Below are 72,089 nucleotides of genomic sequence, written 5' to 3'. Positions count from 1 at the left end.
CTAAGGAAGCGTCAGCCAAGATTTTGAGTCTATCTTGGTCTTTCGTCCTCCTCAAAGTTGTCCTCAATTTGGCCTTCAAGGTCCTTATTCTCGCTTTGCAAATCTTGTTTCTCACCAAATAGTGGTAGGCCATGTGCCTCAACATCTTTTTCTCTTTGTTTGCCTCTCCAACATTTTCTCCAAGTTAATATTTGTCCTTTCTAGCCAATATTCACAATCAGCTTCAATCTCTTGTTCTAGTGGTGTTAATCTGATTTTCCTCCTCTTGGCTGCTTACCGGTTTTCTCTTATAGTTTGTAGCTCCATGATCATCTGTTGATCCTCCAGCTACTTGTTCCTTTGCTCAAGATAGTTTATAATCCACTTAGCTCTTTCTAGGTTAAGAGCTAAGGAATGAATATCCGCTTCTTGTTCATGGATGATCTCTTTCAGTCTTGAGCTTTGGGGGCCCAAATCAACATCATCATCCTGAATGAGAATGAAATATCTCTCATGCCCTTCCGAAGGCCCCTCATCATGCATTGTTTTTTTACCTTTGTCCTGTACCTTCTTTGCTATTGAAGGAAACGAGATCCCTTTCACCCTGGGTGGAGATAGTACTTGTTTTGCTGCTGCAAATAACCTCCTTGTCCCCTTTTGGTAAGTGATGAATACTAGTGCACTGGTGGTTTGAGTCTCATGCACTTCTTACTGATGTGAAGGCCCTCCTACCTCATGAAAAACGGATGGGATCACTTGAGGACTTGTGAAAACCTCATGAGAAATGAAATCATCCCATGAAACATTTAGTAGGCTCAGCTACTGCAACACTACAATCTTGATTAATGCAAAGTGATAAATGTTGTTGTACTGCTGATGAGGAGGATTTCTTTTCACAAATGTGGTCATTTTCTCAATATTCTGGCACATGAAATAGGGGAGGTTCATCATCCTCACCCTAGTGAAATGCATCAATAATCTGATGTGGTAGGCATACAGGTGAGAAAATCTGCCTTCACAGCTGAAATACTTAATTATGAGATTTATCAATGGAGCATATGTGTCTTGAAGATACCTGAAAGGGAAAACTCTAGTAATCTGCCTCTGGAAGCCAGCCTTGATATAAGGCTCATAATGCTCTTTGTCAACCAGTTGTCCCTTGTTCCATCATTCTCCTACATTAGGAATACATGTTGCTTCAGCTATTGATTCAGGTGTCAAAGTGAATGTAACACCTGCCAAATTGACCTGACCATTGTGAAGATGGAGGACAAACAATCTAGCCAACTCATGATGGTATTTGACTCTTTCCATCATCTCACAAAATTGATAGTAGGATTGATGTTTGAAGCATGCTACAGCAAGAGGAAAAGCCAGTAGCTCAGTAAGTGTAGTGGGCTCCTCCTGGATATGTTTTCCTCCCTTGTGAGGTTTTCTGAGTGCATGAAGTTCTTAGGAGGAATTGCTTATTGTTTCCTCATCTCTTTCATAAGGGGAATCTATCTCCATGTTTGCCACTATTTGGGTTGAAGTGATGAGTATGAAGATATTTTATATGAACAATAGGTGTTTGTTGTTCAATGAAAGGGATTGATGACTGGGGACTATGGATGTGGGAGTTTGCTGCTAACTACAAGGTTCTTGGGAGTGAGTAGTGGTTTGGAGAATGAGGTTTAGGGTTTGGAGATGCCAATTAGGGTTTGGGAGTAATGGGATTAGGTTCTAGGGTTTTAGTTTTGGGAATTAGGGAATAATGAGTGTGAATGAGAAAGGGGAGGGAAAATGAAATGAGGGGAGTGAAATGTAGTGAGGGGATGTGAAAATGGTAGTGGGGGATAAGACAACAAAAATTACAACTTTGCAAACCCTAGGCAACTTTTCAATTTGACTGTGCAAGGAACTAGGGTTTTATTTTTGATCTATTGAAACACCATGAAATCTAATGAAAACTCTTGCAAAGGGACTTTGGGATGCTTTACTTATTTGGAAGGAAGAAATTTTCAAGTTTTGGAGGCTGATGAAATGATCTGGATGAAGTTCCGGCTTAGAAGGTAGGTGTGTCGCGCCCACAAATAGGTGCACTGTGCCACACTGGTGCATTTCACCCATTATGATTTCAATGCTAAACCTGCATTGCATGTGCCGCGCTGGTCAGGCATGCCGTGCCTCAACCCAAGTGCGCTGCGCCAGGAATTTTCACAATTTTTTGCTGGAAATTCGCTCCTTTGGCCTCAATCGTGATTTTGACTCGCTCACTCTTTCTTTGGGCACAAATGATGTCTTCAACATGAAAATTACTTTATATACCCATCAATTTAATCTTTCACTTAAAAGAAACCCACTTTTCTAATGTTAGGATTAGAGTTTGTCTTTTAAAACTTTATTTTGGCATTTTGACTGCTTTTTGCCTTTGATGGACTAAATGCTTTGACTGTTTTGACTTTTTGCAGGAGTTGGAATGCAGGAACTTGGCAAGGTGACCAGGGTCGCATCTTGGAATTATTACTTATAGGAGAAATGAAATTACATGAAATTTTGTATATAAAATATAAAAAACTTTGTTTTTCCTCAAAACAAGGTTTTGAGGAAAAATCAATCATTGAGCATGTGATTATTGAAATTTTTGATTTCTGAGACTTTATTTGACCTCCTCATGCACCTGCTGACCGTTATTGAGCTTTTACAAGACCTTTAGGACAAAACCTAAACCTAATGAGACCTAAAACCCTAAAAATGACTTTTTTGCAGATGTAAAGACAAATGATTGTAAATGACCTGAAAATGGGCCAACAGGTAAAGATCATGAGCGAAAAATTTATAAAAAACCACTGCCATCAAATGATTTATGATGCTAATGGAATGTAGCTGATGGAGGGATGAAGATACCAACACTAACATTGTCTAATCCAACAATCCAACTTTTTGGCATTTAACTCTCCATCATATATAGGCAGATCAAATTTAACATCTAGCTTAATCAAAGATGCTTTCTTATTATGCACAGGGCTATTAGGAGGTGTGAGAAAGTTTTCTTCTTTCCCCTTTCCTTTTGAGTGGTCATGGGAATGGGACTCATCTTCTTCTTTATATTGTTTAGAATCCGATGAATCTTCATCCTTATGCTTTCTAAAGTCCCTACACATTTCTTCTACCATAGACTTTATAGCTAGGAAACTTTCTATGAATTGAGGGTTTGGCCCTGTTAGAGTCGGTCTAGTAGCCCTCCATCAACGATCAAAACTCTTTGCATTTGCATAAGTAGGTGTCTCATCAGTGTCATCTCATTTGCATTCCATTAGGCATGCCATAACCTTGATGGAGGAGCTGGTGTCTTTATTCCCCTCTTGGCACTGCTGGATCGAGTTGTTTCAGTCAATAAACTCTTTTAAGGTTACTTTTCTTGTCTTAAAGTCAAAAGTCCTAGGTCTAGGGTTTGGGTCCAATTTGTCTTTAAAGTCAGGTCTTTAAAAGTCAATAAGTGCCCAGCAGGCCAGAGGGATGACTATCAAAGTGTTTCTTCAAAAGATTTCATCTTGTACAGCTAATTTTTACCTTGGATTTAAAAACCCTGTTTTTAAAGCCCAAGGTCATTTTCTTAAAATTTTGTTAAAAATTGTAAAAATTCAAATTTCTTTGAAAGTCAGCATGCATCCCTGGTCCCCTTTGCCAAGATTCCTCAGAAGCTATCCCTGCAAAAATTTTCAAGAAAAACATCAATTCAACCAATTTCAGGACAAAAGGAAACCATAAAGTCAGCAGCATTCAAAGTTTGAAAAAGTGTCATGATAAACATTAGAAAGAGGGTTTGAAATGAAATTAATTTAAAACAAGACTATAAAGCCCCTTTCTCCCTCCATTTAGTCTTCATTGTGCCTCAAAGCAATAGAGCGAATCGTTTTGAAGAAAATTTGGGCAAGTTTGTCTAGTCTGCCTGCGCGCGACCCATTGAGACTGGCGCGCGACCCGTTGGGCGAGCGCGACCCGTCAGGCTACCTATTCCAGTTCAGAAATTACACAGGCGTGACCCGTTGAGGGCGCGCGACCTGTTGGGCAGTGCGCGCGACCTGTTGGGAATTCCTCTGCCAAATTTCGCTAGTAAGCTGCTAAATAACTCCAGATTGCTTCAAGGTTGCAGGTCCTCCCATCATTCAAATGCATTGTTTGCCAAAGCTTGAAAAGCATGAGGATGTATTTTAAAGTCATCATTTTGAAATAATGAGTTCAATGTCTATTTTCTTAAGAAACTCAAAGTGTTAGTAAGGCTAGGGTTTGTCTTGCTATCTTCAAGGTTATCCTTTTCACCCCCACTTTTTCCCTACATCCCTTTTCCACCTCCCTCATCATTTTTACTCCATCTCTCTACCAAAAATACCAAAAGCCCTAAAACCCTACCTCTATTCCTAAAAATCAAGAATCTAATCCTAAACCCTGTTTCTCATAAAAACTGTGCAAATGATAATTGTGTGATGGGGTGCATCATGATTCCTTCCCTTAAACTCCCTATTTCATATAATTTTCCCAATTTCCCTTAAAAAGTCTCCCTTCCCTAACATTTCGCTTGTGTTATTTGTCCCCTTGAAACGGCATTTCAACAATTAAACTAGCAGATTTTGAGCAGAAGCAGCAGTACATTCCAGCCACTTTGTTCTCAAAACCATGTCAGAAACCGAGACCGACTATGAGCAGAGTGATGACCGTGAGTCAACTCCGGAGGTTGAGGTACAAAGGAGGCCTCATAGGGGTGGTAAGAGTGGTCACCATAAGAGAGAGGAGCCCACCTCTTTGACCGATTTGCAGGCTTGTCCAATTGTAGTCACATGTTTCTGCTATCTGTCATGTTATGAATTTTGTGAGAGGATCTCTCAAATCCAGCATCACAGGGAATTGGCCCTCTTGTTTGTTTTGCATTTGCATGATGGGCATGTGAACCTTGCAGGGGTGGATTTCACATTGACACCTAAGATGATTGCCCAAGCAACGGGGATACCTAATGTTGGAGAAGTGTGGAACAAGCACAAACTGTTGGATAGATTTTAGTATGAGTCCTACATTAAACCTACCTTTATGAGACACATGACTGGTGTAGTTCCTTTCAGATTTTTGAGGGATGAGTATGTTCCCTTGATGAGGCTTATCATGCGCTATTTCACCTGTGAGGGCAGATTTTCACATGTGTATTCATACCATATTCGTTTGTTGATGCATTTCACACGGGTACGGATGATAAACATCCATGTTTTCCTGTGCCAGAATATTGAGAGGATGGTGCCCTTGGTGCAGAGAAGAAGTCTAGCACAGCAGCACAGGAGCATCTATCATTATGGTTTGATCCAGCTTGTGGTCATACATCAGTTGGCTCAGCAGGGTATCCCATGGGAGGATTTTATCTCTCGGGATTTTTTCACAGCATCAGCATCATCACCCCCTGAGGTTGTTCATGAGGAGGGAGGGTCTTCACAGCAGCATGATATTCCTAAGACCAGACATGTCAGCTCTCCTCCATTGGTCACATACCAGAGAGGCCACAAGGCCTTATTTGCAGCAGCTCGGCGAGTATTTTCTCCACATCAGGTGGAAGGGGTCTCGCCGTCTTCATCAGCTCAGCGAGTGTTATCTCCACACCAGGTGGAAGGGGCCTCGCCTTCTTCAGCAGCATAGGTACCATAGAGAGGCAAACAGCCCAAGATTGATGAGGGGCCATCAGGTGTTCTAGGCATAGAAGTTGTTGATCTTGACATCATTTCTCCTAGCCTAGAGTCAAAGGAGATCATTCAACACCTTAGAGCTGAAAATGACTCATTGTAGCAAAGATTGGACATGGCAAATTGGACCATCACCTACTTGGAGCAGTGCAACAAGCAACTTGAGGAGGAGCACACTCTAGATGAGTTGCGGAGGATCCATGAGGACCGCAACTTGGCACGCAAGAGACCCGGTGACTTGGTACCCATTGAGCGTGAGGCTATGCTTCTACGGGTCAACGCTCATTTGGAGAGGTTGCTGGCCAAGGCCAATAAAGATAAGGACCTGCTCCGGAACATGAAAAATCACTATTGGGCCCGAATGCATGTATGCAAGGCGAAAACGAAGGTGATTCAAGGGCGGTTGACCAAAGCACTAAAACGAAGGAAAAGGCCCGATCCCCTCCACATCTTGGCCGAGGCTTCCTTAAAGGAGCATGATACTTAATAATTCACTTCCAGCACAAAATTCTAAAAATTTTGAGCATTTTTTGTCATTTATGATTTTTTTTGGCAAAAAACAGGTTTTTTCCACCAACGGGTCGCGTGCCGCGCACGACCCTTTCGTTGGGCAACTCCATTTTGGGAAAACTCAGCATTTTTGGATTTTTCATGCAAAGATACACTTGCCCAGCCATTTCCAAGAAATTTCACCAAGTTTTGGGCCTCCAGAAAGTCAAAAACAAGCAAAAAATGACTTTCTGCCACCTTTTTGACACACAGGAAGCAGCCTTGGGAGATTGCAACTTTGGAGGGGAAAATGACCACCAAATTCAGAAATTCTACTTGGGTTGGAAAGTAAACATCCATACCTTTCCAACAAGCCCAATTTTTCCCCATTTGGACACCGGGAAGTACCTCAAAATCAGCTCCAAAGTAGCGCGACCCGTCCAGGAAGATGGCGCGACCCGTTGGGCAATTTTCACAGGATTTCATCTACAGCTCAGGACTTCACCCAGTTTTGACCAGTTTTGACTTGTGACGGGTTTTTTCACCCTCTTTGATGTAATTTATGTATTTTCATGTTGACATGACACTTATTTACCTATTCTAGAAGATTCATTCATGAAATAGTAAAAATTTAATGAATGAATTGGTTTCCTAGCTTATAGAGGCAAGTTGTTTTGACTGCCTAGATTTTAGTGCTCAGTTTAGAATTGGTTGAAACAACTCCTAGGATAGTGAGCTCGACCCCTAGAGGCAAGGAAAGATGTTATATTGCCTATATTATGTACTTTCTTGGTCATTTTCATGGTTGGACTCTTGAGGGAGAAGCTACTATTGTATTATTCATTGTATCTCTGCAGTTTTGGGAAAGGAAGAAAAGACCAGGGTTTTGCAGTCTTTTTGGGATTCCTGTGGTTACATGTATTGATGGTGTGTATCTCTTTGTACTTGTGAATTTTTTATGTGATTCATCATCTTACTTTTCCTTCTGAAAATTAGGCGAATGAAGTGTTAAAGTAGAATTCATGATTGTCATGCTCTGCTTTTAAGTTTGCTTCATATTATATGTTTTCATCTGTCTAAATAGAACTCTTGATGGTTTCTTGCTCTCTTTAGCTCCTCACCGGTCATTCCTATCCATCCATTTAATTTAAAGGCATCAATACAGTCTCCTACCTTGCCCCAAAGAACCCCCTGCAAAAACTGTGTCCAATCCCCGCACCCAAAATTGCCTTTTCCCGATTTTCCACCAAAACCCTAAAAATCCCAAATCAAACCTTTTTATCAATTTACTAGCCTAAAATCAGTGTTTCCTTGTTGGTTATCTCGCCCTTTGAAGATCTTTGCCGAGATAAACTGGAGAGAGCCCTCTCCTGCCCTGTAGGGCTAGCTACGAGGCTAAGTGGTTTGATGTTGCCTTGGAGTTTACCTTTCTCAGCCTGAGGTGAAATTTCAAGCGCTAACATATTGGCGACCATACTGGGGAGAAAAAACTTGTCTGTGGATTGATGTGTTTGTTTCATAAGTCTTAGACAGTGGTGGGCTCCAGTATTGTAGCAATAATGCTACAACTCCTGGAGCTTCCTATCTCTAATTTTATCAACCCGGTAGTTCGTAACAAACTTGGAAGCGACGGTGCTGTATGCACAAGTACTAGCTCTTGCCGCAGCTGTCACTTGGTCAGCTGGCACAAGTCCACTAGGATCTTAAGCCAACTTCTATGAGCTCTTAGAAGAAGCTTTTTAATTGATGGATGAAAGCTAACTCGAAGGAAGCTAATCTAATTGCAAAAAGAAACTGAAAGCCAAAAAGAAATGCAAACCCTAGCAAACCCTAATTCTACCAGCTAGTCCTACTGATGCAAAGGAGAGCATGAAAACTACTAAAAGAGATGCCATTACTTCTAGGAAGGTAAAATGCATGTCTCTAAGTTATCACTATCTGAAGAAAACATCTTTTTGTATTTTTTCTTAAGTTGTTGAAATTATCATGCATGTGCTTCTAACTAGTTTTCTACTATGCAGGGATGGATCAAGGGATGAAATGCTTTGGGAAAGGTTGGGATGGTACAAAGAGGGTCTAAGGGATCCCTAACATTCTTTCTGAGAGTTTCACAAAGTCTGGATGCCATGCAACCGTGTTTATGAACTTCTACAGGAAGTCTGCAGGGGTTTCTACAGGAAGTTCTGTAATTCTTCTACAGGATGTTTCGTGATTAGGTTTTTGACTGATAGGTGAGTGGGAGAGAATGCATGAATGGGTAGGGAGGTAGGGTAGGGGCCTGGAATGACCCAATGACTGAGGGCTGAGGTGATGAGAGGGTGTGGAAGTCTAGCTTGCATCAAAGAAGGTTTAGGCAATGGAAAGGCAAGAAGGTAGGGTTACGTGGCAAAAGAGCAGATGGGAGATGAGGAAACAAACTTGGTGATGGAGGAGCTGATCTGGACGAGGCTCAGATGAACGAGGAGGTGATGAAGGTGCCCTGCATAGTGTTTACCTGATCAAACCAACTACGTCTTGCATACAATCAAAATATTAGATGATCTATCTAACAGTTTAATGAGATCAGTGAACAACAACCTTATTCATGACAAGAATCACGTACAGCATGTGAACAAAACATTATCAAAGAGATATAAACGCATAACTAACTCCTACCAATCCATCCTAAACATAAAAAGCTACTTCAACCATCAAAAGCAACCTAAGTAACAAAGCACGAATTAAATCTAAAGAGCAGACTTTATTTTAAGAATGCAGCGAACACACATAAAGACAAACAAGGGAGGTACTGGGCGCTTGAGATGGGCCCAACCCCAAGAGCTACAGCCTCCCAAGAGAGATTTAGAGCTGGTGCAAAGCTGGATTCATCTTTATTAATCAAGAATGAAGAGTTACATCAAAACTGTCCACAAGGAGAGCTTGAGAATGAGCTGAAAGCAAAGCTAATCTATTGCCTACAAATTGAATTACAAAATGACTACAACAAGGCTATGAAATGACTAACTACTAGCTACTATCTACTGGCTAACTAGCTAACATCCACTGGCTACACTGGCTAACCAAAATGAGGCCCTAAGCCTTCTTATTTATACAAATTGAGGACCCAACAGTCCTCCTAAACTTTAGGGACTCGGCTGCCCAAAACTTGGAGTTAACAGCAGTCCTACTTGACTTGCTTGGCTGCCCTTGTGCTGATTGATTCGGTGGCCCTTGAACTCCGAGCTGATGGTGGAGAATTCGAGGTAAGGGCCCATAAATGAAGGGGACACCTTCCTACAAATCCTCTAGCTTGTCTTCCCACGAATTTGGCTGCCAAGTGCTCATTAAGACCTTCAATTTTGTCTCCAAATTGACCAAAAAGGCTACACAAAGCACCCATTAGACTTGTTGGCATAATGACTAACCAAATTCACTCTATTAACATAAATATAATCAAAAACATGCAATGAACTAATGAGAATGGTGGATTAAGTCAAATTAGGAGGTTGAATGAACCCAAATAATTGTACATTTTTGGGGCTCATCATCACCCCCCTACTAAAAGTGTTGCTCATCCTCTGAGCAACCAATCTCTCTCCTCATCTTTGATGGCCCTGGTGGCCTCCTTGGCTAAAATCTCAGCCGATTTATCCTTTGGCTTCCCTCTTTTCAAGCTTCCTGTAGAAACAATTCGCTGGCTTCCTGTAGAAACAGTCCTCTGTCTTCCTGTAGTTGTTTTGTTAGTGCCTCAACCTCAGCCTGCAACTTGTCCTCTCTCTACTGTTCATCAGATGTTTCCTTGTCTACTGGAGGCCCTTCTTGTTGCTGTTGTTCTCCCAAAATGGAGGGCCTATCTTCGTTATGACTTCCCTATAGCTGTAACTACGGTTTCAGCAGCTCATTCTCCTCCTGTACTTTGTCTCTTTCAGCTTAGCCAGAGTTTCCTGTAGAACCATCTCAGCTTCCTGTAGAGCTGTCTTTGAGTCCATCCTTTCAATCCTTTCTCTCCAGGTGGATGTTTTTCGGGCTCCGTCGTTCATAGGTGATGGATAAATTTGGGGGAGACTCCTCCTTTTGTTTAGTTGTGGCGTCCTCAATGATAATTGGCTCTTTTGACTGTGGTTGGGGTCTGCCCACTTTTATCCGTGTGCTCCTTCTTGCTTTAAAGTACATGGATGTTCCCCTTTTCTGCCTCCCTTTTTGCTTTGGAGATGTGCTTAGGGCAGCAAGCACAGTTGCTGCCTCCCTAGCCAATATCTCGGGTGATTTCTCCTCTTGCTGCTCTTTTTCCCCGCTTCCTGTAGAAATCCCTGTGCCTGTTTCTGCCTGTTTTGCTGACTGTGTTTTCTCCTTTTGTTTTTGTGTGGTTTCTTTGGCTGTGACACTCTTCAGTTGGACTTTCTCGGCCTTCTTTGTTCTGCGCTGCATCCTCTTTTCCCTTGGTGTTTTTGCTGTTGTTTCTTCCCCTGTTTTAGGCTTAGCAATCTGGCCCATTTCTCCTTTTCCTCTTTGTTCTTGCTGTGCCTGGATGTCTTGTGGTTTTTCACCATCGATTTTCTCACCTTTTTCAATGTGTTCTTCTTCCTTACTGCTGGATGGGGTGATATCTTTGGCCAAAACTCTGATATTGTCATCCCTAGACATGTTTTGGAAGATTTCACATGATATGGGGACAATGTAGGTGTGCAGGGCATCTTCTACTAATAATTTGATGAGCCCATGATGGGCCATCTGGTCTGGAATCCCTTCATTCATTTTTGTCCCACATTCAACCAGTGACTGAAGAAGAAAATAGGGAATGCTGGTTTCAAGACTGCTGTGACTCAGCTCTCAGCGATCTGGTTATGAAAGGAAGAGTTTTTCTTCTACAGACAGAGGACAAAGACCAAGTTTCCTTCTCAGGGCACATTCAGATATGCAGATTTTAAAATTTTCATCCACAGGCTGGCTCTCACAGCTGCATATGCCTTCCTTATAAGGGAATTTTAGAAACAGGAAACGTGGAGAAGAATCTTGATGTAGACATAACTGAGAAACTCAGTGCAACACACAGGCAAACTCTCTATTTCCAATACACAGGCAGATTTTCACTGATTGTCCAATCCGATGCCATGTTTAATTCACCACCTTGCACAAACAAACCATGCATAGAGGAGTTTTTTTCGGGCCTACCTCGTCTGGAGCTCCAAATCCAACGAAAATTCTAGGTTTTCCTTACGCAGAGCTATTCTCTGCCTTTCCTGTAGACGCCTTCCTGTAGGCGGCTCTCGTTTCCTGTAGAACGAAACAGTGCTCCCTGTAGAATGCCGATAAGCAGGAGGGTTCTGAAAAATGGCCGAGAAAGATTGGTTTTCTACTATGGAGGTGGTATGGAGCTTGTTGTAGCTGCAAGGATGATGATAAACTGGGAACAACGGAGGTGAGAGTTTGATTGGCTGTTTATGGAGACTTTCGTTGATGGAGGGTGAGCTGGCCAAGTGCACGTTGGCCTCATGCAGACCGTTTAAACAACCACCACTAATCATGTCCATCACGTTCACCAGATTGTTTGTTCTCTGACTGTAATCACGTTCATCAATCACGCTGGAGTTTTACTACCTGTTTCCAGTTTTCTTCCTGAGATGGCTGAGCACACGTGTCGTATTCACCCACCGAGCGTTGTTTGAACTAGATGAGGGTGGCCAGTTAGCTGGACACCGATTTTTTAATCACAACCATCTCATTGTTCACGTAGTTCTCAAATTACATTCATGCAACAAAGGAATTAGTTTCAGTCACGTACCTGGAAGTCGAACGGCTGCTTGTGAAGCTTTTTGCTGCTGCATGCTCTGATTCTGCTGCTGCATGCTTGGATCCTTTGATTGCATGAGGGCTTGGCTGATGATTTTTGATTTCTTTTCCTTGTGCAGGTGTCCTCTGGCCGGATCTGAGCTGTATGCCATTGTTTCCACGTTCAGATCTGCACCTTCAAGCTGCTGCTGCTGCATGGTCACAAAACCAGAACTTGTTTTCGCCATTTCTCCCAAACGGCAAAGCAGATCGATCTGAAACTTGTTTAGCATGTTTCTATCATCATTGTGCATCTCCCATAGCAAAATCATGATCAATGGATGCACGGATTTCGAGAAAAATGGAAAATGGCTGAAGATTTCAGAGCTCGATTTCTCGGAAACCGTGCATCGGAATCGACTGAAACTGCTTGGGTAGGTTACCATCACTCACATGCATATCCCCATGAAACAGGTTTTGAAACGGATGCACGGATATGGAGAAAATTCAAAAATGGCTGATGGTGATGGAGGCTGATTTCTTGGAAACCGTGCACCAGAATTGCATGAAACTGCTCAAGCATGTTTCCATCACCCTTGTACAATTCCCCATAAAACGGTTTGTGAAATGGATGCATGGTTTTCAAGTTATGGCAAAAACAAATTTTGTTCTATGGATTTTTGCCTCAAGGCTTTTTGCAAGTGTTTGCATGGAAGGGAAAACTGAGCTTGGGCTGTGATGCAGGTATGGAGATGATGGAGGAGGAGTTGGAAGATTGCATGAGGGCTTCTGAACCCTTGAGGAAGCTACCATGTTCGCCAAACCACTTTTTGAAGTCCATGTCTAGTTTCCCACAATTTCTACAAGAAGTTCCTGTAGAAGCACAATGAGAAGCACAAGGAGGTGGAAAAATGATGGAGAAAGGCAAGGGATGGACACAAAAGTTCTTGTAGGCCTAATCAACAGATTCCCACCATTAGATTCACTTTTTAAATTGGGTTTGGCTCGTCCAAAGGTTCTACAGGATGTTTCCTGTAGAAATACAGAGCTTCCTATAGAAGGCACAAGAAAAATTTCTTTAACCTTGATTTGAGTGCTCCTCCTGTCATGAAACGTCCTTCTTGCAACCTGCAATTAGCCAATGGAAATTAGTTTTATTTTTGTTTTTTTTTTCTCTTTTTTTTTTTGAAAAACAACTAGGGCGCCTCATGGAGGTTTTCACCCTAATTGCCTGCCCTGGGCGCCTCCAAGGAAAGTTTTCACCCAGGGATCTTATTCCTTTTTATTTTCTCTTCTTTCCAACCCATTGACCGCCTCATGGAGGTTTTCGATCAATGAGCCAATCTAAGGCGCCTCCGAGGAGGTTTTCACCTTAGATTTTTCCTCTTATTTCCGTTTTTTTCATTTCTTTACTTTTTTCCTTTTTTTTTCTTTTTTTTTTTTCTACCCTACCCTACTTGAAAAACAAAATCATTTTCAAGTATAAGAATACTTCCAATGGAGCCATGTGCACATCGATATTAGAGAAAAAATGATGTAAAGGCTTGAAATGCATGCTTGGACAACTATCCAGACTTTAGAGACCAAATGATCTGACTTTGAAGGGATCAAACATAGCTGAGGAAGAGAGTACTGCTGCAACTTAGTGACTGTCTGAAACCATATCTCAATATAGCTTTGATATCCATGGTCCTTTTGCTGATCTGGATCATTCTTCATGTCACCTTCTAACATCACTTTCTCATCTTCCTCTGTTTGCTGATCTTTCTCTTGAGTACATGGAGGATTTGATGGTAACCATGAGGGAACTCTCTCGATCTCTGATTCTGATCTCTTCTCTTCATCAAGTGCAGCCCATGGTTCTTTGATCTCCTCTTTGGAACCTTCTTTTTCCTTTGCTCCTTCAATGTTGTCAACATAATCTCTGTTTTGCAACACTCTTCCTGAGCTTTGGTGAACATCATTGAGCTCAAGAGGAGTCATTTGCACATGTTGTGCCTCAACTTTGCAATTGGGTTGAGCTACTCCATTGTATGGCTTTGGAAATGGTATGGGTAGTTGAGTGGAGGTGTGAAATTGAGATGGAGATGGATGGCATTGTGGTTGGGTAGGCATTTGGGGTTGCCTTGGTGGAGGAGGAGGCGATGGTTGTGGATGAGCAGGTGGTGGAGGAAAATGAGCGGGATGAGAGTTGTACTGGGGCCTCCACTCCTGATAAGGTGCATTCCACTGAGGTTGTGGCTGAGCATAAGAGTGAAACGAATGAGCAGCTGGTTGGGCATAATATGGATCTGTGAAGGAACAAGGAGGAGGTGTGAACCAGAAAGGATGAGCAGGGGGACCCCAAGAAGGCATGAAAGTGGCTTGATAGGGGTCATAATAGGTCTCGGGTGTCCCTTGCAGTTCTTGTTGGTAAGATCTAGGTCCATGCGGCCTCCTTTGGTTCATATAATAGAGTGGTTCAGTGGCTCCTTTAGCCCTTTGATAGGCAGCTTTGATTCCGGGTAAGGAAGGGCACTGATCTGTAGGATGGTATTCTTCACATACAAAACACACTTCTCTGGAGTACAATGGACATTGATTCCTAGGATGCTATCTAGTGCACCTAGGACAAAAAATGGCCAAAGACCTCTTGGCTTCGTCTTGCTTCTTTTGGATCCACAAGGTATCCAGTTGCATGGCAAGAAACTGCCTCATATCACTCTTGAAATCTTCGATCTGATTTTCAAATTCGTCTTTGGACAAGGTGCTGCTCCCAACATATCTGCTTGTAGCCATTTGCTCCAGAGGAATGGTTTCTTCTTCTTCTTCCCTTGAGGTTCTTTAAATATGTCTTGTTGTCCACCTAAGGGTTCTTTAATCACAGCCATCGAAGAAAAGAGAATGTTGGCTGTGTGAAGCAGTGGGGGTGTTGTGTATCATTTTTCTAACTTATCTCTACTCCTACAAGGCATGAAATGAAATCTTTTTGGTTGATTTTTGCTTTTTTCTACTTCTACCTGCAAAATTGAAATAGATTGAACTGCAACTAACTATCTTGCTAAAATGAAAATGCGGAATTGAAATGAAAGCAGGAAATGACTAATCTATTTTGCTCAAATGAAATTGCAGGAATGAAATGCTAGTCTACGCTTGCGGAATTGAAATGCTAATCTACGCTTGCAGAAATGAAATTGCGGAATTGAAATGCTAATCTATGAAAGCGGGAAATGCTAATCTACTTTTGCATAAACGAAATTACATAATGGAAATGAAATAAACTACTTAGCAGAAGATGGTAGTGGAAAATAGAAGAAAAGCAACAATCACCAATACTCTGACGCTTCCCCGGCAACGGCGCCAAAAAGATGGTGGGCTCCAGTATTGTAGCAATAATGCTACAACTCCTGGAGCTTCCTATCTCTAATTTTATCAACCCGGTAGTTCGTAACAAACTTGGAAGCGACGGTACTGTATGCACAAGTACTAACTCTTGCCGCAGCTGTCACTTGGTCACCTGGCACAAGTCCACTAGGAGCTTAAGCCAACTTCTATGAGCTCTTAGAAGAAGCTTTTTAATTGATGGATGAAAGCTAACTCGAAGGAAGCTAATCTAATTGCAAAAAGAAACTGAAAGCCAAAAAGAAACGCAAACCCTAGCAAACCCTAATTCTACCAGCTAGTCCTACTGATGCAAAGGAGAGAATGCAAACTACTGAAAGAGATGCCATTACTTCTAGGAAGGTAAAATGCATGTGTCTAAGTTATCATTATCTGAAGAAAACATCTTTTTGTATTTTTGCTTAAGTTGTTGAAATTATCATGCATGTGCTTCTAACTAGTTTTCCACTGTGCAGGGATGGATCAAGGGATGAAATGCTTTGGGAAAGGTTGGGATGGTACAAAGAGGGTCTAAGGGATCCCTAACATTCTTTTTGAGAGTTTCACAAAGTCTGGGTGCCATGCAACCGTGTTTATGAACTTCTACAGGAAGTCTGCAGGGGTTTCTACAGGAAGTTCTATAATTCTTCTACAGGATGTTTCGTGATTGGGTTTTTGACTGATAGGTGAGTGGGAGAGAATGCATGAATGGGTAGGGAGGTAGGGTAGGGGCCTGGAATGACCCAATGACTGAGGGCTGAGGTGATGAGAGGGTGTGGAAATCTAGCTTGCATCAAAGAAGGTTTAGGCAATGGAAAGGCAAGAAGGTAGGGTTACGTGGAAAAAGAGCAGATGGGAGATGAGGAAACAGAATTGGTGATGGAGGAGCTGATCTGGACGAGGCTCAGATGAACGAGGAGGTGATGAAGGTGCCCTGCATAGTGTTTACCTGATCAAACCAACTACGTCTTGCATACAATCAAAATATTAGATGATCTATCTAACAGTTTAATGAGATCAGTGAACAACAACCTTATTCATGACAAGAATCACGTACAACATGTGAACAAAACATTATCAAAGAGATATAAACGCATAACTAACTCCTACCAATCCATCCTAAACATAAAAAGCTACTTCAGCCATCAAAAGCAACCTAAGTAACAAAGCACGAATTAAATCTAAAGAGCAGACTTTATTTTAAGAATGCAGCGAACACACATAAAGACAAACAAGGGAGGTACTGGGCGCTTGAGATGGGACCAACCCCAAGAACTACAGCCTCCCAAGAGAGATTTAGAGCTGGTGCAAAGCTGGATTCATCTTTATTAATCAAGAATGAAGAGTTACATCAAAACTGTCCACAGGGAGAGCTTGAGAATGAGCTGAAAGCAAAGCTAATCTATTGCCTACAAATTGAATTACAAAATGACTACAACAAGGCTATGAAATGACTAACTACTAGCTACTATCTACTGGCTAACTAGCTAACATCCACTGGCTACACTGGCTAACCAAAATGAGGCCATAAGCCTTCTTATTTATACAAATTGAGGACCCAACAGTCCTCCTAAACTTTAGGGACTCGGCTGCCCAAAACTTGGAGTTAACAACAGTCCTACTTGACTTGCTTGGCTGCCCTTGTGCTGGTTGATTCAGTGGCCCTTGAACTCCGAGATGATGGTGGAGAATTCGAGGTAAGGGCCCATAAATGAAGGGGACACCTTCCTACAAATCCTCTAGCTTGTCTTCCCACGAATTTGGCTGCCAAGTGCTGATTAAGACCTTCAATTTTGTCTCCAAATTGACCAAAAATGCTACACAAAGCACCCATTAGACTTGTTGGCATAATGACTAGCCAAATTCACTCTATTAACATAAATATAATAAAAAACATGCAATGAACTAATGAGAATGGTGGATTAAGTCAAATTAGGAGGTTGAATGAGCCCAAATAATTGTACATTTTTGGGGCTCATCAGACAGAGCCTGAAGTTATGCCAGGTAGCCTTCGAAATGCTTTTGATTTGTATTAGCGGAAGTAGATAAACGTTGCTTCAGTCAATCTCCGTGAACTTGTGAATACAGCCACCTCGATTGTCTTTCACCCCAATATATTTGTAAACTCTAAACTTTTGGATGATTGGTTAAGAGTTTTCACAGGCTGATTGGCAATTTGTTCCTTGATATCCAAATTGGCTTCAGATTCTGGTCATATTTTCAAGTCTCATTCATGTCCAGCTGTTTTTGAGTATCTTGAAGACATTGATTTTGACGAGAGTTTCGAGTTGTCCTTGTTCAAAACTAAATCTGAAAGTGCACTTGATTCCCTAGTTCCCAATCCTGATTTTGCAGCCGCCCTTGAAATTGAGAGACACAATAGGTTGGTTGACAATTTCATCCTAAGATCTCTTCAGTCAGATATTCACGCTACAAATCTTGTTGAGTTCATTGAAACTATATCTGTTCATATCAGATCCACTATCACGGCGCATGAGCAGTCCAATCCTCCTTTTATTTCTGTTTCTCCTATAATCACTTATCCGGAATCTACAGTTGGTTCGCCCTCTACATCCCATACCACTTCTCCTCCTCATACTCCTCATACTACATCTACACTCACTCCACCTGCTACTCCTTGACCTAATATATCTAAAGCAATGGCTGCTCGATTTGCTCCTCTTGCTCTTCCCCAAAATCTGCATGATATGCCAGCCGATTATCAGAGTAAAATTCCCATGTTTGACGGCACTCCACAGAGTATTTCTGCTCAACAACATATAGAAAAAATGATGACTTTCTTTGATCTATATGAGATTGATGAAGAGGATGTAACTATGCATTTTTTTGTACAAACATTTGATGGCAAAGTAAGAAAGTGGTTCAGAGGTTTGACAGCCCGGAGCATCGCTACCTTAGAGGCACTTCAAAGGCAATTTTTAGATCGATGGGAAATCAGAAAGGATCCGCTTTAGATTAATGCCGAATACAACAACCTCAAGCGTAATCATGGTGAGTCCGTTCAAGATTACATAATCAGATTTAATACAGTGTACAATGTTATTCCCGATGATTTGAGACCGTCAAGAAAATCAGCACTTCTTAAATTCCCGGATGGCTTTGATCCGGAGATGGCTTATTCATTGCGAGATAGAGATCCGCCTACATTGGAGGATATGTAGAAAATTGTTGTTAGTGTTGAAGCGAATCTGAATGATAAAAGAGTAAGGATGAAGGTGGAAAAGCGAGTCATAATCAAAGAAGAAGCTTCTACATCAGATCAGCTCCTCCCTAAGGTTGAGAAGATTGAAAGAGCACTTGAACATACTCATCTCAGCAAGCCGGAACCGCAGATCCGTAATCCTAATTTCTGAGGTCCGCAGCAGCCGCAATATAGGATCAAACAGTGTGAAACAAGAGCACAAGAGGCAGCAGTTCAGTAGCAAATTAAACCCCCTTTTCAGCAGAATTTTGTTAGTCAAGAATCGGAGGATGAAGGTGATACGGTGGGGAAGGAAAATCACTTTTTCACTCCTGATGATCTGCCTACCTATATTACAGAAGAAGAGGAATTTGTGAGAAATTCAGTTATACATCAGGATGAGCATTATATCTTATCAAATGAGGCAGTTCTTGAGGAAGAATCAGAGGAATACCAAAGGGGATATCTCAATTCTTTGTCCGCTCAGCAGAGGCAATTAAGAAACCGAGCTATTCCCATAAATCCCATTCAGAAAAAGAAAGATACTTCAGCAAAGAATGATTCAGCTTCCCCACAGACAAAAGGAAAAGACGTAATTGATCCTTCAGCAAGTCCATCATCATCAACAAACAGGATGGATCAGTCATCAAGCACACTGAGAGATAAAGTTGAAAGAAGAGAAGTTCTGGTTAGATAAGGTGAGAAGGTTACAACTTTCAGTTTGGAGAACGAAATTTCAAAGTTGAAAGTGTCCATTCCTTTGACAGAAATCATGAAGAATAGCACTTACCGAGGCCAAATTTCCAAGATGCTGAATTTTGATCCAATGCTAGACACGGTGAATGTAGAAGACGATCAGCCGGAATTGATTTTTGGGCTTGCTTTAAATGGTGAGTCTCCTGAAAGTGATGTTCCTCCATTCTATATCAGTTTGCAATTGCATGAGTATGTTTTGCATAATGCTATGTTTGACTCGGGAGCTTCACATAATTTGATGCCGAAAGCAATTATGGAAAAGCTGGGACTAGACATCACAAGGAAATATCATGATTTGTATTCATTTGATTCCAGCCGAGTAAAATGTATTGGTTTGATCAAAGACTTGGTGGTGAGCCTAGATCAAATCCCAACAAAGAATGTTTTGATGGATGTGGTGGTGGCGGATATTCCTCCGCGGTTTGGCATGTTGCTTTCGAGATCTTGGGGAGCCAAGCTCAAAGGTACACTTCAACTTGATTTTTCTTATGCAACAATCCCGGTCTTTGGTTAGATGAGGAAGTTATATAGGGAGCAAAAGATGAAATACATGATCACTAGTAAGGACAAGCCAGTGAATCATCCTGTAAATTATGTACATACAGATTTGGAATTGTTTATTTTGTTTGCTGATAATTTTAATGAGATAGATAGCCAGTTGGTTCAAGCAAAAGATATACCAGATATTACGAAAAATTTTAGAGAAATTTTGAGAAAAGAAAGTGAAGAAAGGACCGCTGTCATGGAGCCAACAGCTGAAATGAACGGGCAGCAAACAGAAAATGCAGAGACATCACAATTTCAGCATTTAGAAGATGATGAGGATGGTCTTTGGACCATGGATTTTGATGGCGCTGTAGGCAGCGATGGTGCTGGTATAGGTGTGTGGATTTGAAGTTCCATTTTCTGTCCGAAACAAAGTCCCAAGCAAGGTACGAGTATGCTCTTACAAATTGGCATTTGATTGTTCAAACAATGAGGCGGAATATGAGGCTCTCATTGCTGGTCTGAAAATCCTCTGGAAGTTGAAGGCAAAGAAGATAGCAATATATGGCGACTCTGAGCTGGTTATAAAGCAAGTGAAAGGTGAATTTCAGGCCAAGCATCCTCGTATGCGAGCATATCGAAATGCTGTTCTAGATATCTTGAAGCTGTTTTCTGAACATACTTTGACATGTGTGCCCCGTATCCAAAATGGTGTTGCGGATGCATTGGCTAAGGCAGCAAGTAATCTAAAAATTCCCATGAATTCCAGCAATAAGTTTGAGATTTATGTGAAGCACCGTCCTACAGTCCCAGACAATCAAAGATGTTGGCAAGTTTTCCAAGATGATGAAGAAATCAAGGATTTTCTGCAAGTTGAAGGTAAGTTCGAAGATATTTCCATAGATACCGAACTTGAGGGAGTAAATCAAATGGATGTATTGCAGCTTAAAGACAATTTCATTCCTAAAGGATTAATTCCTTTGGAAGAGTTGTTCGATCAAGATGATGTGGCTCGCAAACCAACCTTGAGGCCAACCGAAGAAGGTGTCGAAGAAGTGAATCTTGGAACAACTAAAAATCCAAAGATGGTGAAATTATCGAAAGCATTGTCGCCAAAGGTAAAGAAAGAGTATATCAGATTGTTGTCTTCATTTTCTAATGTTTTTGCATGGGATTATTCAGATTTGAAAACTTGTGACACAAGTATCATTCAACATACCATTCCCATAAAGTCAAATCAAAAGCCTTTCCGGCAAAAGTTGAGAAGAATTAATCCTAAGTTGCTGGCATTGATCGAGAAGGAAGTTAACAGGTTGTACAAGTCTGGAATTATAGTGCCAATCAGATTTTCCGATTGGATTTCCAACTTGGTGCCCGTGAGAAAGAAGACCGGTGAGATCCGCTTGTGTATAGACTTTAGAAATCTGAACAAGGTGTCACTAAAGGACAATTATCCGCTGCCCAAGATGGACCATATATTGCAGCGGGTAGTTGGGGCATCAAGGATGTCGCTACTTGATGGTTATTCCAGGTACAATCAGATTTTGGTGCATGAGGATGACCGCGACAAGACTGCATTCACTACTCCATGGGGAACATTTCATTATGCCAAGATGCCATTTGGATTGAAAAATGCAGGTGCTACCTTTCAGCGGGCGATGGACATGGCCTTTGCTAATGAGAAGGATGTCTTTTTGGTCGTTTATCTTGATGATTTAACTGTGTTTTCTAAATCTGATGAAGAGCATTTGTATCATTTAACAATGGTGTCTCAAAAGTGCAGAAAATATGGTATCTCATTGAATCCAAAGAAGAGTCTTTTCGCCATGAATGAAGGCAAGTTGTTGGGCCACATCATTTCCAAAGATGGCATTCGTATAGATCCTGCACGTGTGGAAGCCATTCAGCAATTAGAGCAGCCCCGAAACAAGAAAGAGATTCAGTCCTTCAATGGCAAGTTGAATTTTCTACGCCGCTTTATTCTGAATCTTGCCGAGCACCTTAGAGAAATCACTAACATGCTTAAAAAGGACAGCCAGCTCAAGTGGACCGAAGAGGCGGTAAAGTCTTTCAATTTGGTAAAGTTAATTTTATCCTCAGCCCCAACTCTAATAAGCCCGGATTATACACAAGATTTTATTTTATTTTCATTTGCATCTGAGCATACATTGGCAGCTGTGCTGATGCAAAAGAGAGATGGAGTTGAGAAGCCCATCGCTTTTTTCAGTCATATTATAAGGGACGGGGCGCTGAAGTATAATATCATTGAAAAACAAGCATTGGCGTTGGTAAAAGCTTTGAAAGATTTCCATGTGTACATACTGAATTCTCACATTTTGGCATATGTTCCTAATGTGGCTGTTAAAGATGTTTTGGTACAAGCGGAACCGGAAGGAAAGCGGGGTAAGTGGATTGCTGCACTATTGGAGTATGATGTGAAATCAAGCCCACCAAGCTGATCAAGGGCCAAGGTCTCGCTAAATTGATGTCTGAAACAAATCTCCATGTCCTAGACATTAATTTGATTGCTGCCTTGTCCGACGAAGATGAAGAAAATTCAGTGCTACAGGTATCTGATATCTTTATTTCTTCTCCTTGGTATGCTGATATTATATATGTGCTTCAAAATTTGTCTTCACCTCCCGGGATGCCTCGAAACAAAGCAAGGACATTGAAATTAAAAGCTGCCAAATTTTGCATCATCAAATCTGCACTATATTGGAAAGACCCCGGTGGCATATTGTTGAATTGTTTGATCGAGGAGGAAGCTAAGAGAGCTGTAGAGGATTTTCACAAAGGTGACTGCGGGGGTCACTTGTTTTGGAAGACCACGGCAAACAAGATCTTAAGGGCTGGTTTCTATTGGCCTTCGTTGTTTTCAGATGTATATAAAGCAGTCAAGAGTTGTCATGAATGTCAAATTTTTCAAGGAAAGCAGAAATTACAGCCCTTGCCTCTCAAGCCCATTGAAGTCAGTGCACCGTTTCAGCAGTGGGGCTTAGATTTCATCGGCGAAATTCATCCAGCATCTTCTGGGCAGCATCGATGGATATTGATAGCCACCGATTACTTCACGAAATGGATTGAAGCCATTCCCACCCGGCAGGCCACGGATTTGGTAATTATTTCTTTCCTTCAAAATAACATATTGTCACGTTTCGGCTGTCCACATAAGTTGATCACTGATAATGCAGCAGCGTTTAAATCAAAGAAGATGGTTGACTTTTGCTACAAATATAACATCAGCTTGGGGCATTCAACCGCCTATCTTCCACAAGGAAATGGGTTGGCTGAATCTTCGAATAAATCATTGGTAAACATCATAAAGAAGTTGCTGGAAAACAATAAGAAGAGCTGGCACAAATAGTTAGTAAATGCATTATGGGCTGATCGTGTAAGTCAGAAAAAGTCAATTGGTATGTCACCTTTTGAACTAGTTTATGGGACAGATGCGGTGTTTCCTACTTCACTTAGTATTCTGGTAGCAAAGTTGCTTCAAGAAACTAGTGGTGAGGAGGATCCACTGCAAAGGCGGATTAGTCAAATGATTCATTTACAGCAGAATCGAGAGGAGGTCCTTCAAAATACTCTTAAGTTGCAAGAGCGCATAAAGAAAATTTATGACAGAAAAGCAAAGCCGGATGATTTCCAGATAGATGATGTTGTTTTGAGGTGGGATGCCCGAAATGAAGACAAAGGGAAACATGGAAAGTTTGATAATTTATGGAAAGGTCCTTACAAAATTGCAGCATACCGTGGTCCAAATGCCTTTCTTCTCAAAGAAATGAACGGTGATGATTTTCTTGGAGGGTCGGTCAATGGCTGACTGCTCAAGAGGTATCATGTCTGAGTATTTTCTGCTCTAGTCATTATCATTGTAATTACCATTTTACTTTTATTCCGCTGCAAGTGTGAACTGATCTTTCATCTTTAGTCTGGGGCCTGTGGTGAAGGCTATAATTCTGAAGATGGAGATTAGTTGGTGTGAGTTTTTTATGTCGTTTTTATTAGTCAATTTTCTGTACAAAGTTGAGTTAGTTTGTGTCAAAGTTAGTCCAATTTTCAGTCAGTTGTCAAAGTCAATAAAGCTCTCCCAATTTGGGTCGCATGTGTCAATAATGACTCCATTGCCCAATGATTATAAGGCACTGGTTTGCTCTCCCAGAGGTCTAAGGTTCTTGGTACCTCCACGGAGCTACCATCCCCATTGGAGCCAATGTTAGAGTCGGTCTAGTAGCCCTCCATCAGCGATCAAAACTCTTTGCATTTGCATAAGTAGGTGTCTCATCAGTGTCATCTCATTTGCATTCCATTAGGCATGCCATAACCCTGATGGAGGAGCTGGTGTCTTTATTCCCCTCTTGGCACTGCTGGATCAAGTTGTTTCAGTCAATAAACTCTTTTAAGGTTACTTGTCTTGTCTTAAAGTCAAAAGTCCTAAGTCTAGGGTCTAGGTCCAATTTGTCTTTAAAGTCAGGTCTTTAAAAGTCAATAAGTGCCCAGCAGGCTAGAGGGATGACTATCAAAGTGTTTCTTCAAAAGATTTCATCTTGTACAGCTAATTTTTACCTTGGATTTAAAAACCCTGTTTTTAAAGCCCAAGGTCATTTTCTTAAAATTTTGTTAAAAATTGTAAAAATTCAAATTTCTTTGAAAGTCAGCATGCAGCCCTGGTCCCCTTTGCTAAGATTCCTCAGAAGCTATCCCTGCAAAATTTTTCAAGAAAAACATCAATTCAACCAATTTCAGGACAAAATGAAACCATAAAGTCAGCAGCATTCAAAGTTTGAAAAAGTGTCATGATAAACATTAGAAAGAGGGTTTGAAATGAAATTAATTTAAAACAAGACTATAAAGCCCCTTTCTCCCTCCATTTAGTCTTCATTGTGCCTCAAAGCAATAGAGAGAATCATTTTGAAGAAAATTTGGGCGAGTTTGTCTAGTCTGCCTGCGCGCGACCCATTGAGACTGGCGCGTGACCCGTTGGGCGAGCGCGACCCGTCAGGCTGTCCATTCCAGTTCAAAAATTACACAGGCGCGACCCGTTGGGCAGTGCGCGCGACCTATTGGGAATTCCTCTGCCAAATTTTGCCAGTAAGCTGCTAAATAACTCCGGATTGCTTCAAGGTTGCAGGTAGGCCTCCCATCATTCAAATGCATTGTTTGCCAAAGCTTGAAAAGCATGAGGATGTATTTTAAAGTCATCATTTTGAAATAATGAGTTCAATGTATATTTTCTTAAGAAACTCAAAGTGTTAGTAAGGCTAGGGTTTGTCTTGCTGTCTTCAAGGTTATCCTTTTCACCCCCACTTTTTCCCTACATCCCTTTTCCACCTCCCTCATCATTTTTACTCCATCTCTCTACCAAAAATACCAAAAGCCCTAAAACCCTACCTCTATTCCTAAAAATCAAGAATCTAATCCTAAACCCTGTTTCTCATAAAAACTGTGCAAATGATAATTGTGTGATGGGGTGCATCATGATTCCTTCCCTTAAACTCCCTATTTCATATATTTTTCCCAATTTCCCTTAAAAATTCTCCCTTCCCTAACATTTACCTTGTGCTATTTGTCCCCTTGAAACAACATTTCAACAATTAAACTAGCAGATTTTGAGCAGAAGCAGCAGTACATTCCAGCCACTTTGTTCTCAAAACCATGTCAGAAACCGAGACCGACTATGAGCAGAGTGATGACCGTGAGTCAACTCCGGAGGTTGAGGTACAAAGGAGGCCTCATAGGGGTGGTAAGAGTGGTCACCATAAGAGAGAGGAGCCCACCCCTTTGACCGATTTGCAGGCTTGTCCAATTGTAGTCACATGTTTCCGCTATCTGTCATGTTATGAATTTTGTGAGAGGATCTCTCAAATCCAGCATCACAGGGAATTGGCCTGCTTGTTTGTTTTTCATTTGCATGATGGGCATGTGAACCTTGCAGGGGTGGATTTCACATTGACACCTGAGATGATTGCCCAAGCAACGGGGATACCTAATGTTGGAGAAGTGTGGAACAAGCGCAAACTGTTGGATAGATTTCAGTATGAGTCCTACATTAAACCTGCCTTTATGAGACACATGACTGGTGTAGTTCCTTTCAGATTTTTGAGGGATGAGTATGTTCCCTTGATGAGGCTTATCATGCGCTATTTCACCTGTGAGGGCAGATTTTCACGTGTGTATTCATACCATATTCGTTTGTTGATGAATTTCACACGGGTATGGATGATGAACATCCCTGTTTTCCTGTGCCAGAATATTGAGAGGATGGTACCCTTGGTGCAGAGAAGAAGTCCAGCACAGCAGCACATGAGCATCTATCATTATGGTTTGATCCAGCTTGTGGTCAGACATCAGTTGGCTCAGCAGGGTATCCCATGGGAGGATTTTATCTCTCGGGATTTTTTCACAGCATCAGCATCATCACCCCCTAAGGTTGTTCATGAGGAGGGAGGGCCTTCACAGCAGCATGATATTCCTGAGACCATACATGTCAGCTCTCCTCCATTGGTCACATACCAGAGAGGCCACAGGGCTTTATTTGCAGCAGCTCGACGAGTATTTTCTCCACATCAGGTGGAAGGGCTCTCGCCGTCTTCATCAGCTCAGCGAGTGTTATCTCCACACTAGGTGGAAGGGGCCTCGCCTTCTTCAGCAGCACAGGTACCAGAGAGAGGCAAACAGCCCAAGATTGATGAGGGGCCATCAGGTGTTCCAGGCATAGAGGTTGTTGATCTTGACATCATTTCTCCTAGTCTAGAGTCAAAGGAGATCATTCAGCACCTTAGAGCTGAAAATGACTCATTGTAGCAAAGATTGGACATGGAAAATTGGACCATCACCTACTTGGAGTAGCGCAACAACCAACTTGAGGAGGAGCACACTCTAGATGAGTTGCGGAGGATCCATGAGGACCGCAACTTGGCACGCAAGAGACCCGGTGACTTGGTACCCGTTGAGCGTGAGGCTATGCTTCTACGGGTCAACGCTCATTTGGAGAGGTTGCTGGCCAAGGCCAATAAAGATAAGGACCTGCTCCGGAACATGAAAAATCACTATTGGGCCCGAATTCATGTATGCAAGGCGAAAATGAAGGTGATTCAAGGGCAGTTGACCAAAGCACTAAAACGAAGGAAAAGGCCCGATCCCCTCCAAATCTTGGCTGAGGCTTCCTTAAAGGAGCATGATACTTAATAATTCACTTCCAGCACAAAATTCTAAAAATTTTGAGCATTTTTGGTCATTTGTGATTTTTTTTTGGCAAAAAACAGGTTTTTTCCACCAACGGGTCGCGTGCCGCGCGCGACCCTTTCGTTGGGCAACTCCATTTTGGGAGAACTCAGCATTTTTGGATTTTTCATGCAAAGATACACTTTCCCAGCCATTGCCAAGAAATTTCACCAAGTTTTGGGCCTCCAGAAAGTCAAAAAACAAGCAAAAAATGACTTTCTGCCACCTTTTTGACACACAGGAAGCAGTCTTGGGAGATTGCGATTTTGGAGGGGAAAATGACCACCAAATTCAGAAATTCTACTTGTGTTGGAAAGTAGACATCCAGACCTTTCCAAAAAGCCCACTATTGCCTCATTTGGACACCTGTAAGTACCTCAAAATCAGCTCCAAAGTAGCGCGACCCGTCCAGGAAGAGGGCGCGACCCATTGGGCAGTTTTCACAGGATTTCATCTACAGCTCAGGACTTCGCCCAGTTTTGACCAGTTTTGACTTGTGATGGGTTTTTTCAACCTCTTTGACGTAATTTATGTATTTTCATGTTGACATGACACTTATTTACCTATTCTAGAAGATTCATTCAAGAAATAGTAAAAATTTAATGAATGAATTGGTTTCCTAGCTTATAGAGGCAAGTTGTTTTGACTGCCTAGATTTTAGTGCTCAGTTTAGAATTGGTTGAAACAGCTTCTAGGATAGTGAGCTCGACCCCTAGAGGCAAGGAAATATGTTAGATTTCCTATATTATGTACTTTCTTGGTCATTTTCATGGTTGGACTCTTGAGGGAGAAGCTACTATTGTATTATTCATTGTATCTCTGCAGTTTTGGCAAAGGAAGAAAGACCAGGGTTTTGCAGTCTTTTTGGGATTCCTGTGGTTACATGTATTGATGGTGTGTATCTCTTTGTACTTGTGAATTTGTTATGTGATTCATAATCTTACTTTTCCTTCTGCAAATTAGGCGAATGAAGTGTTAAAGTAGAATTCATGATTGTCATGCTCTGCTTTTAAGTTTGCTTAATATTATATGTTTTCATCTGTCTAAAGAGAACTCTTGATGGTTTCTTGCTCTCTTTAGCTCCTCACTGGTCATTCATATCCATCCATTTAATTTAAAGGCATCAGTAAAGTCTCCTAACTTGCCCCAAAGAACCCCCTGCAAAAACTGTGTCCAATCCCCGCACCCAAAATTGCCTTTTCCCGATTTTCCACCAAAACCCTAAAAATCCCAAATTAAACCTTTTTTTTAGTTTACTAGACTAAAATTAGTGTTTCCTTGTTGGTTATCTCACCCTTTGAAGATCTTTGCTGAGATAAACCGGAGAGAGCCCTCTCCTGCCCCGTAGGGCTGGCTACGAGGCTAAGTGGTTTGATGTTGCCTTGGAGTTTACCTTTCTCAGCCTGAGGTGAAATTTCAAGCGCTAATAGGCCGCACAGAACCTTCCTCTGACATTGTCTTCTGAGGATAGACTCTCCCAATTTCAGGATTAGTTTCGACCAACTCTCCTTCTCCTAATTTGAGCTTTGATCTAGTGATCATTCAATAGTTAAACCAATATAAGCTTGTCTAACCTTACAGCCTAGAGCTCTGATACCACTTGATCTGATAATCACCCTATGAGTGACCTCCGTTAAAGATTTATTAGTTAAAGGTATTAAAGACTCATATGTTGGTGTGTACAAGTTATTTAAGCAACAGATCGATCAGATTGCCAATACCCAGACACTTAAAAATGGAAAACAACAGAGAAATACAGTAAGAAAATACAAGAACAAAAGAAATTTAATGAGTTCACCCTATCCTCCAGGGCTACATCTCTGGTCCAGCTCTCAGTGGTGGCCTTCTTTTATTGTGTCTTGAAGCAGAGAATTTACAATGAAGGAGCTCAATGTGAGTCTCCTAAACGGGATTTTCTTGGCAGGGTGGTTCTTGGATGCCCCAAGCCACTAGAGTACATAGACTCTTTTCCTTACTAGCTCTATGACCTTTTGGTCTACAATGGAGAAAGCCCAATGTGGTGCTCAGTCTGGACAGATCCTCTCTGGGATGGCTTGAATCCTTCAAGCTAATTGGTGCTCAATGTTGCCTTTGGTCAGCTCGACCCTATGTCTTCCATTCTGCTATTGCTTCATTGTCTTTCTTCTCTCTGTTCTTCCCTTCTGTGTTCCATTCTCCTATAGGGATTTTGGTCTCTCTTTTTTTCTCTCTCTTTTCTCTCTTTGTGTATTCTGTCCTTGTTCATGGCTTTAAACCATTTGTTTCCATGTCTATTCAGTTCCTCTTCTGCCTCCGTTGAATCGCCTTCTTTAGCTGTGCTTAGAGTTCTCTAGCTCGATGTCATCATCAGCTCATAGGGAGTGGCCACATGTCCTCCTATGAATTGTGCCAACCTTTCATCGATTCAATTCTTTGGTTACGTTGTGGAATGAGTCTTCCTCCACCGTGGTGGTCAAAACGGACTTCAAATCCCTCTAAATCACGGCTCATCCCTTCGTCGATTCTGCTTCCCCCTTCGGGCGCAATCTCAGTGTTGGCCGGATAAATCGATCTTGTAGACAAGACAGATCTCCCTAGTATCAGAATATAGTCTAGCAAAAAACAGACAATCAAATCTATCTTTCTCTAGACATATGTGATTTATAAATAAATACTATAAAAGTGTTAATACCCTACCTTAAATCCAATTCTTGTTCATAGTAGCCATCCTTCAATCGTTAGAAAGAGTTACCTTTGAGAACTTACAATCACAAAAAAGCAAACATTAAATAGCACCTACATAGCAAATATCATAAATCATGTCTATTATGGTGATCGAGGAATCCATAAAATAAACCATGAATCAATAACTTATTGAGAAAAACAAACTTATTTGTATTAACTTTGAAGTAGAATAACCTTACAACCCTTTCAGCCTTGATGTTGAACAAGCTCTTCCTGGGGTCCGAAATAGGAATTTCCTTTACTTTGACAAGCCTTGCACTCTTCCAAATGAGATGATAGAGGTATGTAATATCTCCTCATAAAAACTAAACTAAGAAGACTAAGTTCCAATATCATTTCACCTAAAAAATATTCAGCTTCTAACCTCCCAAGTAACTAGCCCAATGCTTCATTTTATAGTGTAGAGGAGGAGGTTATAGGTCCACCTATGAAGGGATAGAATCCTCCTTCAAAGGGATAAGCTCCTCACATCAAGGGGTTAGCTCCTTAAGGTATGGGATGCATGAACCTTAAGAGATCAAACTTGCCACCGCAAGATTCCTTCTAGAAGCTTCTAGAAACGACTGAAAGTGAGTTTTTTAGAATATACTCGTGCCTTTTTAACTTTTACAGGGGTCTGCACCCATAACATAGAGACAGAGTGGTCAGGTGCGTAGGAGGCATGACCATTAGGTGTGGGACCATAGGTAATGCAAAGAGAAAGTGCATAACTATAGTTTTAGAGACTTTTGAGGGCTTTCTCTTATTTTCAAGGCTTGATATGAGGAATTGAGGCTTAAGACTTGCAAAGGAGGAAATTATGAGTGGTAATGGACTCACACAGATTACAAAATGTCAAGGTGACAATTTTTAGTGCAATTTTTAGTGACAATTTTTGGTGATAAGGGGCCTTCAGATCTGATGCCATATGCATGTTTCGTGCGGTTGACTTGATCGACTTTTAGCGCATGATCAGTGGAAGTTTTCTCTCTCCTCCGCTTACCACCCGTCGACCGCTGAGTGGGATCACTCCATTTTCACTAATTTCACTTACTGTTTGAGGGCACCTCGATCAATACCACCGGTTTTTCAGAGCGCGGGTACCGCCTTGTCCTTCAGTGCTTTTTCACTTTTCTGCCCATAGTTCTCTGGCTCCCCATGCATTTGAGTTCTCGAGGCTTCCCCATTTTGGCACTTTTCACCCAGCGATGCACGATTAGCACTAATCGCTAAGCGTACACCAAAATCCACCTCTGTTTCCCGATCCGGGGCTCCCAGGGGCTAATTCGGCCTCCTGCATAGTCTCCATGGGCCTTGGTCAGCGCACTTTGACCAATGTCCTTGTCGTTCCACGCTGGCTGCCATTGCCACTAGTTAAGGGTGTTTTTGAGTGTTGTTTTGGAATTTTTATAAGTTTGTCCCGACCTGATACAGACATGGTTCTCTTTGATAGTTCTTTTATGGATCCAATTTGGATCACCCAACCCGCCAAAACGACACACCCAAATGAGTTGACATGAATGCCCTCAAACGACCCACCCAAATGAATTTACATGGGCACCCACATGACCGAAACGAAGGGACAAGGGAGAGCTAGGAAAACGAGCTGCACGAACATGCATAAAGCCAACCTCAGGTCACAACTTAGCATTTTTGTTACGGGCTTGTTTGCCCGGGCACACCCTTGCCTGACCTGCCCGAACGAGTTCACATAGGCGTTCTCGCCTGACCCACCTGAACAACCTGCCCAAAAGTGTTGACAAAGACACCCTCAAACGACCCGCCCCGAACGAGTTTACATGGGTTCCCACACGACCGAAACGAAGGGACAAGGGATGTTACACTAAAAAATGTCACTTTGACTACTTACAGTTAGTATGGCTCAAATCAACAGTCATGCTACCCTCTTAGGCAAGTCTCATGCCTCTGTTATCCATCTCAAACTCAAAGAAGAGAGAAAGTCTTGTAAAAACTATGTTTATCTCTGGGGTCGCAGGTTCTCTCTAGCCTTACCTGCGGGGACGCTGACCATGTTCACAAAATCTGCGTCCATGGACGCTCTGTATGTTAAGGGACAGGTGCGTCCCTCTGTAAAAGGCAAAATGCGCGAGTTTTATCTTGAAAAAGTTACTTGTGGTTACTTCTAGAACATTCTAGAGGTCGGTTTGATGAAATGGATGCGCCTCCAGTTGGTTCATGTATCTCTATTAAGGGGGAGCTTATCCCATCAATAAGGGAGCTATCCCACCCAAAGAGGAGGATGATCCCATTGATAGTGGACCTGAATAACCTCTTTACAGCACTATAAATAAAGACATTGAGCCAGAGGGAGAGGAGGTTGGAAGCTATACATTTTCTTTGGGTAAATGCTGCAGGAATTAGGACTCCCATTTAGAACCTTGTGAGGAGAGATTGTCTTTGCTTGATTCTACTTGGAAGTGGGTGAGCTTTGTCTAAGTAGAGGAAAACCCTTGATGGACCCTGGGAGGAACTTGCACAACACCAAGGCCAGGTTGTAAGAGTTTCTTTGTTTCGTTATTAATACAAACTGGTTCATTTTTCTCAATAGCTTGTGTTAATGAGTTATTTCATGTGTTCCTTGGTCTGCATGTTGAATATATGTTTTATTATATGAGATGCAAGTGCTTGGTAATTGTTTGATTGTTTGTGGTTGCAGGAATTGATGTGAAGGAGGAGCTCATCCGGATCGGCAAGGACGGACTACAACAACAGCGTTTTGGAATAAGGTAAGCCTAAACACTTGTAGTTTTCATGTTTTAAAAGGTGTATTTAGAGAAAGATCGCTCCATTTTGTCTTGTTTGTCATTAGAATGTCTTAGACTTCTAGGAAGGTCAGCTGTGTCCGCACCCTTGACTGATTCCGTGTGACAAGGGAGAGCCGAGCAAACGAGCTGCACGAACGTGCACAAAGGCAACCTTGGATCACAACTTAGAATTTTTGACATGGGCTCATTCGCCCGGGCGTGCCCTCACCCGACCTACCCGAACGAGTTCACATGGATGCCCTCGCCCGACCTGCCTGAACGAGTTGAAACGGATGCCCTCAAATGACCCACCCGAATGAATTTACATGGGCTCCCACATGACCGAAATGAGTGGACAAGGGAGAGCGGGAAAACGAGCTACACGAACTTGCACAAAGCCAACTTGGGTCACAACTTAGCATTTTTGATACAGGCTCATTCACCTAGGTGCACCCTCACTCGACCTGCCCAAATGAGTTCACACGGACACCCTCCCCTGACTCGCCCGAACGAGTTAACATGTATGCCCTCAAACAACCCACCCGAACGAATTTACATGGGCGCCCACACAACCGAAATGAAGGGATAAGGGAGAGTTGGGTAAATGAGCTGCATGAACGTGCACAAAGCCAACCTCAGGTCACAACTTAGCATTTTTTATACGAGGTCGTTCGCCCGAGCGCGCCCTCACTTGACCCACCCGAACGAGTTCAAACTGACACCCTTGCCTGACCCACCCAAAGGACCCCCCTGAACAAGTTGACATGGATGCCCTCAAATGACCCACCCGAATGAGTTTACATGGGCACCCAGACGGTCGAAATGAAGGGACAAGGGAGAGTCGAGCAAATGAGCTACACGAACATGCACAAGCTAACCTCGGGTCACAACTTAGCGTTTTTGATACGGGCTCATTTGCTCAGGCACGCCCTGGCCTGATCCGCCCGAACGAGATGACACGGATGCCCTCGCTCGACCCACCTAAATGAGTTGACACGGACGCCCTCAAATGACCCGCTCGAACGAATTTACATGGGTGCCCACACAACCGAAATGAAGGGACAAGGGAGAGTCGGGAAAACGACTTGCACGAATGTGCACAAAGCCAACCTTGGGTCACAACATAACATTTTTGATATGGGCTCGTTCGCCTGGGCGCGCCCTTGCTCGACTCGCCTGAACGAGTTCACACGGATGCCCTCGCCCAACCCACCCAAACGACCGACCTGAACAAGTTGACACGGATGCCATCAAAAGACTCGCCTGAACGAATTTATATGGGTACCCACATGACCAAAACGAAGGGACAAGGCAGAGCGGGGAAAACGAGTTGCACGAATGTGGACAAAGCCAACCTCGGGTCAAAACATAGCATTTTTGATACAGGCTCATTCGCCCGGGTGCACCCTCACCCGACCAGCTCAAACGAGTTCACATAGACACCCTCGCCTGACCCGCCTGAACACATTGACACGGATGCCCTCAAATGACCTGCCTGAAGGGACAAGGGAGAGACAGGAAAACAAGCTCCACGAACATGCACAAAGACAACCTCGGGTCACAACTTAGCATTTTTGATATGGGCTTGTTCGCCTGGGCGCTCCCTTGCCCGACCAGGCCGAACGGGTTCACATGGACGCCCTCGCCTGACCCGCCAGAACAGGTTGACACAGACACCCTCAAACGACCTACCCGAATGAATTTACATGGGCACCCACACAACCGAAATGAAGGGACAAGAGAGAGCTGGGAAATTGAGTTGCACGAACATGCACAAAACCAACCTCAGGTCACAACTTAGCTTTTTTGATATGGGCTTGTTTGCTTAGGTGCACCCTCGCTCGACCCGCCTGAACGAGTTCACATGGACACCCTCGCCCGACCTGCCCGAACGACCTGCCTAAATGAGTTGACATGGACACCCTCAAATGACCTGCCCGAACGAGTTTACATGGGTGCCCACACGACCGAAATGAAGGGACAAGGGAGAGCCAGGAAAATGAACTGCACGAACTTGTACAAAGCCAACCTTGGGTCACAACTTAGCATTTTTGATATGGGCTCATTCACCCGGGTGCACCCTCGCCCGACCCACCCGAACGAGTTCACATAGACTCCCTCGCCTGACCTGCCTAAACGAGTTGACACAGTCTCCCTCAAACGACCTGCCCAAATGAATTTACGTTGGCACCCACATGACTCAAACGAAGGGACAAGGGATAGTTGGGCAAATAAGTTGCACGAACATGCACAAAGGCCACTCCGAGTAACAAAACATTTTTGATATGGGCTCGTGTGCCCGGCCGCGCCCTCACCCAACCAGCCTGAACGAGTTTACATGGACACCCTCACCTGACCCGCCCAAATGAGTTTACACAGACACTCTCGCCTGACCTGCCTTGTCATGCCCCTACACCTATGGTAGTCTTTCAACCTCTTATAGCAAGGTGCGGCACCACTGAACACTTTATTTTCACCAATACTTATGTTTATGGACTATGCTTTAACGTTCGATACTTAGTTTTATTTTTCTTCACCAAGTATTATTATTATTCCTTTATACTAATGAACACCCATACACATTCATTATCCATAGCAATTATACATAAAGAATGCAATTGCAATGGTATAAAGGGAGGGGCAACTCCCTGAACAATGAGCCTGCCCGATTTCAATATATTATCAACTTTACAATTTTATAAGTATACCTTAGAAACCCCAAGTTTCATACTTAGCCAAAATTCTAACTTCGTGTCTTGCCGATGATTTGCCCACCTTGTGAAAGCCTTGCACCGTGGTCACTCTTACATTCCACAATTAGCCAAATTTTCCACCCGGCAACACGTTCGTGCAGCCTTACATAGATACCAACCGTGGGCGGGTGCTTTCATTTCACCCCTACTTGAGTTCATCGTTTCAACACACAAGTCACTTTCCTGAGTCCGACGGGCACGCTTTCACACGGACCTCCACCCCAAACTCCTCAACCAAGCTTCTGTCAACCGACGGGCAGGTGCCTTCATGCACCCTCCACTTGCACACACAATCGACGGGCGGGTGCCTACATGCACCCTCCACTCGAGTCTTCAACTAGCGGGCGGGTGCCCACACGCACCCTCCACCCATGTTTACCTCCGAATGATAGGTGGGTGCCTTCATGTGACGCATGACATGTGTTACAACTATGGACGGGCACATCGTGTGACTTGCCTGCCAACCAAACCTTCAACCCGTGCAGCTCATGCTGTTTGCTCGACGGGCGGGAGCATCCAACTGATGTTCAACCTGCGCCTTAAGCTGGCTCCTCCACGGTTACTCCTGCACCTTCGAACCTCAGATCCTCACTTGAATGCTTGTTCGTTGTGATTCAATTGATGCCTTTTCCCCAATATATGCCCTCCATATATATGGGCGGTTGGGTGAGTCGTACCACCCGGCTGACTCATCCAACTCCTTCAGTTGACGCCATCATACTTGCAACTCGTTTGACTATTGTTGGTCTGCCTGCCCATCACACGGGACTACCAACCTAACTTCGCCTGAAACTCAAGTCTATGAGGTCAGCCTGTGGGTGATGTTCCAACATGTCCCCACAGTATAAACTCGCTCGACTATACTTCTCCACGTGCACTTTCCATCATTCACTCATTTGCCTTAGCCGCAACTCATTGTTCGCATCGCATGGACCGTAGGTCCTTACATCCTCCTCCACCTGAAGTCACTGTCATCCTCGATAATCATCTTTCCGCCAAGATCATCAGCTCAACTGTCTCATCCTTGGTCCATGATATCAATCAGTCCATACACTACAACATCCCTGCAACATATGTAAAACAACTGTCTCCACCATGTGTCATCCCATCCTATGAAATATCATCGGATACTCCAACATAATGCCAACATCTCTCTGGTACATTGCTAGCCCTCATGACTCGAAATAGTTGGGTGATCATTCCAAATATCACTCTGAAATCATAAGAATGTCCATCCTTATGCCTACACCAGTCTTTCTTAGATTCTGCCACATCCTGGACTCACAAAGAATCTCTCCCATGCTCAGGTCCATAGAAACTCCATCCTATCTGCAACATGTCATTATGCTAATTCCAAACCATTCCTGCATCATCTATCATACCTATTCAACCTATTTTTAAGGACTCATTGCCATAAGCAACTTAACAATGACCCCCATCTTCTATGTCATCTAAGAAGATGTAGAGGGAGTAGAGCCTGAAGGCTCACCCTCACTAATAAGCTCAATCCATTTGTCAAAATTCTCTATCTCCACCCTCTGTAGATATGGAGCCTGATCCTCCTCTGGGATATTCGGTCTCACATAAACCTCCTCGTCATCATCATCCTCAACTTCCTCTAGCCTTCTTGACAAATCCAAGATACTATCGGATAGTGTCCTGATAACCAATGACTGCTCGGTAAGATTTGCCTCAACAGTAGAAAATCGCTTACACATGTCATCCATGCACTTCTCATCCTCCATCTGCATCACTGCTGGTTTACAATCAGGTCTGGTCACACCAATGATTGGAACACCAATGGGTACATCTACCCTTCCATCGTAAATGTACAACTTCTTCAAATGTGGAACAATCATAGCATCATATTGTTTCAAGAATTCCATCCCCAATACAGCTTCATAGTCATCAATTTGCACTATTGTGAAGTCGACTCACCTAGTGTTGTGTCCACTCTTTCAGCTACACCAAGTACAGAATCAGGAGGATAATTCATTGTCTTCATTTGTGCCTTCACCAGTACAAATTTCAGCCCTATCCTTCTCGTAGTACCCTCACTCATGAAGTTGTGAGTAACCCCACTATCCACCATAGTGAGTACATCATCACTCCCAATCTTCATCTGAACATACTCCAAGCTATTCCTCTCAGGATCTCTCTAAGAGACCACCTCTGTAGTAACAACAACTCCAAGAATCTGCATCATCCCCATAGAAGCTTCTTCTTTCTTCATATTAGGCTGTGGAATAGTGGCCGCTTTCAGTCTTGAAGGACAATTCTTCACCGTATGTGGTTCAACACATATCCAACACTTCAAAGGTTTCTTCGTCTTTATCTTATCATCCGATTTTGAAGCATCATCCTTCTTATTCTCTTTCAGCTTATCAAACATCTTCTTTCTCTCATCAGAAGTTTCATCATAATGCTTCACCAAATGATCCACAGCAGCAAAAGCTTCCTCAAGTGTCATAATATTCTGCCTCTTCACTTCATTGCTGCCCAAGGTTTCAATCTAATAATGAAGTTGAACACCTTGCCCCTCTCCACCATGTCAGGAAGTTCCAGAGCTACACTTTCAAACTCCCACTGATGTGTTTTTAGGTTCCCTGTATGCTTGATAAAATTAATCTTCATCCTTTCTTCCCATGTTTCATCCTGAGGACTGAAGTTGGTCTGCAAAACCTTCTTCATGTCATCCCACAAAGTTATGTCATCAGCACTACCATTCGCAAACTAATCCATCCTCCTTTGCCACGACGTCTTAGCATCCTTCGTCAAGAATTGAGCATCTACCTTCACCTTTGTCTCATCATCGGATAGACCCAAGCGTTCCAAGTATTGCTCCATATCCCAATGAAAGTTACCAAGAGTCTTTGCACTTCTTGTACCATCAAAAGATTCTAGTTCCTTGACTTTCACTTGAGGCACTCCTCCACCTGAGTTATGCACCGTGACCTTCTTCAACACTGCGATCTCATCTCTAGCTCCATCAAGATATTTCTGTAAGTTCAAGATTTCTACCAACCTTGATCTCTCGCTTCTTCAATCTCCTTGACTTTATCTTCAAGTTGTGCACACTTAAGATCAGTGTAGCCATTCTGAGTCTGAAGTTCATTGAGTTCTTCCTTCATCTTCGAAGTATCCTCTTGATCTTTCATGAGCAAGTTCATCTTTGTAGTCCAGTAAGACTCCAATTCCTCCATTCTTTCCAATATCATCTCAATGAAAGCTAAAGTCGCATTGTGGCTAGACTCTCCCGTTTCCATATGAGATTCACCTGCCATTTTTGCTAACAACTTCCTTCTTTGTGATCTAGTATAGACCATCCACCAGCGTCACCAGTTCCTTGCAAAACCAAACCAGCTCTTGTCCCACTTGGATGTGAAACCAACATCCTTCACCTGCAAGTACCTACTTCCATTGTCACCAACTATCAAGGTGTATATCAGCTCTTGTCAAGCTTCTTCAACCCTGAGTTAGCTCTAATACCATCTGCACTTTACTGTAGATGTGTAGTAGCTTCAACCTTCAATGCCTGAATTAGCTGCTCTGATACCATCTGTCACGCCCCTACACCTGCAGTAGTCTTTCAACCGCTTATAGCGAGGTGTGGCACCACCGAACGCTTTCTTTTCACCAATACTTATGTTCATGGACTACACCTTAAAGTTTGATACTTAGTTTTATTTTTCTTCACCAAGTATTATTATTATTCCTTTATAATAATGAACACCCATACACATTCATTATCCATAGCAATTATACATAGAGAACACAATTGCAACAGTATAAAGGGAGGGGCAACTCCCTGAACAATGAGGCTGCTGGATTTCAATATATTATCAACTTTACAATTTTATAAGTATACAATGGAAACCCCAAGTTTCATACTTAGCCAAAATTATGACTTTGTGTCTTGCCAACGAGTTTCCCACCTCATGCATGCCTTGCATGGTGGTCACTCTTACATTCCACACTTAGCCAAATTTTCCACCCGGCAACACCTTCGTGTAGCCTTACACAGATACCAACCACGGGCGGGCACCTTTGTTTCACCCCTACCCGAGTTCACTGTTTCAACACACAAGTCACATTTCTGAGTCGGATGGGTGCACCCTCACATGGCCCTCCACCCCAAACTCCTCAATCGAGCTCGTGTCAACCGGCGGGTGGGTGCCTTTGTGCACGCTCCACCCACACACACAACTGATGGGCGGGCGCCTACATGCACCCTCCACCCGAGTCTTCAACTGGTGGGCAAGCGCCCACACGCACCCTCCACCCACGTTTACCTCCGAACAATGGGCAGGTACCTTTTTGCGACCCACAATTCGTGTTACAACCGTGGGTGGGCGCACTGTGCAACCTACTTGCCAATCGAACCTTCAACCTGTGCAGCTCGTGTTGTTTGCCCGGCGGGCGGGTGCATCCAACTGATGTTCGACCTGAGCCTTAAGCCGGCTCCTCCACGGTTACTCCTGCACCTTCACACCTCAGCTCCTCGCTTGAATTCTTGTTTGTTGTGATTCAATTGATGCCTTTTCTCCAATCTATGCCCTCCATATATATGGGTGGTTGGGCGAGTCGTGCCACCCAGCTGACTCGTCCAACTCGTTCAGTCAACGCCCTCATACTTGCAACTCGTTCGACTATTGTTGGTCAACCCACCCATCACACAGGACTGCCAACCTAACTTCACCCGAAACTCAAGTCTATGAGGTCAGCTCGTAGGTGATGTGCCAACTCATCCCCATGGTATAAACTCACCCAGCTACACTTCTCCATGCGCATTTTCCATGATTCACTCGTTTGCCTTAACCACAGCTTGTTGTTCACATCGCATGAACCATAGGTCCTTACACACCTGAACAAGTTTACACAGACGCCCTCACTCGACCCGCCCGAACAAGTTTACACAGATGCCCTCGCTTGACCCACCTAAATGAGTTTACACGGATTCCCTCGCCTGACCCACCCGAACAAGTTTACACGGATGCCCTCGCCTGACCCACCCAAATGAGTTTACATCGACGCCCTCGCCCAACCCACCCGAATGAGTTTACACGAATGCCCTCGCTCGACCCGACCGAACGAGTTTACATGGATGCCCTCACTTGTCTCACCCAACCTGCCCAAATAGGTTTACATAGAGTCCCTCGCCCAACCCGCCCACATGAGTTTACATGGACGCCCTCGCTCGACCGGTCTGAACGAGTTTACATGGACGCCCTCTCCTGGCCTACCCGAACAATTTTACATGGATTCCCTCAAACGACCCACCCGAATGAGTTTACATGGGTGCCCACACAACCAAAACGAAGGCACAAGGAAGAGTTAGGCAAACGAGCTGCACGAATGTGCACAAAGCCCACCACGGGTCACAGCTTAGAATTTTTTATATGGGTTCGTGTGCCTGGGCATGCACCGAACAACCCGACCAAACGATTTTACACGAACACCCTCAAACGACCCACCCAAATGAGTTTACACAAGTGCCCTTGAATGACCCACTCGAGCGACCCACCTCAACGAGTTTACACGAACGCCCTCGAATGACCCGCCCGAACGAGTTTACACAGGTGCCCTCAAACGACCCGCTCGAACGAGTTTACTTAGACGCCCTCAAACAACCTGCCTGAATGAGTTTACATTGACGCCCTTGAACAACCTGCCCAAACGAGTTTACATGGACACCCTCAAACAACCAGCTCAGATGAGCTTACACAGACGCCCTCAAATGACCCGCCTGAATGATCTTACATGGGTGCCCACACTATTGAAATGAAGGCACAAGGGAGAGCCAGGAAAATGAGCTACACGAACGTGCACAAAGCCCACCCCGGGTCACAGCGTAGCATTTTTGATACAGTCTCGTGTGCCCATGTGTGCCTTCACACTGAATGACACGACCGAACGAGTTTACGTAGGCGCCCTCAAACGACCCTCCCGAAAGATTTTACATGGCAAATTATCCGCCTGAATGAATTTACATGGAAAACGACCCACCCGAACAAGTTTACAGGGGCGCCCTCAAATGACCCACCCAAACAAGTTTACACGGGCACCCTCAAATGACCTGTCTAAATGAGTTTACACATTCGCCCTCAAATGACCCGCTCAAACAATTTTACATGGAAAACAACCCTCCCGAATGAGTTTACACAGGTGCCCGCAAACGACCTGCCCGAATGAGTTTACATGGCAAATGACCCGCTCGAATGAGTGTTTACATGGAAAATGACCCACACAAACGATTTTACATGGGCTCCAACACACGACCAAAATGAAGGTACAAGGGAGAGTCAGGAAAACGGGCAGCACGATCGTGCACAAGGCCCACCCCTAGTCACAACTTAGAATTTTTGATATGGCCATGTGTGAGCTGGGTGCCCTCACACGACACGACATGACCTGACTCGACCTGACCCAACCCGCCCCAACGCGTTTGCATGGGCACCCACACACGACATGTCTTGACCCGCCCGAATGAAATTTTGGGTTTCCATGGGCGCACGACCCGAATGAAATTTGGGGTTTCCATGCGTGCACGACCCGAACGAAGGCATGAGGGAGCAATGGGAAAATGGGCGGCATGAACGTGCTGAAGACACATGGGCAATCATGACTTAGAATTTTTAGCACAACCACATATACCCAGGCACCAACACATGGCAGGACACGACATGACCGGCCTTGGTCAAGCCGACCTAACCCGCCCAAACGCATTTACACAGGCACCCACACATGACATGACATGACCCGACCCGAACAAAATTTGGGGTTTCCCTGTATGCACAACCCGAACAAAATTTGGGGTTTCCATGGGTGTGTGACCCGAACAAAGGCACAAGGGAGCGTCGAGAAAACGAGCCGCATGAACATGTAGAAGGAACACGAGGGGTCATGACTTGGCATTTTTGGCACTTCCACATGTGCTCGAGAACCCATGCATGGCACGACCTGACCCACCTGAACGAAATTTGGTGTTTCCATGGGTGCACAACCTGAAGGAAGGCACGACGGAGCGTCAGGCAAACAAGTCGTGCGAACGTGCAGAAGGCACACAGGTGGTCACGTCTTAGCATTTTTTGCATGGCCACATGTTCCCGAGCACCCACACACGGCACAACACAACCCAACGCGACTTGCCTAAATGTGTTTGCACGGGCACCCACACACGACACAACCCAACCCGCCCAAACGAAATTTGGGGTTTCCATGTGTGCATGACCCGAACGAAATTTGGGGTTTCCATGGGTGCACGACCCGAACGATGGCCCGAGGGAGCGTCGGGAAAATGGGCCGCACGAATGTGGAGAAGACACATGAGCGGTGATGACTTAGAATTTTTGGCACGACCACATGTGCCCGGGCACCCACACATGGCACGAAACGATCCAACCAACCTTGGGCGAGCTGACCCGACCCACCCAAATGAAATTTGGGGTTTCCATGGGTGCATGACACAAACAAAGGAATGATGGAGCGTTGGGAAAACGGGCTGCACAAACGTGCAGAAGGCACACGGGTGGTGACGACTTAGCATTTTCGGCATGGCCACGTGTGCCTGGGCACCCACACACGGTACAACACGGGATGATCCGGCCTGCCCAAAGGAAATTTGGGGTTTGAATGGGTGCACGACCCGAACAAAGGCATGAGGGTAGGAATATCTTTGACTCTAATACATAAATATACCTGGTGTAACATGCCCTTAAGTTCTTCAACATTTTCTTTTGGGTCTTTATAACACTTTAACATGTGCTAGGCCTATTTCAATGAGCAAAAAACTCAATGATAAATATAATATATCTATATCTATATATATATATATATATATATTTCTTTTCTTGAATAAATACAAATATCAAAAGTACATTTATGAAGACCGAACCCAATTACACTTTCTTCAACACCCCCTCTTAACTAGGGAGGTATTCATAAATCATTACAAGGTGTTTGGCTATTTTTCAATCTTGAATAATTCACATAAGAGAAACTGGATTGGCAACCCATCTATTATAGCATCATATTAGCCAACATTGTTCATAGCAAGGCCTTGACTAATAGCTTTATCTCTCATAAGATCAGAGCACAATGTTGGCAAGGCCAATGGCTTATAAACACCTTAGTCATTGTCTCTAAAGGTACATACCCACCCAGGTGTTCCCTGAGTATGACCTTCTAGGACAATTCTTGTATTGGGTTCCCAGGCCTCAAACCTTCATTCTCTTGACTAAACGAGCCTTTTTCTTGATGTGAGGTTGCAGACTTGATGTACACCAAGTTTATTGCACCTGGGGTGATTTCCATCATGGTGAGACATGGAAACCCCAAATTTCCCGCACTTGGGAGGCTTTCGACAAGGTGGGACATGGAATCCCCGAGTTCCTTGCAATTTGGTGACTTTTGTCAAGGAGGGACTGGGAGACCCCATGTCACGCTCCTATCCTAGTGGTAGTATTTCAACCACACATAAGTGGGTGCAGCACTGCCGTACATTTTCCTTTTACCAATACTTGAGTACACGGTCTACACCTACTTCAACACTCAGTCAATTTTCCAATAAGTGTTCTTAATAATGTAGCGAAAATAACTTACCATAAATTTATCTTCTTCAATTATTCATTCAACCCGTCGTGTCATGTGGTCGTGCTGCACTGCCCGCGGCCTGCACGACACAACTCCACACTTGAACTGCGAACCTGTCCACCCGACTTTCCATTTTGCGGCAACCAAACTCTCCCCGTCGGTGCGGTCCATAGTGAGGGCTCATGGCCCACACAAAGTGCGGCTTGCTTACCCAAACGGTAACCCGCCCTGCTCTACCTATCCACACTACCAAGTCCAACCCACCCACTGTAATCCACCCACCAGTGCGGCCCTCTTACCTGTGTCCTTCTCTTCCTTCTGTTTTTGCCCAACTCCTTCCTTCGCACTTGTTCTGCGATGTGGAAGTGCGAGTTTGATGTCCCTTCATCGAACACCATCCTCCTTACTTATACGTGTCCTTTCGCCCAAGGGTCGTGTCTCTCAGGGATAACAAGGGTCGGCTCCATCTACATGCATGCCCGGTTGACCTACCACATAACCTCAACACACCCCATTCCAACGAACCGTCGCGTCCCTTCATGTGCATCGTCGCACCCATGGGTTGGCTCCAACACTTCGCCGATTACACCCGTCGCCGCATGTTGCACACTTGCCCGCATCCTAACTCATCCACACATGTTCACCTCTTTCATTTGGGCACCCAGCCAGGGTCTCTCGCGCACCTTCCGTCGGTGACCCGCCCATCGTGCAGGTATCAAGGGGCATGCGCCATGCCCAACACGACGTGCCGGCTATGAGTGAACCCATCACCGTCGCACATAAGCGAATGTCGTGTCAAGTCTTTTCATATAACCAAATGCTCACCGGAGTCACATATAACTGAATGTGGATACACATACTATGGGTTCAGTCTTTTGACTCTCTCGGGCACCCCCAACTTGAATACCTGACACCCCCCCCCGCGTATACATGGTAGAGGTCTCCAGCACGATGGGACATGGAAACCCCGAATTTCACGCAATTGGGTAGTTGTCATCACGGCAGGGCAGGGAAGCCCTGCTTTCCTCGCACTTGGATGGCTCCCATCGCAATGAGGCATGGAAAACCCAAGTTCCAGAGACATAGAAGGTAAGCCGTTTCCACCCTGCCATGAAATGGAAACCTCGAGTTCGCAAGACTTGGACGGTTCTTCATCATTCCGCAACATGGAAACCATGAGTTCCACAAAATTTGGCAATTTTTGTCATGTTGCGACATGGAAACTCAAGTTCCACAAACTTTGGCAATTTCTGTCATGTTGCGACATGGAAACTCAAGTTCCCCACACCAGGGCTGTGGTTTTCACCCGGGCAGGAGATGGAGACCCTAGAGGTTCTCGGAATTAGGCGGTTTCCCTCATGCCACGAAACAGAAGCCCCCAGGTTCCGTGGATTTGGGCAGTACTCTGTCGTTCCGTGACATGGAAACTCGAGTTCCCTGCATCGAGGTAACAGTTTCTGTTGTGGTGGGACATGGAAGACCCCGAGTTTCCCATAATCTGGCGCTTTCCGCAATGCCATGGAATGGAAAGCCCCATGTTCGGTAGACTTGGGCAGTCGTTCCCTATTGCACGATGACATGGAAACCCGAAGCTCCCCAAACTTGGGTGGCCATTCCCTGTCACTTGATGACATCGAAACCTGAAGCTCCCCAGAATTTGGTGGCAGTTTTAACCGCGACATGAGCGACATGGGAACCCTGCTTTTCCCAGACTTGGGTAGCAATTTTTGTCATGAGGTGAAATGGAAACCCCGTGTGTCCACTGACTTGGGTAGTATTTTCCATCGCACCGTGAAATGGACACCCCGAGTTCCCCAAACTTTGGTGGTTTTTCGTCGTCCCATGACATGGAAATCCGAAGTTCCACAGACTCTCGGGCGATTCAAGGTGTCCCGCGACATGGAAACCCCATGTTTCCCACACTTGGGTGGTTTCCATCGGTGGTTCTGGCCATGCTATGACATGGAAACCATGAGTTCCCTAGACTTGGGCAGCGGTTTCGAAACACCCCAAATTTCCTGAGACTTGCAAGCTAGTTTGCATCATCATGGAAACCCCAAGTTCCCCGCGTTGGGGAATTGTTGAAAAACCTGTGTTTCCATCGTGCTTTAAAATGTAGAAAGTCGTGGTTCCATCAAGGGTGGGACATGGAAACCCCGAGTTTCCCCAGGCTTGGGTGCCAGGGCACAACACGGAAACCCCGAGTTTCCCCGGACTTGGGCGCCACTGGTTTCGGTCATGGTGTGACATGGAAACCGCAAGTTTCCTAGGCTTGGGTGCTAGGGCACGGCATGGAAACCCCAAGTTTCCCTAGGCTTGGGCGCCGCCGATTTTAGGTCATGGCGCGACATGGAAACCCCAAGTTTCCCTAGGCTTGGGCGCCTAGGCGTGACTTGGAAACCCCAAATTTTGGGCACGGCATGGAAACCCCAAATTTTTTTGTGCCAGGTGGAAGCCCCAAATTTTAGGCGCTAGGTGGAAACCCCAAATTTTGGGTGTAACATGGAAACCCCAAATTTTTTTGCACCAGGCAGAACCGACAAATTTTACGCAGTGGGTGGAAACCACAAATTTTTGGTGTGACATGGAAGCCCCAAGTTTTAGGCGCCGGGTGGAAACCCCAAATTTTGGGCACCGAGGCGTGGCATGAAAACCCTAATTTTTCCCATGCTTGGGCGACTTTTTCGTCGCAACGTGGAAACACCAAATTTTGGGTGCTGGGACACGACATGGAAACCCACAAATTTTGTGTGCCAAGGCATGACATGGAAACCCCAAATTTCCTACCCCCAAGCAATAAAAAATTATCATCTGGTGGAAGAGGCAAAGGCGCAAGAGCGGGAGGGTTGTCCAGATTTGTTTTTGATAAAAGAAAAGCTCTGAATCGAGGCGACCAAGGGGCTAAATCTCAGTGGATCCTGGCAGCAAGGCCACTCTACCACTTACAATACCCTGTCACATATTTAAGTCATTTGCAAAGGATTCTTCTCAATGACCGTTTGGAATTGAACTTCAAAGCTACCCTGATCAAGATGCTTCACGGTCGTGGTTTGCAAATGACACGGGCCCCTGGGGGTGACAAAGCGACGCCCCTACTACAGGTCGAGGTACAGACAAAGAGTGACATGCACGGCTTCTAGCGTGGATTGTAACTTAGAGGCATTCAGTCATAATCTGACACATGGTAGCTTTGTGCCACTGGCTTTTCAACCAAGCGCGATGACTAATTGTGTGAATCAATGGTTCCTCTTGTACTAAGTTGAATTACTATTGCGGTACGGTTCATTAGTAGGGTAAAACTAACCTATCTCATGATGGTCTAAACCCAGCTCACGTTCTCTATTGGTGGGTGAAAAATCCAACACTTGGTGAATTCTACTTCATAATGATAGGAAGAGCTGACATCGAAGGATCAAAAGGCAACGTCACTATAAAAACTTGGCTACCACAAGCCAGTTATCCTTGTTGTAACTTTTCTGACACCTCTAGCTTCAAATTCCAAAAATCTAAAGGATCATAGGCAACGCTTTCACGGTTTGTATTCGTACTGAAAATAAAAATTAAATGAGCTTTTACCCTTTTTTTCCACACGAGATTTCTTTTCTCGTTGAGCTCATCTTAGGACACCTGTGTTATCTTTTAACAGATGTGTTGCCCCAGCCAAACTCCCTACCTGACAATGTCTTCCACTTGGATTGACCCACCAAAACGTGCCTTAAGGCCAAAAGCAGGGGTAGTGCCCCGTCTTCACCACACGGAATAAGTAAAATAACATTAAAAGTAGTGGTATTTCACTTGCGCCAAAAATGGCTCCCACTTATTCTGCACCTCTCAAGTCATTTCACAAAGTCGGACTAGAGTCAAGCTCAATAGGGTCTTCTTTCCCCGGTGATTCTGCCAAGCCCGTTTCATTGGCTGTGGTTTTGATAGATAGTAGATAGGGATAGTGGGAATCTCATTAATCCATTCATGCATGTCACTAATTAGATGACGAGGAATTTGGCTACCTTAAGAGAGTCATAGTTACTCCTGTTGTTTACCTGTGCTTGGTTGAATTTCTTCACTTTGACATTCAGAGCATTGGGCATAAATCACATTGCTTCAACATCCATAGGGACCATTGCAATGATTTGTTTTAATTAAACAGTCAAATTCCCCTTGTCCATACTAGTTTTGAGTTGATTGCTCGATGCCTAGGGAAGAGCCCCCGACAGGGGGAATTCTGCACCCGTAGCCCAATTGGCACATGACTGCCTGCCCTCGCTGTGAGAGCAGCTTAGGTAGATTGCCGACAACCCATGAGTTGAGGGCACAGACCCCTAGGCCCAGCCCTCAGAGCCAATCCTTTTCCCGAAGTTATGGATCCATTATGCCGACTTCCCTTACCTATATTGTTCCTTTGACCAGAGGTTATTCACCTTGGAGACCTGATGTGATTTATGAGTATGACGAGGCATGAATGGTACTCGGTCCTCCAAATTTTCAAGGGCCACCAAGGGCGCACCAGACACCGAAAGATGTGCGGTTCTCTTCCAACTGTTGGATCCTATATCTGGCTGAACTGATTATAGGGCGGGCAAGCTGTTAAAAAGAAAATATAACTCTTCCTGGGGCCCCGGACGATGTGTTTGGATTTCCTAATGTTACCACCTGCCGCCATGTCCCGGTTCGGGAATATTAACCCAATTCCCTTTCGATTCTCGTGCAGAGCGCACCCTTGATACAAGGCTTCCCCATCTCTTAGGATCGACTAACCCATGTCCAAGTGATGTTCACATGGAACCTTTCCCCACTTCAGTCTTCAAAGTTCTCATTTGAACATTTGCTACTACCACTAAGATTTGCACTGGGGGCCAATCCACCCAAGCTCATGCCCGAGGTTTCTCAAAGACCCCCACATCCTCCTACTTATCGAAGCCAGGCAATTGCTCCGACGGTCGAGTATAGGTTGCGCACTTCAGCGCCATCTATTTTTGGGGCTAGTTGATTTTCCAGGTGAGTTGTTACACACCCCTTAGCAGATTTCGACTTTCGTGACCACCATCCCACTATCTTAATCAACCAACACCCTTTGTGGGATCTAGGTTAGCGCGTAATTTGGCACTGTAACTTGACTTTTGATTCATCTTGCATCGCCAATTCTGCTTACCAAAAATGGCCCACTTGGAAGTCTCGATTCCACGACACAACTCAATGGAGCAGCCGCACCCTCTTACCTATTTAAAGTTTGAGAATAGGTTGAGGGTGATACGCCCTCGATGCCTCTAATCATTTTCTTTACCTGATAAAACTTGCATGATCCAGCTATCCTGAGGGAAACTTCAGAGGAAATCATCTACTAGATGGTTCGATTAGTCTTTTGCCCCTATACCCAAGTCAGATGAACGATTTGCATGTCAGTATCGCTACGAGCCTCCACCAAAGTTTCCTTTGGCTTCGCCCTGCTCAGACATAGTTCACTATATTTCGGGTCCCAATAGGTGTGCTCGCACTCAAACACTTCACATAAGCTCAAGGTCGGTCGATGATGCACCCCCTAAAGAGGGGATCTCGCCCGTCATCTTCCTTGCGCCTCACAGGTTTTCAAACACGCCGACTCACACACATGTTAGACTCCTTGGTCTGTGTTTCAAGATGGGTTGAATGGAAAGCCCACCAACCAACATCACAAGCACACAGGTGCACATGGCCCGCCACAAGGGCGCACTCTTCGTTCCTCGACCACCACAATGGCAAATCGACAGGTAGTAATCCACTTGCACTTGTGATGATGCAGTGGCCTGTGTTGGTTTACACCTCAAGTCGAGCGACGAACTAGCCTAAGCCGTTCCACATATAACCGAGACACATCAACAACCTCCATCCGCTTCCCTCTCGTAAATTTCAAGCACTCTTTAACTCTCTTTTCAAAGTCCTTTTTATCTTTCCCTCGAGGTACTTGTTCGCTATCGGTCTCTCGCTTGTATTTAGCCTTGGATGGAATATACCACCTAATTAGGGTTGCATTCCCAAATAACCCGACTCACCGACAATGCCTCGTGATGTGGCAGGGTCCTAGCCCGATGGGGCTGTCACCCTCTCAAGCGCCCCCTTCCAAGGGACTTGGCCTAGGTTCACCCTGAGGAAACTTCTACAAACTACAATTCAGGTGATGCTTCCGCCCTATTTTCACGCTGGGCTCTTCCCGGTTCGCTCGCTTCTACTAGGGGAATCTTTGTTAGTTTCTTTTCCTCCGCTTAATTATATGCTTAAACTTAGTGGGTGTTCTCACCTGAGTTGAGGTTGCAAAGTTGGAGCTAAATCTGCCCTACCCAATGGGAGGACAAAAGAGAGAAAAATAAGTTCGAGCAATACCACACAAAGCCCGCATTAGCTAACCCTGACTGTGCATCTAAGGGGACAAGATCACCGCTCGCCAACACATGCTACGAAACATCGCTCGAGGTATTTCAGCCAACGACACCACATTGGGCGCAGACGACCAGCTCCATTACTCCCTAACATATTGTAGGGAGTGTGTTTAAATGGGATTCGATGCCCAGATAGACATGCCCTCGACCGAGGCCTCAAGCGCAAATTGCATTCAAAAAATCGATGATTCACGGGATTCTACAATTCACACTAAGTATTGCATTTCACTACATTCTTCATCATAACAAGAGATGAGATATCCATTGCCGAGAGTCATTTCCACGTATTACCAGAAAATTTTCCACAACACTGAATAGGGGCACCCCCCCACAACAAATGTAAGGCTAAGGGTCAAAATGAGGAAAGGAAGAAAAACGCATGAAAGAAAGAGAAACAAAGGTGTCTACCCCCCATAAGAGGAGGCTCAAACAGAGAACAATCTCCCTAAGCCTCACGCCCTTGCAAAAAGGGGGGAATGCATGGAACAACAATCTAGAAGGACTAGGGTGGCCACCCTGGGAGCTCACACTTCTTTTAATCCTTCCCGAACACTAGTCCATAACAATTCCCCCTTTTCTCCATAAAGCTAGGGACTGAAAGGAAGAAGGGAAGAAAACAAAGTGAAAGAAATAGAGATCAAACGTGGCTACTGTCTCACAAGGGGAGGCTCAAACAAAGCACAAGCCTCCCAAGCCCCGTGCCTTCGCAAAAAGGGGGGAATTGAAGGGGACAATGATCGAGAAGGACTAGGGTGGCCACCTTGGGAGCTCGCACTGCGTTTCGTCCTTCCTAAACACCAATCCACAACAATCCCACCTTTTCTCCATAAATCTAGGGGCCAGAAGGAAGAAGGGAAGAAAACAACATGAAAGAAAGGGATATCAACCGTGGCTACCGGCTCACAAGGGGAGGCTTCAAACAGAGAACAAGCTTCCCCAACCCCGTGCCTTTGCAAAAAGGGGGGAACTGTAGGGGATGACAATTGAGAAGGACTAGGATGGCCACCCTAGGAACTTGCACTACTTTTCGTCCTTCCCGAACACGAATCCACAGCAATCCCACCTTTTCTTCGTAAAGCTAGGGGCCAAAAGGAAGAAGGGAAGAAAAAAACATGAAAGAAAGAGAGATATCAAATGTGTCTACCAGCTCACAAGGGGAGGCTCAAACAGAGAACAAGCTTCCCCAACCCTGTGCCTTCACAAAAAGGGGGGAACTACAAGGGATGATGATCCAGAAGGAATAGGGTGGCCACCCCTGAAACTCACACTTCTTTTCATCCTTCCTGAACACCAATCCACAACAATCCCACCTTTTCTCCGTAAAGCTAGGGGCCAAAAGCAAGAAGGGAAGAAAACAACATGAAAGCAAGAGACATCAAACGTGGTTACCAGCTCACAATGGGAGGCTCAAACAAAGAACAAGCTTCCCAAACCCCATGCCTTCACAAAAAGGGGGAACTACAGGGGATGGCGATTAAGAAGAACTAGGGTGGCCACCCCAGGAACTCGCACTGCTTTTCGTCCTTCCCGAACATCAATCCACAACAATCCTACCTCTTCTCCATAAATCTAGGGGCAAAAGGAAGAAGGGAAGAAAAAAACACCGAAGAAACAAAGATCCCAAGAAAAGAGAGAAGCTCAACAGCACGCCGAGTAGATGTCTGCTAACTAAAAAGAAATCAAACAAGGCACCCAATAAAAAAGCATCCCACCTCTTCACACCCTCCCACATACATTACGACACAACACCCTTTCTAGCTTACAACATAACAAACAACAATCAAACAACCAAGCAAATAAATCACAACCTAAACTTGACCACTAGAAAAGACAAGGGTCGCGATGAGACCAGTGTCTGGAGCACGTTACTAAGAGGTAAACAACCCCCCAACCTGGCACAAGGCTTCAAATGACAAATAGACTAATAATAACAAACCCACCCCGCTATTGCACCCCTCCGTGTACAAAACACCCAACAACCTTTCTAGCGAGAAAGTCAATGGGGGTCAAGAATCAAACTCCAAAGAGGAGTTGTCATGGGCCAACACTCAATGCTAGAGAAAGCCACTGGGCCACAAATACATTGATGGTGCAAGGCCACTAAAGAGAGGGATGTCTGCAAAGCGCACACCACGAAACAAAGAAATGACCAAGTCCCACAAAAAACCCACAATTCAATGGGAGTAACAAAGACACAACCTGCTACTTCTTTTTCCCTTAGAAGGGGAGTGGCTCACGAGAAGATGAGGAATTCCCTAGATGGTAAAGGCACTAGATAAGATTTCCACCCTCATTCCCATCGGTGGGGAAAATTGCGATCTTGATGGAGCTTAGACAGAGGGAGGGGTTTTCCATTACCTGGACACCCAACCCTTCCGTGAGGGCATGTCGAGGAATGGTCAGGAGGACTAGGGTGGCCAGCCCAATGGGTAGAATCACTCTTCATCCATCCCATACTGACCCCACCCCGACAATTTCCCCTCACGGAAGGTTTGAACTACAAGGCCCATGCGCAACCACTCCCTCGACCCAACCACCAGCAAAACAAGCTCACCCAAGCAATACATAAACCACCGCTGCCTTTTCGAGAGAACTAACTATGGAAGCCCGCACCCTTGGCCCATGCCTTCCAATGAACAAAAGTCTGAGCACCACTGCTACGAATGAGTCTAAATTTATCCATCGTATATCCCAAGCACCTCAACTACAGCAACCATACCTGGCCAAACAGATGGTCAGAAGGGCTCCCAAGGAACTAGCTTATGAACCCCCTATAGAAACACACTGGGGGAAAGAAAAACAAAGGATGGGTGGGATAAGAACAAGCATGGCTTGTAGGCACACACACGAAAAAAAAAGTGTTACCACAAGACAAGCAACCAACAATGTTCCTGCCAAACACCAAACCCGCTCCCCTAGAGACACACCACACAATCCCACATTGCAATCTAAACTCAACCAACCCAAACCAAAAAAGAAAACCCCTGCTATCAATGGTCCTACCGCAGGTTCACCTATGGTAACCTTGTTATGACTTCTCCTTCCTCTAAATGATAAGGTTCAATGAACTTCTCACGATGTCGATGGCGGTGAACCACCATCGTCGATGCAATCCGAACACTTCACCGGATCATTCAATTGGTAGGAGCAACGGGCGGTGTCTACAAAGGGCAAGGACATAGTCAACACGAGTTGATGACACGCGCTTACTAGGAATTCCTCGTTGAAGACCAATAATTCCAATGGTCTATCCCCATCACGATGCAATTTCAGAAGATTTCCTGATCCTCTCGAACCAGGAAGAAAAACTTGTTGGCTACATCATTGTAGAGCGCGTGCGGCCCAGAACATCTAAGGGCATCACAAACCTATTATTTCCTAAAACTTCCATGGCCTAAACGGCCATATTCCCTCTAAGAAGTTGGCTACGAAGGGGAACCTCTGCGTAGCTAGTTAGCAGGCTGAGGTCTCGTTCATTTTCTTAATTAACCAGACAAATCACTCCACCAACTATGAACGGCCATGCACCACCACCCATAGAATCAAGAAAGAGCTCTCAATTTTTCAATCCTTACTATGTCTGGACCTGGTAAGTTTCCCCGTGTTGAGTCAAATTAAGCTGCAGGCTGCACTCCTGGTGGTGCCCTTCCATTAATTCCTTTAAGTTTCAGCCTTGCGACCATACTCCTCTGGAAGCCCAAACACTTTGATTTCTCAGAAGGTGTTGGCGGAGTCCTTAGAGCAACATCCGTTGGTCCCTGGTCGACATCGTTTATGGTTGAGACTAGGACGGTATCTGATTGTCTTCGAGCCCCCGACTTTCATTCTTGATTAATGAAAACATCCTTGGAAAAAGCTTTCACAGTGGTCTGTCTTTCATAAATCCAAGAATTTCACCTCTGACAATGAAATATGAATGCCCTCGATAGTCCCTATTAATCATTACTCCAGCCCCGAAGGCCAACACAATAGGACCAGACTCATTCCAATTACTAGACTCGATGAGCCCAGTATTGTTATTTATTGAAACTACCTCCGCATGTCAGGATTGGGTAATTTGCGCACCTGCTGCCTTACTTGGATGTGGTAGCCATTTCTAAGGCTCCCTCTCTGGAATCAAACCCTAATTCTCTATCACCTGTCACCACCATGGTATGCCTCTATCCTACCATCGAAATTTGATAGGGCAGAATTGAATGAAACATCACTAGCACAAGGGTTGTGCGATCCATCGAGTTATCATGATTCACTAGAGAAGCGGGCAAGCCTACGCCGGCCTTTTATCTAAAAAATGCATCCCTTCCAAAGAGTCAGGACTTGGTGCACGTATTAGCTATAGAATTACTATGGTTATCCGAATAGTATGGTACCATCAAAAAAACTATAACTGACTTAATGAGCCATCCGCAGTTTCACAGTCTGAATTAGTTCATACTTAGACATGCATGGCTTAATCTTTGAGACAAGCATATGACTACTGGCAGGATCAACCAGGTAGTACCCTCCCATTTCAAAGGGCATTCTGGGTGCTCTCTTACCAAGAGCTAACCTAAACACCCATCAAGTCAAATAGATGTCAAAATATCATGTAAAACTTTTATGCCTTGCACCTCTTGCATCCCAAGAAGGGAGCACACGCAACATGCCAAGGACATGGCAAACAAATGGGTAGACCTGGTTTAAGACCTGCTAAACCACAATGCCACATGGCCACTCTAGATTTTTCAACCATGCCCCAACCAACAAGAAAACGAGCGATCACTCACCCACTCCCTTAGAAATGCCTCCAAAAGCCTCCACACCCCACATCGAGGCCACCTAGGAGTCCACCCGGACAATAGCAATGGTGGACCTCGATCTCCCGATCACTTGTGGCAGCCTTGATGCAAAGGAAATAAATGGAGAACAACCAACCACACAACCTCTATATTCTAAATGAGCCCCAACCCTCCCCGCCCCACACTGAGGCCACCTAGGAATCCATCCGAACAACAGTAATGATGGACTTCAATCTCCAGATCGCCTACGGTAGCCTCGATGCGAAGGAAAAGAAAGGAAATAAAAAAAGGATGACCAACTAAAAATCCTATCATAGAGAGGCCATACAAACCTCTCTGCCCGGCACCGATGCCACCTAGGAGTCCACCCAGATAGCAGAAACAGTGGACCTTGATTGGATGATCACCTACGGTAGCCTCGACACAAAGGAAAGGGAAGGAAATAATACAAGACAAACCGATCCCGCAACCTCCCTTAGAAATGCCCCCCAACCCTCCCCTCCTCGCATAGAGGCCACCTAGGAGTCCACCCGAACAGCAGCAACGATGGACCTCGATCGCATGATTGCCTATGGCAGCCTCAATGCAAAGTAAATGAAAGGAAATAAAACAAGACCAACTGAGCCCATAAACTCTCTTAGAAATTCCCCCCGACCCTCCCCACCGCACACCGAGGTCACTTAGGAGTCCACTCGGACAACAACAACAGTGGACCTCGATCACTTGACCGCCTACGGCAACCATGACGCAAAGGCAAAGGAAGGAAATAAATGCAAATCAAGAAGCTCACTACACAATACAAGAACATATCCAAACAGGAGGAGGGATCAGGCAGCTCCGCACCCCATGCACCTTATGTACAGGCAACCTAGGAGATTTCCCATAGCTTTACCAACTAGACAACGAATAATTTTCCCCTACGGCCACCTCCACGTAAAGGAGGGAGGTCGAAGCGTTCCACCTCGAAATCCTTCTTCGAGATAGCCCACACCATCGATGCAGCAAGCCTCCTCCCCATTGGACCACGAGCGCATACACAATTGAAACAACAAATACCACCCAACCCTCTCCTCCCTGCATAGAGGCCACCTAGGATTCCACCCAGACAACAGAAACGATGGACCTCAATCACATGATCACCTGCGAGAGCCTCAATGCAAAGGAAACGGAAGGAAATAAACATGACCAACCGAGCACACAACCTCTCTTAGAAATGCCCCCTGACCCTCCCCACCGCGCACCGAGGCCACCTAGGAGTCCACCCGGATAGCAGCAACGATGGACCTCGATCACTTGACCACCTACAGAAACCACAATGTGAAGGTAAAGGAAGGAAATAAATGAAAATCAAGAGGTTCGCTACACAATACAGGAACATATCCAAACAGGATGAGGGATCCGGCAGCTCCGTACCCCATGCACCCTACATACAGTCAACCTAGGAGATTACCCACAACTTTACCAATTGGACAATGAATAATTTTCACCTACAGCCACCTCCACACAAAGGAGGGAGGTCAAAGAATTCCACCTCGAAATCCTTCTTCCATATATCCCCCACCATCAACGTAGCAAGCTTCCTCCCCATTGGACCACGAGCGCATACACAATTGAAACAACAAATGCCCATAAACGTTGTGACTTAACATTTCCAACCGCAAAAGCCTGCCAACAACATAAGATGCAAGGAAAAAGCTGACCGCTCGATCAAACATATGGGCCAACACATCTATCAAAACCTCAAAGCCAACGCAACAATGAATGATGTGCACTTTGAAAGGAATGCCAACCCTTAACTTTACAATAAGGATAACAACACCTCACATCACCCAACGGAAGAAGCAAGCAAGAGGGAGGGTAGGTGGTTTACAACCAAAACCCTTCCACGTCCCTCTTAAATGTATGCATCTCAATTGACAATGCCAACACAGAAAGAGTACAAGCACAAGAAACAGGCACCATAAACAACCAAACAATGAAGAGGCTAGCCATCACAAGGAGCCACACCACAACAACCCATACAACTGTGAGAACTTAGAGAAGAAGGGGAATTGCTCACATATGCCTCCCGAGACAAGCATGGCCAACATTACCGTTCATGTGCTACCGAGTGGGTATGGAGAGAAGATGAAAATTGGCCACCCTACAAATGCCCCAAGGCCATCATTCATGCAAACCCAAAAACATTGGCAAGGCCATCGTTCAGGCAAACCCAAAAACACAAATAAATTACCAAACCACCTTTCACACGGAAAGAGAAACCCTCCCCAACAAATAGGTAGGAGGTGAACAATATAACAAGGAGCCAATTTCAATGGAGCCACACATGGTTGCCCAGCCCAATCAAAATTTTCTATTCGCAACAACCAAGGGGCATGATAGCGACATAGGCAAGACAGAGTTTTGGGGCTTCCATCTGGGACCACAAAAACGAGGGCTCAAAGGAGCACCGAGAAAATTTTTAACGTTTTTATCATTTGGATGGGCAAGAGGGATGGGGACGAGCATGGCCAACATTACCGCTCATGTGCTACTGAGTGGGGATGGAGAGAATATGAAAATTGACCACCCTACAAATGACCCAAGGCCATCATTCGAGCAAACCCAACAAAACAACTCAATTACCAACCAACCTTTCACACAGAAATAAAACCTATCACTTGTATCATTTGGACAGGCATGAGGGACCAGGATGAGCCAGGGAGCCACACCATAACAACCCATATAACTCCAAGAACTTAGAGAGAAGAAGGGGAATTATTCACATATGCCTCCCAGGATGATCATGGCCAACATTACCGCTCATATGCTATCGAGTGGGGATGGAGAGAAGATGAAAATTGGCCACCCTACAAATGACCCAAGGCCATCATTCAAGAAAACCCAAAAACACAACTCAATTACCAACCCACCTTTCACACGAAAAGAAAACCTATCACTTGTATCATTTGGATGGGCACGATGGGACCAGGATGAGCCAGGGAGCCACACCACAACAACCCATACAACTCCAAGAAATTAGAGAGAAAAAGGGGAATTGTTCACATATGCCTCCCGAGATGAGCATGGCTAACATTACCGCTCATGTGCTACCGAGTGGGGATGGAGAGAAGATGAAAATCATCCACCCTACAAACGACCCAAGGCCATTGTTTAGGAAAACCTGAAAACACAACTCAATTACAAACCCACCTTTCACACGGAAAGAAAACCTGTCACTGGTATCATTTGGAGGGGCACGAGGGGACTAGGACACACTAGGGAGCCACACCACAACAACCCATACAACTGCAAGAACTTAGAGAGCAGAAGGGGAATTGTTCACATATGCCTCCCAGGACGAGCATGGCCAACATTACCACTCATGTGCTACCGAGTGGTGATGGAGAGAAGATGAGAATAGGCCACCCTACAAATGACCCAAGGCCATCGTTCAGGCCAGCCCAAAAAAATAACTCAATTACCAACCCACCTTTCACATGGAAGGAAAACTTGTCAGTTGTATCATTTGGATGGGCACGAGGGGACCAGGATGAGCCCAGGAGCCACACCACAATAGCCCATACAACTCCCCAAGAACTTGGAGATTAGAAGGGGAATTTTTCACATATGCCTCCCTGGATGAGCATGGCCAACCTTACAGCTCATGTGCTACTGAGTGGGGATGGAGAGAAGATGAAAATCGGCCACCCTACAAATGACCCAAGGGCATCCTTTAGGCAAACCTGAGAAAACAACTCAATTACCAACCCACCTTTCACACGGAAAGAAAAACTATCACTTGTATCATTTGGATGGGAATGAGCGACCAAGACCAGCGAGGGAGCCACACCACAACAGCCCATACAATTCCAAGAACTTGGAGAGAAGAAGGGGAATTTTTCACATATGCCTCCCAGGACGAGCATGGCCAACATTACAGCTCATGTGCTACCGAGTGGGGATGGAGAGAAGATGAAAATCGACCACCCTAAAAATGACCCAAGGCCATCCTTTAGGCAAACCCGAAAAAACAACTCAATTACCAACCCACCTTTCACACGAAAAGAAAACCTATCACTTATATCATTTGGATGGGCATGAGGGACCAGGATGAGCCCGGGTGCCACACAACAACAACCCATACAACTCCAAGAACGTGGAGAGAAGAAGGGGAATTGTTCATATATGTCTCCCGGGATGAGCATGGCCAACATTACCACTCATGTGCTACCAAGTGGGGATGGAGAGAAGATGAAAATCAGCCACCCTACAAATGACCCAAGGCCATTCTTTAGGAAAACCCAAAAAAACAACTCAATTACCAATCCACCTTTCACACGAAAGAAAAACCTGTCACTTCTATCATTTGGATGGGTACGAGGGGACCAGGACGATCTAGGGAGCCACACCACAACAACCCATCCAACTCCAAGAACTTAGAGAGCAGAAGGGGAACTGTTCACATATGCCTCCCAGGATGAGCATGGCCAACATTACCGCTCATGTGCTACCGAGTGGGGATGTAGAGAAGATGAAAATTGACCATCCTACAAATGACCCAAGGCCATCCTACAAGAAAACCCAAAAAAACAACTCAATTACCAACCCACCTTTCACACGAAAAGAAAACCTGTCACTTGTATCATTTGGATGGGCACGAGGGGACCAGGACGAGCCAAGGAGCCACACCACAACAACCCATACAACTCCAAGAACTTGGACAGCAGAAGGGGAATTGTTCAAATATTCCTCCATATGAAAATTGGCCACCCTACAAATGACCCAAGGCCATTCTTCAGGCAGACCTGAAAAAACAACTCAATTACCAACCCACCTTTCACATGAAAAGTTGACTGAGGAACCAAGGCGAGCATGGCCAACATTACTGCTCGTGTGCTACCGAGTGGGGATGGAGAGTAGATGAGAATCAACCACCCTACAAGTGACCCAAGGCCATCCTTCAGGCAGAACCAAATAAACATCTCAATTACCAGCCCACTTTTCACACGAAAAGCAAGAACCGAACGAGTTTACATGGGTTCCCTCACACGACCCGACCCGATCGAACCGAACGAGCTTTCATGGGTTCCCTCACATGACATGACACGACACGACCCAACTCGACCTGAAGCGACCCAACGGAGTTTACATGGGAACCCACACGCAACTAAAACGAAGGCACAAGGGAGAGTCGGGCAAACGAGCTACACGAACATGCAAAAAGCCCACCCGCGGTCACAACTTAGCAATTTTGATACAAGCTCGTGTGCCCAGGCACGCCATCACATTGAACGAATTGCCCAAATGAGTTTACATGGATGCCTTCAAATGACCTGCCGAACGAGTTGACACAGATGCCCTTAAACAACCCAACCGAATGAGTTTACATGGGCGCGCACACGACCGTAATGAAGGGACAAGGGAGAGTCAGGAAAATGAGTTGCACGAAAGTGCACAAAGCTAACCTTGGGTCACAACTTAGCATTTTTGATATGGACTCATTCACCCGGGCATGCCCTCGCCCAACCCACTCGAACGAGTTGACACGGATGCCCTCAAACAACCTGGTCGAATGACTTTACATGGGCACCCACACGACTGTAACGAAGGGACAAGGGAGAGTCGGGAAAACGAGCTGCATGAACGTGCACAAAGCCAACCTTGGGTCACAACTTAGCATTTTGATATGGGCTCGTTCTCCTGGGCGCACCCTCGCCTGACCCGCTCAAACGAAACGCCCGAACGAGTTGACATAGATGCCCTTAAACGACTCGCTCGAACGAATTTACATGGGCGCCAACACGACATAAACGAAGGGACAAGGGAGAGCTTGGCAAATGAGCTGCACGAACGTGCACAAAGCCAACCTTGGGTCACAACTTAGAATTTTTGATATGGGCTCGTTTGCCCAGGTGCGCCCTCACCAGACCTGCCCGAACAAGTTTACACGGATGCCCTCGCCCAACCCATCCTGTCACGCCCCTACACTGGCGGTACTCTTTCAACCGTACTATAGCGAGGTGCGGTACTACTAGCCATTTTCTTTTCACCAATAATTACGATTGTAGACCACGCTTAACATTCCATACTTAGTTTATTTTTCATTACCAAATATTATATTTATCCTTTATACAGATGAAAACCCATACATATTCATCATCAACAGCAATTAACACATATACAATTGCACAACGGTATAAAGGGAGGGGCAACTCCCTACAATATGAGTCTACACAAATCAATATATATAATCTTCTTTTATAAGTACAAGTTAAATATTAGTAAACCCCAAATTTACACTTAGCCAATTTTCCAACTTCGGAAAACTCGGTTGCCCAGCTCATCGACGCCTCTACATGGTTGCCGCATGACTCACCAACCCTTCATTCACCTCATCGCACCATCGTGTTTTTTTCCCAACTTGGGCGTGCCTCGTCATAACCAAGTCACCACACATGGGTGCCTCCGCACAAGTCACACCTTTGTTCACAACTCCAACACTTCATCATTTACACTGTTTCGTCGTGCACGACGCGCCCTACCCGGGTCACCCGTCCATACGATTCTTCATTTTGGTGTGCCCTCGCCTAGTCTCCCATCAACATGTCCACCCATTCACCCAAACTCATTCACTTGAGTCACCACATGGCTTCACCTGGGTCGCCAAATGACCTCACCCGGTTCGCCCGAATGACTTCACTCGAGTCGCCTGATGACCTCACCCGGTTCGCCCAAACGACTTCACCCGGGTTGCCCAACGACCTCTCCTGGTTCACCCGAATGAACTCACCTGAGTTTTCTACTTGACAACCTTGCCCGAGTTTTCTGCCCAATGACTTCGCCCGAGTTCTGCCTGAACGACCTCGTCCGAAGTTCACCCTTTCCCAAGTTTTCTGCACGAGTTTCCTGCATGAATTTTTCGCCCGAGTTTCTCACCCAAGTTTTTCAACTCACTTTCTTGCACGAGTTTTTCACCCAAGTTCTACCCATCGTGCGGGCTCATCCACACATGGTAGAACTCCTTGTTCGAACTTGTGTTGGTCGAATGATGATGGATCGTCTCCACCAATATATACGGGTGGGTGGCGGGTTGTGTCACCCGACCGACCCATGCCCAATTCCCAAGCTGAATCATTCAACATGTTACCTTTGCCCGAGTGGAGGGTCGGCTCGCCCAACTCGTGGGACTGCCATCACAACTCGCCCAACATCATATAAACTCGTCTCTTGGTTCATTTCGCAGGCATTTCGCATAATTCCTTCGCATGGTGGAGTCACCCTGCCCATCACACGGATCGTAGGTCCTTACATCCTCCTCCACTTGAAGTCATTATCATCCTCGACAATATCTCATCCCAACAACCATATGTCACCAAGATATCCATACCAAGGCATACACCCCATCGGTATCTCATACATCGAAAAATCATCTCAATCCATGATCATCAACCACCCTGTCAAAATCTCCACATGTTACTCCCCATCGTGGAAGGCTGGCCCCTCCATTCCAAGCTACATGCCTCCCACAACATATCGTGTCGATCTCATCATGTGTCATCCTTGTGTGAACTTTTTCCATGATACTCCAACAAATAATAACACATCTCTGTACATGCCGGCCCCCATGTTTGAACTAGTTGGGTAGCTAATCCAGCTGTCACACTCAAACCATGAGAATGCATGTTACACAACAATTTGTCACCGTCCCTGCTACCCCTCTCCCGCATCTTGGAGGACTCATTCCAAGACCTATGAGAAGTGACATGGCCTACAAACACTTGCATTGCATTCCCCTGAACATGAGCTTTGTTTGCCTTGAAGACATCTCCTATTAAAAAACCCTAAAAATAGCCCTTTTTCCATTGGCGCGGTTCCATATTGCAGCCCTCATGCCAATGGGGGAAATCCTCCAAAGAGGGCATGCCAGTTGGTGCTCTGTCATAGAGTCACACCCACGCCAACCATAATCAGTGGTGTTTTTTAACAAACAAATGACGGAAGTTTCATCCTAACAAATTCCTGGACTGAATCTATCTTGAGTTGGGTGGGTTGGCTACGGATTTCCATAGAGAGGAAGTGGTTTGCCACCTCTCATGGAAGCTTCCTTGATGATTTGGCCAATCCCATGATTATTGGTTATGATCCCAACTCCCCTTCCTCCATTTATAAAAGCTTGCCCATTTCCTTTGCAAGCTAGTTCCAGAGTTCGATAATTCCAGAGATTGAGAATTGTCAAGTTTCCAAGAGCTTCATGCTGCAAGAGCCTTCTTAATTCCCACAAGGCCAAATCCAAGCAAGCAGATTCTTGTCCAATAACCAAAGAGAGAGAGACTTGTCCTTATTCCCAACAAGCTTTGCAAGACATGTGCTGCTGACTACCCAGCCAAAGGAGAATCTAGCGTCAGAACTTTGGTTGTATTCTTCTTTGATGAATTGTTAATGAATGACTATTGGTTATGGTTCCACTTTTATTGTTATTTGTGATGATGATGAGTTATATCCTTTCGGACTGATATATAGTTGCATACGCTGGATTTTTATGTTTGTGTTTACGTCGTTTCTTGTATGTGTAGGTCTCCATTTGCGGAGATCGTGGGGATTGTGATCTGCCAGAGCAAAGGAATGGGAGCACCACCTCTTCTACAAGCACTAGCGTTGGAATCCAGGTAGGCCTTCACCACTGGTCTATTAATTTTAAATTAGGAATGTTATGAAACTAGCTCAAGAAAAGATAGAAAAGATAGATCAATGCCTTAGAGTTCAGCCTCTTCGAGGGGGCAACCTCCTTTACATTACATAAATGAATAATTTTTGGATGATTCAAATGATAAAACCTCCTTTCTATATATAGGAGTCTAAGGAGTCACAATATAATCCATCCGACCTAACAATAACAATATGAAGCCACAAAAATAACAATAGATGGATTCTATGGGGCACAGTAATAACAATATGGGGGCAATAGGGGCACAACAATATTAATAAGGGGTATAACTACAATAGTAATGGGGTAATCACTAGTATTATAGGGACCCAACATGGGGATTGTGATCTGCCGGAGCAAAGGAATGGGAGCACCACCTCTTCTACAAGCACTAGCGTTGGAATCCAAGTAGGCCTTCACCACTGGTCTATTAATTTGAAATTAGGAATGTTATGAAACTAGCTCAAGAAAAGATAGAAAAGATAGATCAACGGCTTAGAATTCAGCGTCTTCGAGGGGGCAACCTCCTTTACATTACATAAATGAATAATTCTTGGATGATTCAAATGATAAAACATCCTTTCTATATATAGGAGTCTAAGGAGTCAAAATATAATCCATCCGACCTAACAATAACAATATAAAGCCACAAAAATAACAATAGATGGATTCTATGGGGCACATAATTACAATATGGGGGCAATAGGGGCACAACAATATTAATAAGGGGTATAACTACAATAGTAATGGGGTAATCACTAGTATTATAGGGACCCAACATGCCCCTCTCCTTCAAAAAAGTGTTGTCCTCGACGCTTGAGTAGTTCTGGATACTTCTGCATAAAATTCTCATCCTCCCATGTGGAATCTTCAGTGGATAAGTTCTTCCACTTGATAAGATACTCTGAAATTGATCGATTTCGTAGCTGTCAAGTTCTTGTTTCTGTGACTGCTTCCGGTTCCAATATAATTTTTCCTTCCTCGTCAAGTTCTGGCAATATTGTTTGAATTGGGAGCTTTTCGCCTATAACCTTCTTAAAACATGAAACATGGAAAACTGGGTGCAATCGAGAAGCTGCAGGAAGCTCCAATTTGTATGCCATAGTACCAATCTTTTGCAACACCTTGTATGGACCATAATACTTTGGTGATAATTTATTATCCTTCTTAGCTTGCTTGAGGGACATTTTCTTATATGGTTGTATCTATAGGAATACCCAATCACCTACATCAAAACTTCTTTCACTGCGATGTTGATCTGCCTATTGTTTCATTCTATTCTGTGCCAAAACAAGGTTATCCTTTAAGAGTTGGAGGACTTGTTGTTGATGTTCGATGTGATGTTCCACTGCCTGAACCTTAGAATTTTCTCTTAAATATGATGTGATGGGTGGTGGTTGATAACCATAAAGTGCCATAAATGGGGTCATTTTTGTTGTTGTATGGAAGGAAGTGTTATACCACCATTTAGCCAGAGGCAACCATTTGACCTATTGTGTTTGTTTATCATATACAAAGCAACGAAGATATCCTTCCAAACATTTGTTTACTATCTCATTTTCCCCATCAGATTGAGGATGATAAGATGAGCTATGAGCTAACTGAGTACCAAGACAAGAAAATAATTATGTCCAAAAATTTCCCGTGAAAATGGGATCTCTGTCACTTACAATAATCTTTGGGTTTCCATGTAGCTTTTGAATTGTTTCCATAAACGCAGTAGAAACTGTACTGGCTTTAAATGGATGTGATAATGCACAAAAGTGTGCATACTTGGTAAGTCTGTCAACTAACACCATGATGACACTCTTTCCCTCAGACTTGGGTAAACCTGTGATAAAATCCATTGAAACCTACTCCCAACGTTGGCTTGGAATGGATAAAGTTTGTAATAGACTCAATGTCTTAATTGTTTTCAACTTTATTTTGTTGGAAAACCAAACATTCCGCCACAAACTTTTGAATATCTGATTTAAGGCCATCCCAACAAAATTCCTTCTTAACCCTGTGGTAAGTTTTTAAAAATCCTGAGTGCCCTCCTAAGGGAGAAGTGTGAAATTCCATAAGAATCTTTTGTTTTAGCTGGGAATTCTTACAGAGGTATAAGCGATCTTTGTACCATAAAGAATCATTTTGCTAGCTAAATGTATCAGATGTACTGGAATCTTGTTGTAACTTTCGAATAAGTGCCTACACTTCTTCGTCATTCTTCCATTCCTCCCTTGCTTCGTTTATCCAATCTGGTTGGATAATAGAAATGGCGTACAACAATGCTTCCACATCCTCATCCTTTCTTGAGAGTGCATCTTCCACCACATTTTTCTTCCCTTTTTTGTAGATGATTTCAAAGTCATAACCCAACATCTTTGTGACCCACTTTTGTTGCTCTTTAGAGGATAAGTATTTAAGGCTATCATGATCCGTTTTTACCTTGAAGTGTCTTCCCATTAGGTAGGGTCGCCATTTCTTAAGTGCATGGAGTATTGCCAACATTTCCTTCTCATAAATAGCTTTGCTTAAAAACTTTCCCTTGATTGGACGGCTTTCAAAAGAAATGGGTCTTTCATCTTGCATTATAATAGCACCAATTCCATTTCATGAAGCATCACATTCCACAATAAAGGTTTTTGTGAAGTCCGGTGTAGCTAAGACCGGTGCTTGGCACATTGCCTCTTTAAGATGTTCAAAGGCCTTTTTTGCTTCCGGAGTCCATGAAAATGCATCTTTCTTCAATAATGTTGTTAGAGGTGCTGCTATTCTCCGATAATTCTTAACAAACTTGCGATAATACCCTGTCAACCCGAGAAATCCTCATAGATGCTTTATGGACGTGGGGATTTTCCATTCCTTAATGGCTTTAATTTTGCTAGGGTCTACCTTAACTCCTTCATGAGATACAATATGACCCAGATATTCCACCTCCTGGACTCCAAAGAAACATTTGGATCTTTTTGCATATAATTGTTTCTCCTCCAATAGTTGTAGCACCCTGTCAAGATGTTCAACATGATCCTTCCAAGACTTGTTGTAGATTAGTATATCATCAAAAAATACTAACACAAATTTTCTAAGGAATTGTTTGAAAATTGAATTCATCAAACCTTGAAAGGTTGAAGGTGCATTGGTAAGGCCAAAAGGTATGACCAAAAATTAATAATGACCCTCATGAGTTCTAAATGTTGTTTTCGAAATGTCTTCAGTATTCATTCTCATTTGATGATATCCTGAACGAAGATGCAACTTGGTGAAGTAAATTGATCCGTGAAATTCATCCAGTAATTCATCAATGACAGGAATGGGGAACTTATCTTTAATAGTGAGCTTGTTGAGCTCCCTATAATCTGGACACATGCGCCATGATCCATACTTCTTGTGCACCAATACTACTAGAGCAGAGAAAGAACTTTGACTCGGTTGAATTATACCAGCCTCTAGCATTTCTGCAACCATATGTTCGATTTCACTCTTTTTGACATAGGGATATCTGTACGGCCTGATGTTTGGAGGAACACTTCCTGGAATCAGATGAATAGCATGATCATGATCACGCATAGGTGGGAGATCTTTGGGAGTCTCAAATACCTTGGAATTATTGTCCAGGACTTTTTGGAGATTTGGAGAAATAGATGATTCCGATATGGAAACATCTAGCAAACATAATTGTGCAATTACACCTCTTTGCTCCTTTCTTAGAAGCTTTGTCATACCATTAGAGTTGATTATCTTTCCTGGTTTCCTTGCAATACCCCTTAATTCAACTTCCTTTCCTTCCGTAGAAAATTTGATGAAAAGTTCTTGAGAATTAAAAGCTATTGTACCCAAGGATTGTAGCCATTGGACTCCTAGTACAACATCAACACCTCCCATTGGAATGGAAAGCATTGGGCTAGTCAATACATATTATCCCATGGATAGCTTGATATTATGGAACTTTCCAAAGCAATTTATTGTTCCTCCATTTGCAATCATCACTTGACACTCTGGTGCTGGGTATAGAAGCAATTTAATTATTTTGGTACCTTACAATGAATAAAATTGTGGGTGCTTCCTGAATCAATCAACACTATTACCTTTTTCTTCTTGATTTGTCCTTCTATCTTGATGGTTTGAGGAGTGGTAATTCCCACCAATGCATTACAAGATATGGTCAGATTTATTTTTTCTTCATCTAGGCTTTGTTCCTGGAGTATATCCTCTTCTTTTGACCTTTCTTGCTCATTTTCTTCTTCCTCTTCACAATCTATGTAGAATAATTTATTCTCAGCACACTTATGACCTTTAGTGTATTTGCTATCACAACTGTAACAAAGCCCTTTTGCTATTTTTTCTTCCAATTGTTGTGGTGTCAACCTTGTAGGTTGTGGAAGACTAGGGGCAACAACACTTCCATCTTTATAGTTGTGAGTGGTATGCTTCCTAGTTGCCATAATTTTGCTTTCCACTTTTCTTGCTAACCTGAATGCCTTCTCTAATGAATCAGGTTCCCAAAGGCGAACATCATGTTGGATATTATCCTTTAAAGACCCTATGAACACATCAATCCTATGCTCCTCTGGAATGTCTTTTACCCTTATGTTCAATTTTTGGAATTCCTCAATGTGCTCCATTATTGAACCCTTTTGTTTGAGACTTATCAATTGGCTAAAAAAAGTGTTGCTTTTTGTATCCTCATAATGTGCTATTAATATTTCCGTAAAAATTGCCCAAGTGATAAACTTTTTACGAGAGCAAAGCCATTGATACCATACAAACTGATTTGGTTCCAAATATAAAGTTGCCATACGTACCTTTTGTGTTTTTTGCACATTATTGAGATCGAAGAATTGCTCCATTTGTAATATCCATGTGGCAGGATCCTTGCCATCAAACTTCCTCATATCAATTTTTGGAATATGGTGGGTCTTCGATCCAACATTAGAGTCTATGGAATCATTATTAACATTTCTTTTGTTCGCATCATGAGTTTCCTTTACAACCTTTTCAACATTAGTAAGTATTTCTCGTAGAAAATTTGTCAAATTTGTCTTCAAATCTGCCATGTCTGTCTTCAAATCTGTCTTCAAATCTACCATGTCTCTCTTTGAATCTATCTTCGAATCATCCATCTTAGCTTCCATGCCCTTTATCTTAGATTCCACACCATTTATCTTAGCTTCTGTTAGCTTTTGTGAGCGTGACATTTGTTGCACTTGTTCTTGTAATTTTGATATATCATGTAGCATTTCTTCCTCTTCTTCATGAGTCATGCTAGAGCTTTCAGGTTCCTTACTAGGTGTTTGCATTTTCTTTCCTCGGGGCATTAGTTACCGATAATAATGCTTTACTATGCCCTTTGAATTCCTTCAAACCAAGCTTACGCAAAAATTTAAAAAAAAACGACACACCTTTTTTCACTTTGTAGAACCCTGATATTGAATCTGATGTATCTCTGTAATTTCAGATCCTTCAATTCTTAAATTGCAACTTGTAGTAGTCTTCTACGCCCTCTTTCCAATGCCACAAGTCTGACCCAAATTGGATTCTCCAAGGAAGAGTTATGCGAAATCTCTCACAGTGACTTGATTATAGACTAGTTCAGTAGAGCGAACTTGTACGACATGCCACGAGTCATTGTTTCGACCTTTGGATCTGAAAAATTCATACAAGAAACTAAAATCCACCCTTTTTCTATACCTTCTTACGAAATTTCAATCCAATCCCCAGAGAGAAAGGTATTACGATTTTCCCCAAGTTACCTATTTGTAATGTAATTCAGGAGTCTGCAAAAAGACCAACTTCCTCAAATCATATCTCCGCAAATATAGCATGAAAAGCTCTGAAATTTGGACCTAAGGTTCAGCGCGATATCTTCTCAAATTGGCTTTTCTTTCAACTTCTGAAACATTGCAGAAAAAAATTTATAGCGAAAATTCCACGATGACATGTTTGGAATAGAGAAACCCTAGAATCCAAAGCTCTAATACCAAATGTTATGAAACCAGCTCAAGAAAAGATAGAAAAGATAGATCAACGCCTTAGAATTTAGACTCTTCGAGGGGGAACCTCCTTTACATTACATAAATGAATAATTCTTGGATGATTCAAATTACAAAACCTCCTTTCTATATATAGGAGTCTTAGGAGTCACAATATAATCCAACCAACCTAACAATAATAATATAAAGCCACAAAAATAACAATAGAGGGATTCTATGGGGCATAGTAATAACAATATGGGGGCAATAGGGGCACAACAATATTAATAAGGGGTATAACTATAATAGTAATGGGGTAATCACTAGTATTATAGGGACCAAACAAGGAACTTGCGTTGTAGCGTTGTATGATTGTTGCTAGACCCGTTCTGGGCTAGTAGGGATCGCCTTTGTCCGCAGAGGGGATTTACCTCCTCAACAATTTGGCGACTCCGCTGGGGAGCTTGTCTTGCCTTTTTGGTTGTTTCTTTTTTTTTACCTGCTTGGTCAGCCTTCTAGGTTGAGTCCTTTTGCTGTTTCTTGCTTCTTGGTTTACCTGGGTATCGTTGGCCCGGTCTTGGATTGCTTCTTTTTTATTTTTGCATAGAAAACTTGATTGGCATGCTTCTTTAGCGTAACAGTCGCACCAATTGGCGCTATTTGCTAATATACAACCCGTGCCAATCCTTAAAAGGCACTAGTTTCAGATTGACAGTCGCGCCAGGCCTGGGAACGGTTAAAGTTTTCTTGGTTTTAAGCCTTCTAAGCTTTGTCTTTGTTTGACTGGAGTCTTGGAGTCTTCTCAACTGCTTGAGTGTGTTGGAGTCTTGTTTGACTGGTTTTGAGTCTCTTTTTTGAGAAATTCTTAATTTGATTTCCTTTGGTCATTACTTGGAGGTTTGTCTCAGTCTTTTCACAATTTTTCATCTTTTTTCTTTTGTATGAGTGTTAATCGCCTTTGATTGTTTTTATTTTTTGATCTTTGGAACTCTCACCCAATTTTCTTGATTTTCACTTGATTGGTTCTTAGATTACATTAGAATCATCTTATGTTTGAGAATTATCTTACATAGATCACACTTGCATAATTAGAATTATCATTTTTAGAATATGAATGAAAAATGTGCATAGATTACATTTGCATACTTTTCAAGTGAATTGTGCATAGATTACAATTTCATAGTTTACATTCTGAAAAATCAATCGTAGATTTAGATCAGTTTTCTTTGATTTGAATTTACATATTTTTAGGCTTGTTTTAAACACACAAAAATAAAAATAAAAACTATTTTGGAATTGATTTGCATTAGTTTTTCTTGATGAAATTGGTGCATTAGAGAATTTCTTATATTTTCTCTTAGTGATCAATTTTTTGCATTGTTGGAAGTGAATGGAAACTCTCTCCTTACTTTAGTTGGCATTCATCGAATGAAATGATATATTGTGGTATATAGTTTGCATTTAGGAAATTTTGAGACATTACATATGGTAAGGCCTGAAAACTAAAACATAATACAAGATCAACTTTAAAATGAACTGAATGAATCTAACAACACATTGGAATTTAACGGAACATATTTATAGGTCTAGGCTAGAGACGTGCTCCGGCGTCGTTAAACCTAGTCACTTTTATTTCCACTCAAGCTTGGGTGATTCCTCCTTCTATGACTCAATAGTGGTCTAGTACGGAATTGTGCTCTCACGTACCGTCGAGTATATGGGGAGACCCCACTAGGTTATCATCCTTTATCCATAGGAAGCCGAGTCTGCCACCCTATACCCGTGATACACCGAACATAGCATTCGAGGAGATTGCCTGCACGTAGGTAAGTCCTTGGTTGATTTCTCTTTCATTTCTAAAACCAAGGTGTATATTGCAGTTCACGGTTATTTGGTACACCCTCTTTGCCTAGTATCCCTGAGCAGTCATTTGATCTTTTCTGACTCCCTAAATTTGAAAGGATCACCAAGCGCTTTTCCTTTCACGCTTGCTTCAAATATGAAAGTGATAGAGTCACCTTTTATCCGTTTCTTGACTCTTAAAACATGAAACGGTGAAGTTTCTTAATTTCAATGTGGTAAAAATTAAATCACCGGTGCTCACACACCCTGTTAGATTTTGTTTGTTGACTGTTTGATTGTTTATCTTGACTCTTCAGCCCTGTGTGCGATTTTCAGTTTTTGATGGCAACTTTTCCAGAGTTCACCAACCTAGGAATCCCCTCTAATGGGAATCCTGGTCATTTTCCTCCTTTTGGGAATGTTGGTGCTCCTTACATGGCAACGTTGTCCCTTCCTGGGTTAACCGTTGGGTTGCCTGTTTGGTTGTTCTCAACCTCTCTAATCCCTAATGTCTTAACTACTGGTCAATCAGTTCCTCCACCTGAACAACAACATGTTGATTCCAAGGTGGACCTCTCCCCTTCTTCACCTGTCTCTACGTCCTCATCTTCTACTTCGCCTGGTGAAAGTCTGGACTCAAGTAACCAGGTGGCTAAG

At 43.8% G+C, this 72,089-nt stretch overlaps 2 non-coding genes and 1 pseudogene across 2 annotated transcripts; all 3 read right to left on the bottom strand.

Annotated features, from left to right (window-relative positions):
* Positions 1-46,641: 46,641 nt before the first annotated feature.
* Positions 46,642-50,047, bottom strand: LOC149152369 (25S ribosomal RNA). The gene has a single exon (XR_016263919.1). It is a non-coding gene; the product is annotated as a 25S ribosomal RNA (ribosomal RNA).
* A 247-nt stretch (positions 50,048-50,294) lies between these two features.
* On the bottom strand, positions 50,295-50,448 carry LOC149152368 (5.8S ribosomal RNA). Its single transcript, XR_016263937.1, has one exon. It is a non-coding gene; the product is annotated as a 5.8S ribosomal RNA (ribosomal RNA).
* A 2,715-nt stretch (positions 50,449-53,163) lies between these two features.
* Positions 53,164-54,669, bottom strand: LOC149152367 (18S ribosomal RNA; annotated as a pseudogene).
* Positions 54,670-72,089: the final 17,420 nt, after the last annotated feature.

Source organism: Pinus tabuliformis, chromosome 9, assembly GCF_031772625.1.
Source record: "Pinus tabuliformis cultivar Carrire ecotype Pingquan chromosome 9, CPIR1, whole genome shotgun sequence".
NCBI lineage: Eukaryota > Viridiplantae > Streptophyta > Pinopsida > Pinales > Pinaceae > Pinus > Pinus tabuliformis.
Note: the sequence above shows the minus strand (reverse complement) of the source record. Positions and strands in the feature narration are given on the sequence as shown.